Source organism: Apium graveolens, chromosome 5 (genome assembly GCF_009905375.1).
Source record: "Apium graveolens cultivar Ventura chromosome 5, ASM990537v1, whole genome shotgun sequence".
Lineage (NCBI taxonomy): Eukaryota > Viridiplantae > Streptophyta > Magnoliopsida > Apiales > Apiaceae > Apium > Apium graveolens.
Genome location: NC_133651.1, coordinates 245,167,935 through 245,240,023, shown reverse-complemented (window position 1 = coordinate 245,240,023; position 72,089 = coordinate 245,167,935).

Here is a 72,089-nt window from a genome sequence, read left to right as displayed (position 1 = left end):
CAATACCAATTCTAAAACTAGGTTTACATCTACATACTAAATGGATCTTGAAAACGAATCTTAAATAAAGTTGGGCCAAAGATTTATACCTTTCTTGAAAGATTGAGATGTGTTTTTGAGGATGGTGGAGTCTTGGAAGTGCTTGGTATGATTTTTGGAACCTAAAACCACCATTGAAATCAAGAAACCCAAGAAGAGTTACTATTCATACTATTCACTAGTAACTTTCTCGATTTTATTTCACCCATCAAACCTTGATAAAAAGAGATGAAAGGATTTTCTTACCTTAGTTTGGTTGTTAGGAAGCTTAAGAATTAATTGGATGATTTTACCATGGCTAGATTTTGAGATTTTGATTTTGAATTCCTCCCTTTTCCTGAAATAGCCGAATGGAACAAGTTGGGAGAGAAGGAGGGTTTTTATGCTTGCTTCCTTGGTTGTTTCTAGGAAATGAGATTGGTGATATCTTATATTGATTTGATATTCTCCTAGTTTGTATCCTAGGATTTTATTCTTGTTGCAAATCTTAGGGACAAATCCAAGTAGCTTGCTAGTTTACAAGCTAAACTACATGTGCTACCTTCCATAGCACACTATTTGGCTAGCTTGCTTGATCATCCTAAGTTTAGCTCACTATTTGATAAAGTAACCATGGTTACTTTATTACCATGATTAGTTAGTGCGTTACGTTTATTTAATCGTTTACGCGTTCGCTTAGTCGCTTAAGCGTTTTCATAATACTTACTCGTAACTGGTTCGCGACGTAATTCCTTTCGTATTTATTCCTTATATTTTGAATTATCATACTTGAATATAAATCTGTAGGGTTTTAATCTTGTAATTATATTGGGATTCCCGTAATCCTCGATGAGTCGTAAATATGGTCGTTTTTTAAAGTTCGTTTTCTTTGAAAACTAATAGCATTTACATACACTCATTTGGTACGTATAACCGTAATATCAACTCCGAAACTCATTTTATTATGTATTACATAGTGTGGGCTCAAAAAATTTTCCCGCCCGTCAGGGTTACTATTCATTAAACGTTTTACAAGGTCTCAAAAATTCGAGTTATTACAGTCTTCCCCTCTAACAAGGATTCCGTCCGGAATCAATTAGAAAATAAGTGGGGGTATCTATTCCTCATTGCGTCTTCAAGTTCCCAAGTTGACTCTTCGACATTTTAATTCCTCCAAAAGATTCTAACCAGCTTCACAGTCTTGTTCCTCAGCACTTGTTCTTTTTGGTCCATTATCCTTACTGGCTGCTCGATGTAGGTCAGGTCTGGTTGTAAATCTACCTGCTCGTATTCTATTATACATCATGCATCTGCATGGTACTTCTTTAACATGGACACATGGAACACGTTGTGCACTTGCTGCAAATTAGGAGGCAAGGCGAGCTCGTAAGCTAGAGGTCCTATTCTCCTCAAAATTTCAAATGGTCCTATGAATCTGGGACTCAGCTTCCCATTCTTCCCAAACCTCATCACTCCTTTCCACGGAGATACCTTCAATAGCACAGAATATCCTACTTCATATTCCCTATCCTTCCTGGTCTAGTCGGCGTACTTCTTTTGTCTGTCATGGGCTGCTACCAGTCTTTTCCTGATGAGTCCCACCATTTCCCTGGTTTGTTGGACTAACTCTGGTCTTAATATCTTGTGTTCTCCAACTTCATCCCAACATAGGGGAGAGCGACATCTCCGTCCATAAAGAGCTTCATACGGAGGCATTCCTATGCTGGCGTGATAGCTATTGTTGTAAGCAAATTCGATCAGGGGTAAGTGGTCATCCCAATTTCCTTTGAAATCAATGGCACACACTCGTAGCATATCTTCTAGGGTCTGAATAGTCCTTTCGCTTTGTCCATCATTCTGGGGGTAGTAAGTGGTACTCATGTTTAGTCTGGTGCCTACACATTCCTGGAAGCTTCTCCAAAATTGAGAATTCAATCTTGGGTCTCTATCTGACACTATGGTTACAGGAACGCCGTGTCTCACTACAATTTCCTTCAAGTAAATATCTACTAACTTGTCTACGGTATACCTTTCATTGATTGGTAGGAAGTGTGCGGACTTGGTCAATCTATCTATGATAACCCATATGGCATCGTGATTGATCTTTGTCCTTGGTAAGCCTGTCACAAAATCCATGGCTATATGCTCCCATTTCCATTCCAGAATTTCCAGGGGCCGCAATAGTCCACTAGGTCGCTGATGTTCAGCCTTCACTCTCTGACATGTCAAGCACTTGCTGACCCACTTTGCTACTTCTCTCTTCATGTTAGGCCACCAATAATATTCCTTAAGGTCACGGTACATCTTCGTACTTCCTGGGTGGATTGAATATTTGGAGTTGTGCCCTTCGTGCAGCAGCTCCTCCTTTAACTCTTGCACATTTGGAATCCAAATTCGGGATGCATATCTCATGATCCCTTTCTCGTCCTTCTCGCATCTCACTTCTTCAGCGGTCAATGTTTCTCTTTCTTCACTCGCCTTCTTTTCCTGACATACTCGTATCTTTTCAGTCAGTTCCGGCACTAGCTTAATCTCAAATAATCCTTCCGTTCCTTTATCGGTCATTCTTACATCAATTTCCATCTTCTCGAATTCTTTAATTAGCTCCTCCGATGTCATTATTCTCTTGAGCCTTTCCTTCCTACTAAGGGCGTCAGCCACCACATTGGCATTACCCGGGTGATACAAAATTTCGCAGTCGTAGTCCTTAATCAACTCTAATCATCTCCTCTATCTCATGTTCAGTTCCTTCTGAGTGAAAATATATTTGAGGCTTTTATGGTCAGTGTAGATCTCGTATTTCTCACCGTATAAGTAGTGTCTCCAAATTTTCAGGGCAAACACCATGGCTGCTATTTCTAGATCGTGCGTCGGGTATCTGCTCTAATACTCCTTCAATTATCGAGAGGCATATGCTATAACTTTGTCGTGCTGCATCAGCACACATCCTAATCCTTTAAGCGATGCGTCACTGTATATCACAAACTCTCCCTTTCCATCGGGAAGAGCGAGCACTGGTGCTGACACCAGCCTCCTTTTCAGCTCTTGAAAACTCTCCTCACATTTCTCTGTCCATACAAACTTTTCTGTCTTCCGGGTAAGTCTAGTCAGTGGACCGGCTATCTTAGCAAAATCTTGCACGAATCTTCGGTAATATCCTGCTAAACCCACAAAACTCCTAACCTCTGTTGGGGTAGTTGGTCTTTCCCAATTGTATACCGCCTCTATTTTGGCAGGGTCAACTAAAACTCCTTTGCTACTCACCACATGTCCTAAAAATTGAACTTCTCTTAACCTAAACTCGCACTTCGAGAACTTGGCATACAATTTCTCATTCCTCAAGATTTCTAAGACTATCCTCAAATGTTCTGCATGTTCTTGCTCTGTCTTTGAGTAGATCAGAATATCATCTATAAAAACTACCACACATATATCCATGTAATTTTTGAACACTCTGTTCATCAAATCCATAAAGGTTGCGGGTGCATTGGTTAATCCAAACGACATGACTAAGAACTCATAGTGCCCATACCTAGTGCGAAAAGCAGTCTTCGGTATATCTTCCGCTTTGATTTTCAACTGGTGATATCCTGTTCTCAAATCTATTTTGGAAAAATGTACAGCTCCCTTGAGTTGGTCGAATAGGTCATCAATCCTGGGGAGAGGGTACCTATTCTTAATAGTCAGCTTATTCAGCTCTCGATAGTCTATGCATAATCTCATACTGCCATCCTTTTTCTTTACGAACAATACCGGCGCTCCCCATGGCGACACACTGGGTCTTATCATTCCATTATCTAATAACTCTTGCAGTAGAGAAGCTAGTTCCTTCATCTCAACTGGGGCTAGCCTATATGGGGCCTTGGATACTGGTATCGTTCTTGGTGCTAATTCTATAGCGAATTCTATTTCCCTGTCAGGTGGCAATCCTGGTAAGTTTTCTGGAAACACATCCTCGAATTCATTTACTACGGGTATGTCCTGTATATTAGGGACTTTCTTCTTGGTATCTATCACATAAGCCAAATATGCCTCGTTTCCCTTCCTTAACAATCTTTTTGCTTGTAGCATGGTCAGAAATTTATGTTTCTGTTGTTGACCTTTAAACACTACTTCTTTTTCATTCTGCTATCTTATCTTTACTCTCTTCCGTTCACAATCTATTTGCGCTCCATTACTGGATAACCAATCCGTTCCTAAGATTACATCAAATTCTCCTAACGCAAATGGGATTAGGTCAATCTCGAAGACCTTTCCTTCTAATTTCAACTTGTACTTAGGGTGTACTTGATTTATATGAATTATTTCTTTGTTTGCTATTTCCACTTGTAATATCTCGCGTAAGGGTATGGTGTTAAGTTTTAACTTTTTAGCAAAATCTTGAGATATAAATGACTTGGTTGCTCCAGAATCAAATAGGACATTTGCATGCTCGGAATTTAACAAAAGGGTAACTGCTATCATGTTAGTGTTTCGAACAGCATCTTGAACAGTCATATTGAAGTACCTAGCAGCTGGGGGTCGGTTGGATGCAGCTCTACTCATACCTGAGACTGGGGGCTTCATTATAGGGCAATCCTTCCTTATATGTCCTATTTTCCCATATTGGAAACATGTCTTGCTATATTAGGGACAGTTGTGGGCAAGGTGTCCGGGTTGGTCGCACCTGTAACATTTTAGAGGGGCTCTTGCCTGGGTGCACATCCCAAGGTGTCTTTTTCCGCATATTTGACATTCTTGTATTGGGGCACGTGGTTGGCTATAAAATATTGCCCTAGATTGTCCGCCGCCTTGGCCAACACTCTCGCTTGGGGCTTTTCAGAATCCGGGTCCTCGTGCAGGTTGGGACACCACTCCCATGACGAACCTTCTTGGAAGGCTCCTGTTCTCGGTTCCTATTCCTTGGCTTCCTATCTTCCTCTTCCTATTTTCCTTTTCCTTCACACTCCGCTCACTGCCAGCTTCAACAATAGAGGCTTTCTGCACTAAGGTGGCATAGTATGTCAGCTCTAACACCGCCACTCAGTTTTGGATCCATTGTTTCAGACCAAGCTGAAACCTTCGCGCTTTCTTTTCCTCGGTATTCACAAACTCAGGCACAAATCTCGACAACTCAGTAAACTTGGCCTCATATTCTGCCACAGTCATCTTATCCTGTTTCAACTCCAGAAACTTAATCTCTATCTGGGTTTCCATAAACCTAGTTGTCTAAGAATAGTCGGGTAAATATATCCCATAGAATCACAACATCAGTCTCTAGGTTTCGTTTGGACTCTCACCAGTAGTTAGCTTCTCCTTTCAGCATGTAAAAAGTGAAAATGGTCTTGTGTCGTTCCTCAACACCTAGTATCTCGAAGGACTTTTCTATCTCTTTGAGCCAGGCCCGTGCTTCAACGGGGTCGGCAGATCCTAGAAACTCTGGGGGTTTGAGAGATTTGAAGGCCCTAAAGGCAGTGGCTGGAGTCTGTTGGGTAGCATGTGGCTGTGGTGGAATAGGCTGTTGGTTCAGATTTGCCCTTAGCAGTTCCATAAATTCATTCATGGGGTTCCCTCCTTGATGGGTATCCTCAGTCTCTTCTTCTACATATTCTTCCTCATCATATTCATTATAGTCTAGGTCCTCTTCACTTTCTTCATTTACTACAGGGTCTGGTTCATTCCGTTATTGGTTAACTGATTCTGCGGGCTGTTCCCTGGTTCCTCTTCTATGGGTGGAATTGTTCTGATAATGAAGATTTGTCAACATAGTTGTAATTATAACAGTAGGATTAATTTATTCATGTGTAAGCATGTCATTTATTATCTAGCATGTTTTTATAAAGTGCAATAATATGGACATCAATTTCTAATAACTGCTTAGATATATATTTCATAAGGTCACCCACTTATATCTTGGGGAACAAAACAACTAGCTGAGTTCATACATGCCTGATTATAATACATCACTACTTGTCCTGAATACTGAAATACAAATACATAAGCCGTGTACCCTGAAGGGCTAGGAACGCTATCTACTACTAGCTATCCAATCAAAATTGATGACAAGTCACCCAGCCTTCTTCAAGATCCATATCTAGTCATTAGTCCCTCAGTCACTGTCACTGCGCATGAGATCACGTACCCTCCTAATCGCTCCTACCAACATCAGCTCTGTATCAACTACCGGGATGTATCCTCCAATCACTGTCATCCTCATCTGAATCTGGGTACGGAGCTCGATCCCATCAATCTCTCTACGGGCTATGGTGGAGGAAGCAGCTCGGAAATCCCCTGGGTATCCTAGTCTGATGGCTCTCTCAGCTGTCAATGCCTAGCGTAACTCCGCAATGGGAGCAGATGCCGCAGTAATCTCAGCGTTAAGCCGAGCCACCATCCAGTCATGTACAACTACATGTATGGTGGCCGGGGGTGGTAGAGGTGAGTCTGGGTCGCTAGAGGATATGTCGTAAGCCTAGTAGACATGTGTATATATCCCATCTTGGTCATCATCATCAGTATAGGGCATAGGGCTCTGAATCCCTGGGGGTGGGTAGGAGAGCGAATAGTCGGGTGAGGGTACATCTCTACATCCCTCCAGCCTACGCCATCTCCCTGGGTCATCTCAACGCCATTAGCTATGGGGGCAGGAAGGTCAGTCTCCTCCTCTGGGATATCCTCAGTAGGGTCATCATCTGAATCATCAATGGGTGGGTTCTCTGGCTCGGGAGTAGGGTCACACTCAGGAACCATAACATCCTCAACATGGTCAACCTCCCTCATAGGATCCACTTGTACCTGACACAATAGGCAATGTGTTACTAACTTAGAGTCGAAATTCCCTTGAGGGTATAACTGTCAAGACTACCCGTGTAGCCCGACGACGAACTCGACCTGAGCTCTAATTGATTATTTTATTTTTCGTACATCTACGTATTTTATATTCTATCGTTTCCAAGATTTGATAACCTAAGGCTCTGATACCATTTATGTGGCAGCCCAAAAACCGGGGTCATGAATCTCGGAGGCCACGCCATCTAAAATACTACAACCACATAACTCACACTACAATATATAAATACTCACGTTTCACGACCCCACACTTATCACACACACACACTTACAGGTTATTGTCTTGGAAATGAACCATTCATAACTAGAGTAATTCAACCATCAAGTGATAATTATTACAACCCAAAAGTGATTATGTCTTACCGGGGAGTAACCTTTAAGTAAGGCTAGTCCGTCGGACAAATATACGTTTCTTGGTTATTACCTTACATAAGTCATACTTATAAATAAGCCGAACTAAAAACAACTGAAAACTAATCCAGCTTATTCGGACTACCTGTGGTACAACACCAAACAATCTACGGAACAGCTGGCCATTTCCTACTCGTTTCCTAGCTGTGGTTCTCATGGAAGGCATCTTGATTCATTGTTGTGTTGTGTCAATTTAAGAAAACAAGTGTGAGCTATAATGCCCATCATAATAATGTACAGTAAGCAAATGACTATATGATAACTTACGTAAACATCATATATGATAATTATGTTTTAATCGAAATTAGTTTTCCTTGGTGATACACACCTTCTTATGAAAACAATTCTTTAATGGATTTTATTAACCTGCGAATATCTTAAAATTAAACCCATCACCTAGGCTTGGGTTACGGTATTGCATCATAATTCCAATTGGAAGTATTAGGACATTCGTTGGAGCCACCGTATACGATGATCAGTCGTACTGCGATAAAAGTAACCTTTTCTACTAGTAGAAGGACGACACCTTCGTATCCAGGTTATCACCCTTGCCGCATACGGGCTATGTGTCCTCATTTCGGGTATACACACACTTCGCAGGTCCGTCGGTACATATTGTACCGTCTCCTACGATACCAGTAGTCTACCCAATACACGAAGTACTTGGATCCTACCCCTCCCTTGTCCTTTAGGAGATCCTATCATATCTCGAGAACTCGAACCACATCGAAATTCCCCCAAGCGTTTTGCTTGTTGATAGGCATAGCTTTACTTTATATATATATATGTACTTCCGAAAGTTTTCGGAGGAAGTACTAAGGATGTGAGTTAACCGTTGTCAACAGATAATTAAATAAGGGGGAAAAGTTTCCCCTTGAAACTATATTCAAAATATTAAATAAGTCGGGATAATATTCTCCGACGATATGAAATTATTCGAATGATTTTTGAAATCAGAAAGTAATTTAAATCTGGTTCTATGATTTTTAAATCATAAATAAACCCTTTAATAAATAATAATTAATTAAATGATAATCGATAAATAATTAAACCTCGAATGAGTTTACTCTTGTAAAAGAATATTTAAAATAATATTCCTCAACTAGTTTATGTCTATGAAATTAATAATCTTTAATGTTTAATCAGGTTTGAAATAAATAATCGATGAAGTATACTTCTCCCATAATAAAGGAATAGGTGTATAATATTTATTATTCGAACAATAAAATATAGTTGAGGGAATATGATCATTGGGAAATCGTTTTAATAAAAGTTCGAGGTATTTTAATGTTTCATAAGTGGACGTTGAGTCCCTTTAAAACGTACTATTATGGACTTGTAATCGTCCTATAATATCACCAGAATGATTCCCGGGTTTTCATCTTAAAATTCCGACCGACTCTCGGTCTTGTAATCATATTTCACGCTTAAAGCGGAGTTAAATATTTTACGATATATGCTTATCGTACAACATCGCTACATTATGCGAAAAATTCAATTACTACGTATCATGGTAAGCATGGTATTTATACAATGATAATAATAAAATCCTTTCATAACACAACAGTAAATGGAGTTGGGTTTGTAAACTTGTCTGGGTATCTCGAGGTGGAGGATGCTCTAGGTTCCACTCAGAAATCTATTAATCATAAACACAATTCGTTAGGTCCTGTTCTAATTTACGGCAACTCGCATTCATACGCTACTTATTATGTACCCTCTCAACTTGTACTACCCTTATTATTCTTTTAAGTCCATATTCACATCATGGTCGCTTCATTTCTCTAAGTATCTTAGGTTTATTTTCATTATCGCCGTCGGCTACGCTTATGGATTCTACGGTTTCTACTATCGCGGTCTCGACTCCGATATTTTTATAAAATTGAAAAATCATTATTTTTACTTGAAATTTTTATGGAAGTTAGGAAACTCAATATGTTACTCTTTGTAAAAATTTAATGATTTATGAACACAATGAAGTCGATATTTTATTTTTTTCAAAGTTCGTAATTCGTAACAGTTTTTGTCACGTAAATCACTTTTAGTAAAACGGCCATAACTTTTGATCCGTAAATCGGAATCAAGCAATTCAAGCGCCTAAACGATCCTTATAACATTTTATATCATAAAAAAGGGTTATTTTTCAAGAAACTACAGTTTAAATCTTTGGCAATTTCTGTAGAAACTTAAAGTTACGATTTGTTTGTTTTAACGGAATTACGTTTACGATCGGGGTTTCATTTACGCCCTAACTCTTAACACAACCACCAAAAATCATCATCTCATCATCAACACACAAATGCCTCTCAAGAACATCATGTTCTTAAGGCAACAACAATCAACTTCAAATCTACTTAATTAAACATCAAGATTTCAACAATACCATTTCTAAAACTAGGTTTACATCTACATACTAAATGGATCTTAAAATGAATCTTAAAAGTTGGGCCAAAGATTTTTACCTTTCTTGAAAGCTTCAGATGTGTTCTTGAGGATGGTGGAGTCTTGGAAGTGCTTGGTATGATTTTTGGAATCTAAAACCACCATTGAAATCAAGAAACCAAAGATGAGTTACTATTCATACTATTCACTAGTAACTTTCTTGATTTTATTATACCCATCAAACCTTGATAAAAAGAGATGAAATAATTTTCTTACCTTATTTTTGTTGTTAGGAAGCTTTAGAATTAATGGGATGATTTTACCATGGCTATATTTTGAGATTTTGATTTTGAATTCGTCCCTTTTCTTGAAATAGCCGAATGGAACAAGTGGGGAGAGAATGAGGGTTTTTATGCTTGCTTCCTTGGTTGTTTCTAGGAAATGGGATTGGTGATATCTTATATTGATTTGATATTCTCCTAGTTTGTATCCTAGGATTTTATTCTTGTTACAAATCTTGGGGACAAATCCAAGTAGCTTGCTAGTTTACAAGCTAAACTACATGTGCTAGCTTCCTTAGCACACTATTTGGCTAGCTTGCTTGATCATCCTAAGTTTAGCTCACTATTTGATAAAGTAACCATGGTTACTTTCTTACCATGGTTAGTTCGTGCGTTATGTTTATTTAATCATCGCTTAAGCATTTTCGTAATACTTACTCGTAAATGGTTCGCGACGTAAATCCTTTCGTATTTATTCGTTATATTTTGAATTATCATACTTGAATATAAATCCGTAGGGTTTTAATCTTGTAAATATATTGGGATTCCCGGAATCCTCGATGAGTCGTAAATATGGTCGTTTTTCAAAGTTCGTTTTTTTTGAAAACTAATAGCGTTTACACTCATTTGGTACGTATAACCGTAATATCAACTCCGAAACTCATTTTCTCATGTACTACATAGTGTGGGCTCAACAGTTTTTCCCGCCCATCAGGGTTACTATTCATTAAACGTTTTACAAGGTCTAAAAAATTCGAGTTATTACAGGCATTTTTTCCTCAAAACTGATTCATGTGCACATTTTGTCTTTGGTACTACTATCTTCCCCTTTTTGGCATCTAGACATTGTAGAATAGAGAGAATAACATCCAATTTGAGATTTGTTTCTTGCTGTTGTTCTTCAATGGCATCCAATCTCTCAGTCAGCTCTTGCTTAGACTCCATGCTCAACATCCTTTTGACTAAATTATTGCTCTTATTTGTGCCTTTGATAGAGACTGAAACATCTGCAACTTCCTCTTTCAGATCAATATTTGCTTCATCTAATGAATGGATAGAAGAATTCATGCCCTTGATACAGTAGTGGCCTTAATAGAATTCTTGATGTCAGGATTTGAGACCAAATTAACAGCATGTTCATCAATTGAATTATAGCCTCAAAAGAAATGCTTTCATGTGGCAACCTCTATGTATAATTGTTAGGTCCCAAAGTATCGTAGAAGGGGGGGTTGAATACGATACTCACTAAATTAAAAAATTCTTTTGAATCTTTTACGGATATACAATTTAATGTTCATTTAGTGATTCTGTGTTCTTAAGGTGAGTAGTGTTTGGAACAATAAAACGAGGAACACAAGATATTCGGGGAAATATATATTCATATATAAATCTGCAAGGGGTGTTGCTACACACCGGTAAATAAATTAACCGGCTACAATCTAAAAACAATAAAGTTCCTAGCTACTACACAGATCAACAAATTAAATCTTACACAATGATCTAGCTTTTGTTTTTTAAGGATTCGGGTAATGTTTATAATGCCCATATGAAAATATAAGAGTTAAATCGGGCATTATAACGTTACTCCGGTGAGAAGATTAACGGATATGAATTTGAGTGTGTATCTCCTCTTTTTTTCTTTGCTTCTATTTTCACCAGCTCTTTGGGAGAGAAGATGAACATAACAATTCTTATTGCTTGATCTGCTGCTGTGTAGACTTTATATCAATTCGAATGTGTGGTTAAAAATGAACCACAAAAAAAATTGATTGTACAATAAAGTAGTGGCTGAGGAGTTACTTGCGATGAGGGATTCTTCCTTTTACTTGCGACCAGAGGGTAATGACACTTAGTTTTTATTCCCACAATACTTACTTGCGACCAGGATACAAAGGTGGAGGGTTTGCCTTATCCTGTAGCTGTGACTTATTTTGATTTATCCTGTAGCTGTGACTTATCCAGTCATATCCTATAGTTGTGACTTATTTTAATTTATCCTGTTACAACTACGATCCTATAAATCAATATATTTTGATTTATCCTGTAGCTGTGACTTATCCAGTCATATCCTGACAGTCATCATATCCTGATGCATATCCTGACTGCATCAGATCCTGACTGTCAAATAAATCATGACCGGCTTCACATCCTGACGACTCTGTTAGATCCTGACTCCATAGCAGATCCTGAATTCTAACATAGATAATTTCTAACAATCTCCCCCAATTTATGCTTTGAAGAATAAGCATAAATTCTAATAAAATAGTCTAGTGCCAAAAACCAGAAAGACAAAATATAGAGTACATGAATTATAGAGCATACTTAGCTACATAAATATATCCTCAAATTTCTTGATAAACTCTGCAATACCTTTGAACAAAGGCTTTTACTCTCTCATCAATCTTCCTCAAAAGCAACTCTTCCAGCTTTTTCTTTAAACTCTGCTCATATTTAAATTTATCTGAAAACTAATAGATAACAGCCCTTAAGTGTCTGATTTGAGTTTTTTCCATCATCAGTTATCCAATGCTACATGACATGGTATTATACCATCATGATTCATAGTGACATGTCTTTCCATGAGAATTTTTTCAATTACAGCTCCTCTTTTCTTCATATTGACTTTTTACATTCTGAAATTCATATAAGTAGGAACATAAGATCCAAAATAATGAGAACCATTATCAAGTATCCTTTTTTTGATAGTAGAAAGAATCATGTTAGACCATTCTCTAGAAGCTTCATCTTCAACTCTTAGCAAGTAATGAACATATTTTAGTTCCTTGGTTGTCATGATCAACAGTTCATCAAGTGAAAGAACTTGAACTTGATCACCTTGCAGTAAGAGTAAAATCTTTTATTTGGGTTCTGAGCTATCATGTCTGTCAAGTATAATTTTCACTGCTTCAAGTATGTCCAAGTGATCAACTGTGACTTCCTGACCCTGCCTGTCAATAAGAGTGAAATTTATCAGCTTTAAGTTCACCAATTGAGTCTCATAATGTCTGATTCCTGATTTTGTATAAGTTTTAGATAGTTTAAGAGCATTGGCTTGCACCAGCGAAGATTTTTTATCTCCCATACTATTAGAATCAGGTAAACCATCTTCCCTTATACCTCCAGGAATAAAATTTATCTCATCATTACATTTAAGATCAACAACTTTCTCCCATTTGTAATTGTTCTTGATCTTAGGAAACATTTGAGCTCTCATTTCTTATCTTTCTCTCAACACCCTCCTATCAGTATTCCTCCATCTATTTCTGCCAGATCTCAGTTGCATGTTTTGAAATTCATGATTTGTTTTATTTATAGCAATCTTGATTTTTCCTTCCTGTCTCCTTTCTTCTTCATTAAAAATAATACTTCTTTCGTCTTTACCAACTCCAGCATTGAATGCTTCAACATAAGTAAATAGAATTTCAAGATTCAACCGAAATAGAGCTTCTTCATCTTCATTTTCAAACAACTCAGAAATAGACATCCTGTCAGGATCAAGAACTGAATTTTTAGGAATTGCAGTGTCAGTATTTCCCCTGTCAGGAATTGTATCAGGAATTGACACTCTGTTGTCAGGATTTGAATTTGGGTTGACTGGAGCAACTTCAGTCTGTAGTTGCCTTGATCCCCTTAACATAGGCATTTCAGCATCTTTACTTTCTGCATCAACATCATCATTTAACAAGTTGATAGCATTCCCTCTAAGTTCAGGATTGAGAAATTGAGGATCAATTTAAAAGTTTAGAAACCTGAGTCTCAGGAATCTCCTCAATCTTGATTCCACTAGACCTTGTCCTTCTTTGAGAGGGAACAATGGCTTGGCTAATAGTTGCAACTTTTCTTTTTCCACCTCTTCTACTACCTTTAGTCTTCATCTTTCCTCTAGAAGATCTTGATTGGATGCTTGTAGCTGATTCATAATTTTTTCTTGTTGTCTAAGCATCTTTTCTTGTGACATATCTAGAAATTCATCAGCTAGATGACTTAAGGCTCTTCTTTTAAATATTTCTTTAAATCTTTTATCCTTTTGATAAAGAGTAATGCTTATACCTGCTTTAATTTTGAAAGTCTTGTAAAATTTTTGTGCATCTTCAGGGTTAACAATTATCACCTCATCTCTGTCAGGAATTGCATATCCTGACTGGTGCTTTTCTATCAGGATTTGAGAATGAGTAATTATTTTGTTTTTCAGAGTCTTAGCACCATACTTGGAGACATGAGTTGACTGTGTAGTTTGAGTTTATGTTTGAATAACAGCTCTAGACTGAACTACCACAGTATCAGAGGCCTTCTTTTCTTGTTTTTCATCATCATTATCACGATTGGCATTTTTTCCTCAAAACTGATTCCGGTGCACATTTTGTCTTTAGTACTACTATCTTCCCCTTTTTAGCATGTAGACTTTGTAGAAAAGAGAGAATAACATCCAATTTGAGATTTGTTGCTTGATGTTGTTCTTCAATGGCATCCAATCTCTCAGTCATAAGCTCTTGCTTAGACTCCATGCTCAACATCCTTTTGACTAAATTATTGCTCTTATTTGTGCCTTTGATAGAGACTGAAATATCTGCAACTTCCTCTTTCAGATCAGTATTTGCTTCATCTAATGAATGGATAGAAGAATTCATTCCCTTGATCAATACAGTAGTGGCCTTAATAGAATTCTTGATGTTAGGATTTGAGACCAAATTAACAGCATGTTCAACAATTGAATTGTAGCCTCAAAAGAAATGCTTTCATGTGGCAACCTCTATGTATAATTGTTAGGTCCCAAAGTATCGTAGAAGGGGGGGGGGTTCAATACGATACTCACTAAATTAAAAAAAAATGAATCTTTTACGGATATAAAATTTATTATTCGGTTAGTGATTCCGTGTTCTTGAGGTGAGCAGTGTTTGAAACAATAAAACGAGGAACACAAGATATTCGGGGAAATATATATTCATATATAAATCCGCAAGGGGTGTTGCTATACTCCGGTAAATAAATTAACCGGCTACAATCTAAGAGCTACAACATTCCTAGCTACTATAAAGATCAACAAATTAAATCTTACACAATGATCTAGCCTTTATTTGTCTAATGATTTAATTGACGGGTAACGTTTATAATGCCCCTGTGAAAATACAAGAGTTAAATCGGGCATTATAACGTTACTCCGGTGAGAAGATTAACGGATATGAATCTGAGTGTGTATCTCCTCTTTTTTTTTGCTTCTATTTTCACTAGCTCTTTGGGGAAGAAGATGAACATAACAATTCTTATTGCTTGATCTACTGTTGTGTAGACTTTATATCAATTCAAATGTGTGGCTAAAAATGAAACACGCAAATAAATTGATTGTACAATAAAGTAGTGGCTGAGGAGTTACTTGCGACCAGGGGTGCTTCCTTTTACTTGCGACCAGAGGGTAATGACACTTAGTTTTTATTCCCACAATTCTTACTTGCGACCAGGATACAAAGGGGAGAGGGTTTGCCTTGAAAGTATTTGCTTACCTCCAAGTTTCTTGCGACCAGTAGGTGAGGTATGTGCTTGCCTTAGTTTTTTTTTATTTGAACTTTCTCGCGACCTACTTACACAAGTACAAGATTTGTACTTGGCAAACAAAATAAACTACCACCTCCTGATTTTGTTTCATTTTTTCTACTCCCTTTTTTTCTTTTTTTTGTTTTGTTTTTGTTTTTGTTTTATTTTTCTTTTTCTTTTTGTTATCTTTTTCCTTTTTTGTTTGCTCTTTTCTTTTGTTTCTTTTTTTATTTTTCCTTTTTTTTTCTTTCTCTTTTTCTTTTCATTTAAGTTTAAATTATACCTAAATTAATTTATAAAATAAACTTAAATATAACATATATAAATAAACTAATTTAGATTTATAAAATAAACTTTATTTAAAGTTTAGAAAATAAATCATTTTAAGTTTATTAAATAAATTATATTAAAGTCCATCAAATAAATTTATTTAAGTTAACAGTAACTTTAAACTAGGCCAATCCCTCGAGCTGTTTAGGTGTATACCTCGCACACCTCTTCTAGTACTTTAACAGATAAACATTCAATTCAAGTACATTTCTCAACTTAACAATGCTTCTAAAAATAATACTCAGATTCCTTTCACGAGCTGTTGACGCCTAGTGCAACTGGTCTAGTTTACAGACGACTAACTTCGATTCAGGTCTTCGTATTATAGCCTTGATTATATTGTTAAGCTTGCAACAACTTTATCGCTTCAAACACTAAGTGTCAATAAAGAATTGTACTTTCACTGGAATCCTTTCTGGTACTTTAGACAACATCTTCATTTTTACTACAATCTTCAATACTTCATTCACTGTTCTTCACTGACGCTTAAACATATAAATGAACTCCTTTCAGTGAGTATAACTTCAAGACTGCAGTTGTCTTCTTTAACCTTTGTTTATACTCTGTCTTCAATTATTTAAATTTTATGCTTCGAACACTGTCTATCTTCAATCAATGCCAATACACTGAAATCTTCTGGTAGCACTTTATACACTGAATCTTCATCATTTCTGAAACCCTGAAAGTCTTTAACCTTTATTCTTCACTGAGGCACGAACATATTAATGAACTTCTTTCAGTGACCTATAGACAGATTTAAAGCCTTCTTTTAATCTTTTAATTTTTTGTATTTGCCTTGTCCTCATTTCTTCTTGATTTCTTGTGTAGCCGTAGTATTATCAACCTGTCATGTTCTAGTATTTTTCTCGTGTTAAGTTATGACGTAACTGTTCATACAGCTATGCAGTCTCACCAACAATCCCCCCCTATTTGATTGTTAAACCTAACAAACAAATTAAATAGAGAGGATAACTTAACTAACACCTAGAAAAATTAAAGTACCAGGACTTGCAAATAATGCTACTGGTTTCTGTATCAAATTCTGCATTTCCAGATTTCTTGTGTAACTGAAATAAAAGATGTTTGTTCCTCTAGCACTGAACTGATCTTCAAGTAGTTTCATCTTCATTTCCTTGGTTCTTCGAATCTCTGCCATATAACTCTTCTCAGTCTTAAAGTAATAATCATCATCTACTTTTATACAACCACATTTCCTGTTGAGAAGCATATATCTCTCTTGCTTCTCCCCCTATGAGAATCAACTACTTAAAGGAGATCACCTTCGTTTACCACATCTCCCGTATAATAGGATCCGCAAATAAAAACCAACAGTACTACCCTTTTGAAAAACAGCTTCTCCCCTTATAAAGAATATTGATGAACCAATCCACTTCTTCTGATAGGTGGTGTACATGTGCTTTACGTTTTTCCTCATGCCTGCTATTTCTCCCCCTTAGTTGAGGAATCCTCCAAACTATTACTTAAGCTTGTATCTCCCCCTTAGAGAAGGAATGTATGCCATTGTCTGAAGGAGTTCTCATATTTTACTTGGTTGGAAAAGAAGTAACAAGTCATAGTCTGATCAACCATGTCCCTTTAAATGCCGCTGAAATGGCTTCACAGTTGATCATCCTGTTAACCAATATTCCCAACTCCTTATACCTCCCAACTGTGAGATTACCAATTGTTACCAATTGTTAGCTCCCAACTGGTTAGGTCCTGAAGTATTCTAATCTAATCTGTAAATTTTAGGACCCTAAGAGTTAGGTTCCAATCATAAACAGATTCGAGACCCGAAATATCAAAAACCATGTTTAGGGATAGGGAATGGGATATGGTGTTTCTCTTTCTTCCTCACTATGAGTGTGTGATTTTGTTTCATGTACCTCACAAGTGTTTCACTCTTCTCTCCACTCATGTTTACACTCATTCTCACAAGTGTATCACTCCTCTCATAGCTCCAAAATTCAGTTGTACCTGCAAGGAAAATCACCTTACCCATCCTTAAGGAGGTCACAGGTGGTGCAATGAGAGTTCGCAAATCCTCATCCTTGTTAGACTCTTCAGATGAATCTCAGTAATAATCTACAAGTTTCTAGTTTCCCATTTAAGGTTCCAGATTTGAACTCTGGGAAGGTAAACAATGATCCAAAAAATTTAGCATAAAGATCAAAATTTCCTTCTAATGTCTGTGAAAACATTTTCTTGTAACTCATCAAGTAATATCTGAATCATTGTCAACAAGTTGCTGATCTGCACCTATGTCAGATCCACTATCCGCAGATGCATCCAGGGGATTTAAGCCCGGGGAAGTAGACACTAACCACTGACATATGGCTATTGGATCAGTATCCTCTCCTAACACCTGTAAAGGCAATTGGTCCATTAAAAAACCTTGAAAAATCGAATCTGACCATAAAATGGTTGAAACTCTTATTTCCATCAACTCATACTTTGTTTGTGTAAACTTTCCTTATGCATCATGAATTGTTTATGTTTGAGGTGGTGACACTACATCGGATACCCTTGCCGATTGGCGAATTTTAATAGACACACCCTGTTGAGAGGATGAACCTAGTAACTTTTTTGTGCCTTTTCAGCCATTACATCTTTTTGAGAAGATGTAGGGGAGCTAGCAGTTCTCTCAGTTTTGATATATCTCAACTTTGTAGGAGACAGAGCTGCTGAGTTGACTTCATAACCTTCCTTATGTGGTGCACTATGGCACTTTCTCCCTCATGCTCATTCATACTTCATTTTAGTGGTAAGAGAGTGTTGGTTGGTTCTATTTCTGTGTTTTTCTTTACAGTCTAGGATAGAAGTTGTGGTTTTTCAACCTCATGACTATCAAATGAAAGAATGTCATTGGATGCTGAACCTGCATCACAGAGCATATGGCAATATAGTGATAAAATGCACTTAAGATCTATAATGAAGGAAAATCATGCATTTAATCTTTTGAGAGAAATGATGTACAATAGTGATTTCAAAATATTTTAATGAAATAGGCAATCTCCACTGTAGAAAGAAGTTTGATTTTTTCTCTTAAAACTCTTCGAGTGCACGAGTCTGTTTTTATGCATAAAGAGATAAATAATCATGTCTTTTAATATGAAAAAGACATAGAATCATGACCTGCCAGTATTAAGAAGAGAAAGAAAGATTTTGTCTTTCAATATGAATGAGATTTTGTAAAAGCATTGATCACTTAGGGTAAAGTATAAGCAATTCTCATTCATGTCAAAAGCTCCATAATCTATCTTTATAATATTATAATCAACAAAATTGTTCATTGATAAATAAACCCCTGGGGGAACATGACCCCGGAACAGATCCAAGCTCCATGAACTTGTGGAAAGAGAAAAACCAACTAGAAACCCGCCCTAGAGATCAAGAGGAGCACTCTGGGGAAACCCGTGGCTCGGTCCTGGACCGAATTGCCAAGAACATGAAAAGGCCAACTGATGATGCCTGAGAAGAGATTGGAAAGGAAACACTTTGAGACCGAATTCGAAGAGAAGAAGAGGCTAAAACTAAAGCATCAATTGAGAAAAAAATCAGGAAGAAGAGGAAAAACTAAGTAGAAAAGCCCACAGAATCCATATCCCTTCAGACTCCGAGCCTGATAAGGAATCAAAGCATGAACAGATGGCCCAGGCCCTATGTGATCTAAAGAGAAAAGTTGAAGGCGATATGGAAGTAGGCGCAGTGGCCACCCATTTCACTAAAAATCTGAAATTCACTCCCCGGGAATCCGAACTTAAACACTTTAACTTTGACTCCTTTGACGGGCTGGCTGACCCCGAAGAACATCTTAACTATTTCGAGTAGATCTCAAACATCTACAACTACAATGACCTTACAAGGTGCCACTTCTTCGCGTTAACACTAAAAGACGGAGCTCAAAAATGGTTTAAAAGAATTCCATCCTGAAGTGTAGATTCATGGAAAGATTTTCGAGAGATCTTATTAAAACGATTCTAGGCTAATCGCATCAATGAACTACAGATGTGCCATTTGTAAACAATTCAACAGAGAAGCAAAGAATCGCTCCCCGAATTCATCAAGAGATTTAGTCAATCAACTCTCTAACCTTGATAAACAGGGGTCGTCAATATATTTCGGAGAAACCTGCATCCGATATCATGTGAAGGTTATGTCAAAGACTTAATCCACAGGAAACCCCAGAGTCTTGCATCTGCATATGCCATGATCTCAAAGTTTATAAAGGAAAATGATTTCCTCAAATCCATGAAAATGAATAGAAGGATCCATGACGATGATGAGTCCATGAAAAGGCGTTCATCCTATAGAAGAAACAAAAGGTTCAAAGTTGATGGATAATCCAACTACATCCAACACTCCCAGGGAATCCTGTTGCCCAGTAAAGTTAATTATTTAAGGGGGTCTGGATACAATTAACTAACAAATCGATTTATCACAGAAGTAAAGTAATGATAGTAATGAATAGATAAATCAAATAACAGTTTATATTGATCTTTAATAAACTGTTATAAAACTCTCTCAAAAACAATATTCTTAAGATCTGTTAGGTTATGAATAATACTCGAGTTAAGCTCACAAAGTGATAACCTATTCTGTATTTATATATCAAACAACTACACAATCAATCCTTATCAATTACTAGATATGTTACAGTATAAATTATATAGTGTCAATATATATCTAAATCAATAACTACGATCCTATAAATCAACATATTTTGATTTATCCTGTAGCTGTGACTTATCCAGTCATATCCTGACAATCATCATATCCTGATGCATATCCTGGCCGCATCAGATCCTGACTGTCAAATAAATCCTGACTGGCTTCACATCCTGACGACTCTGTTAGATCCTGACTCCATAGCAGATCATGATTTCTAATATAGATAATTTCTAACAATCTCCCCCAATTTATACTTTGAAGAATAAGCATAAATTCTAATAATATAGTCTAGTGCCAAAAACCAGAAATACAAAATATAGGGTACATGAATTGTAGAGCATACTTAGCTACATAAATATATCCTCAAATTTCTTGATAAACTCTGCAATACCTTTGAACAAAGGCTTTTACTCTCTCATCAATCTTCCTCAAAAGCAACTCTTCCAGCTTTTTCTTTAAATTCTTCTCATATTCAAATTTATCTAAAAACTAATAGATAACAGCCCTTAAGTGTCTGATTTGAGTTTTTTCCATCATCAGTTATCCAATGCTACATGACATGGTATTATACCATCATGATTCATAGTGACATGTCTTTCCATGAGAATGTTTTCAATTACAGCTCCTCTTTTCTTCATATTGACTTTTTACATTCTGAAATTCATATAAGTAGGAACATAAGATCCAAAATAATGAGAACCATTATCAAGTATCCTTTTTTTGATAGTAGAAAGAATCACGTTAGACCATTCTCTAGAAGCTTCATCTTCAACTCTTAGTAAGTAATGAACATATTTTAATTCCTTGGTTGTCATGATCAACAGTTCATCAAGTGAAAGAACTTGAACTTGATCACCTTGTAGTAAGAGTAGAATCTTTTATTTGGGTTCTGATCTATCATGTCTGTCAAGTATAATTTTCACTGCTTCAAGTATGTCCAAGTGATCAACTGTGACTTCCTGACCCAGCCTATCAACAAGAGTGAAATTTATCAGCTTTAAGTTCACCAATTGAGTCTCATAATGTCCGATTCCTGATTTTGTATAAGTTTTAGATAGTTTAAGAGCATTGACTTGCACCAGCGAAGATTTTTTATCTCCCATACTATTAGAATCAGGTAAACCATCCTCCCTTATACCTCCAGGAATAAAATTATCTCATCATTACATTTAAGATCAACAACTTTCTCCCATTTGTAATTGTTCTTGATCTTAGGAAATATTTGAGCTCTCATTTCTTATCTTTCTCTCAACACCCTCCTATCAGTATTCCTCCATCTATTTCTGCCAGATCTCAGTAGCATGCTTTGAAATTTATGATTTGTTTTATTTACAGCTATCTTGATTTTTCCTTCCTGTCTCCTTTCCCCTTCATTAAAAATAATACTTCTTTCGTCTTTACCAACTCCAGCATTGAATGCTTCAACATAAGTAAATAGAATTTCAAGATTCAACCGAAATAGAGCTTCTTCATCTTCATTTTCAAACAACTCAGAAATAGACATCCTGTCAGGATCAAGAACTGAATTGTTAGGAATTGCAGTGTCAGTATTTCTCCTGTCAAATTTGTGTAAGGAATTGATACTCTGTTGTCAGGATTTGAATTTGGGTTGACGGGAACAACTTCAATCTGTAGTTGCCTTGATCCCCTTAACATAGGCATTTCAGCATCTTCACTTTCTGCATCAGCATCATCATTTAACAACTTGATAGCATTCCCTCTAAGTTCAGGATTGAGAAATTGAGGATCAATTAGAAGTTTAGAATCCTGAGTCTCAGGAATCTCCTCAATCTTGATTCCACTAGACCTTGTCCTTCTTTGAGAGGGAACAATGGCTTGGCTAATAGTTGCAACTTTTCTTTTTCCACCTCTTCTACTACCTTTAGTCTTCCTCTTTCCTCTAGAAGATCTTAATTAGATGCTCTTAGCTGATTCATAATTTTTTCTTGTTGTCTAAGCATCTCTTCTTGTGACATATCTAGAAATTCATCAGCTAGATGAGTTAAGGCTCTTCTTTCTAACATTTCTTTAACTCTTTTATCCTTTTGATAAAGAGTAATGCTTGCACCAGCTTTAATTTTGAAAGTCTTGTAAAATTTATGTGCATCTTCAGGGTTAACAATTATCACCTCATCTCTGTTAGGAATTGCATATCCTGACTGGTACTTTTCCATCAGGATTTGAGAATGAGTAGTTATTTTGGTTTTCACAGTCTTAGCACCATACTTGGAGACATGAGTTGACTGGGTAGTTTGAGTTTATGTCTGAATACCAGCTCTAGACTGAACTACCACAATATCAGAGGCCTTCTTTGCTTGTTTTTCATCATCATTATCACGATTGGCATTTTTTCCTTAAAACTGATTCCGGTGCACATTTTGTCTTTAGTACTACTATCTTCCCCTTTTTGGCATGTAGACTTTGTAGAAGAGAGAGAATAACATCCAATTTGAGATTTGTTGCTTGATGTTGTTCTTCAATGGCATCAAATCTCTCAGTCATAAGCTCTTGCTTAGACTCCATGCTCAACATCCTTTTGACTAAATTATTGCTCTTATTTGTGCCTTTGATAGAGACTGAAACATCTGCAAATTCCTCTTTCAGATCAGTATTTGCTTCATCTAATGAATGAATAGAAGAATTCATGCCCTTGATCAATACAGTAGTGGCCTTAATAGAATTCTTGATGTCAGGATTTGAGACCAAATTAACAGCATCTTCAGCAATTGAATTATAGCCTAAAAAGAAATGCTATCATGTGGTAACGTCTATGTATAATTGTTAGGTCCCAAAGTATCGTAGAAGGGGGGGAAGAAGATGAACATAACAATTCTTATTGCTTGATCTGTTGTTGTGTCGACTTTATATCAATTCAAATGTGTGGCTAAAAATGAACCACGCAAATAAATTGATTGTACAATAAAGTAGTGCCTGAGGAGTTACTTGCGACCAGGGGTGCTTCCTTTTACTTTCGACCAGAGGGTAATGACACTTAGTTTTTATTCCCACAATACTTACTTGCGGCCAGGATACAAAGGGGCGAGGGTTTGCCTTAGATATATTTGCTTACCTCCAAGTTTCTTGCGACCAGTAGGTGAGGTATGTGTTTGACTTAGTTTTTTTGATTTAAACTTACCTGCGACCTACTTACACAAGTAGAAGACTTGTACTTGGCAAACAAAATAAACTCCCACCTCCTGATTTCCTTTCATTTGTTTACTCCCTTTTTTTTCTTTTTTCTTTTTTCTTTTCTTTTTTCTTTTATTTTTCTTTTTGTTTTATTTTTCTTTTTGTTTTCTTTTTGTTTTCTTTTTTTTCTTTTTCCTTTTTTGTTTGCATTTTTCTTTTCTTTTCTTTTGTTTTGTTTTCTTTTTTTCTTTTTCTTTTTCTTTTTATTTAAGTTTAAATTATAACTAAATTAATTTATAAGATAAACTTAAATATGACATATATAAATAAACTAATTAAATTTATAAAATAAACTTTATTTAAAGTTTATAAAATAAATTATTTTAAATTTATTAAATAAATTATATTAAAGTCCAATAAATAAATTTATTTAAGTTAACAGTAACTTTAAACTAGGCCAATCCCTCGAGCTGTTTAGCTGTATATCCCGCGCACCTCTTCTCATACTTTAACAGATAAACGTTCAATTCAAGTACGTTCCTCAACTTAACAATTCTTCTAAAAATAATACCCAGATTCCTTTCAGGAGCTGTTGATGCCTAGTGCAACTGGTCTGGTTCACAAATGACTAACTTCGATTCAGATCTTCGTATTATAGCCTTTATTACATTATTAAGCTTGCAACAACTTTATCGCTTTGAACACTTATTGTCAATAAACAACTGTACTTTCACTGGAATCCTTTCACTGTACTTCACTGACGCTTGAACATATAAATGAACTCCTTTCAGTGAATATAACTTCAAGACTGCAACTGTCTTCTTTAACCTTTGTCTATACCCTATCTTCAATTCATCAGATTCCTATGCTTCGAACACTGTCTATCTTCAATACACTGAAATCTTCTGGTGGCACTTTATACACTGAATCTTCATCATTTCTAAAACCCTAAAAGTCTTTAACCTTTATTCTTCACTGAGGCATGAACATATTAATGAACTTCTTTCAGTGACCTGTAGACAGACTTCAAGCCTTCTTCTAATCTTTTGAGTTTTGGTATTTGCCTTGTCTTCATTTCTTCTTGATTTCTTTGTAGCCATAGTATTATCAAGCCATCCTATTCTCGTGTTGTTCTCGTGCTGAGTTATCACGTAACTGTTCATACAGCTACGCAATCTCACCAAAAATAATTCCATTCATGGGATCTAAGACCATCCAAAGGAGCATGACCTGATGAAAATCCAAAGTTAGACATTTTAGATGCTTTCAATGCATCTTTGAGTGCAGCATCATCAGGATCATTATCACTGTCATCAGAATTACTGTTGAATGCTTCAGGAACATCAGGAATAGAGTCAGGAATTGGATCAACTTTTCCTTTGAGCTTTAAATCAGGATTTAACTTAGAAGGCTCGGTATCCTGTGATGAACCTGGACTAAAAGAACCAAGAATACCTAAATCTCTCTCTTCTTTTAAAGTGATCTACTCACTTCTCACACATATATTACCGTCAATAGTAATATTTGGCTCACTTTTATCACTCTTATCTACCTCTTCTTTTGCCAGTACAGGAGACTGCCTCTCAATATTTATGTTTTTCTCTTGATCTTTTCTTAAAAACTCACTAGAAAGGCTCAACTCAATAGCAATAGAAGAAATAAGAAGGGGCAAAGAAGAGTGGTCTGTAGTCATATAAATAGAGGTATCCCTATAAACAAGTCTATTTATAATCATGCTATCTAGAAAAGTAGATTGAGAAATTAATGTATCTTTAGAGTGTGATTCTATGGGTATAACAGACAAATGAGTGACTAAAATTGCTCCTTTGTTGTCCTTAGCAATAACCAGTTCATCAGGAATTACTCTGTCGGGAATAGCTACATCAGGAATTAACCTTTTGTCAGGAATGGCTTGCTTGTCAGAAAATAACCCCTTGTCAGGATTTGATGTTAAGTCTGTTAGTGTGTGTGCCCTAGAGACAACACTATTATGTTTATATTATGAAACATTTGGATTATTAATTATGATTCTATGGATTATTCTTTAGTAATTTATTATATCTTTATTTTCTGCGATAAAATGTTAGATTAATAAATTTCCTTGAAATATGATATGTAAATCTATATATCTAAGTACGTGATTTAGAAATGAGATTATGATAATAGTATTGATATCCCTAAAGGTCCCTAGTCAAGTATTATTGTTAAGGGACGATAATAAATACATTGAGACTAGTGTGTTTGTTGGCTGATGATCACACTCATTGATCATAGGTATGGTGAAACTAAAGTCAGAACACAGGCACACGTATTAGATACATGGTGCTGGATTGACCTGTTGTGAGTTACTACATGTTTAAAGTGTCATAAGTTAATCTCACAGTGATAATGATGTATTGGTCCTTAGACCTGAAATTATTGTATTTCTATATGAGAATTAATATACTTTGATACTATTAAAAGTTATCCTTGATCGGGTAATAATAAAAGTAGACATTGGGTATATTATGAACCGTATGAGAAATATGAATGATCTATATGGGATTTAGCCCTCCTATATTAAATGAGTGATATTATTGGCCTCTTGATTGAGTAAGACTATAAAATGCATGGCCGTGCTAAAATACTGATTTGGTTAATAGTTTACTCATTGATCAAGGAAAGAAGGATTAAATATTAACAGAGGATGACACAATGCATGCCTCGAGTTTGATCTATAATATAAGGCTAAAGGGATTATATTACATTGTACATTATACACGAAAGGTTGAATTGAATCATTAATTATTATTATTACTTGGGGAGCAATGATGTATTATTAGATGCCACGCATTGTTTATAATTTTATTATTAAAAAATAAAATTATTGCCAATATAATAATAACAACCTAAAGGGTCACACACAAAGAACGTTTAAAACGGAGTGTTATTTAAATTATGAATTTGAATATTTTATTATTATTAATTCGAATTTATTATTAAATTAATTAAGTGAGACTTGATTAATTGTATATATAATAGAATTTAAATTTAATAATAATATAACCCAAAATCAGAATGGGTCCTTTTAGAATCATATTAAGATTATGGTTAGGCCATAATCCCCTCTCCCCTATATATACATTAAGATGTATATTTTTAGGGTTAGAAGTTTAATCACGTTTTTTAGAGGAAAAACCCTAGCAGCTCTACATCTTAGAGAGGCTAGAGAGAGAGAGAGAGAGAGAGAGAGAGAGAGAGAGAGGCAACCAAATCGGCTGGTACCGGCTCCGGTGATAGTTGAACAATCAGACGTTCGTGTGGATACCTTGGAGAGTAGATCTTCGAAAATAAGGTTGTTGTGTTGGTTCATCAAGATCAAACGTCCATTACAATCAGAAGGAAATATCTATTAAGGTAAACATCTATTCTCTATAATTATCCGGTCATTATACATAGATCATGCGGTAGGGATTCAAAATTTTTTGTTTTTTCCGTTGCATTTTATTGCTTGAATCCCTAACAGATTTTGCAATAGTACTTTAAACTGTTGGTTATTGTATGACTAGAGGTTTAGAAGCTTCTTCAATCCTTTGAATTGAAGGTTTTTGTGGGCTTCCCTCAAATATTGGGTCATTGATCGCAATATCCAATTTTGCAATGTGCTCCTGATGAGCTTCCCTTTCTTGAACTGTAGCTTGTATTTCAGTATCCATAGTAACATGACTCCCTTGAGCACTATTAGGAATAGTCTGTTGATTTACATTGCCTTCACCCTCACTTTGAGTGGGTGGTTCTTGTGTGGCTGGGACTTTATCAGCTGCATCTTCACTTTGAGAAGATGGTTTTTGTGGGCTGAATCCCTTCTTTGGAAACTGAAGCTTGAAATGTTTCATTACATAAACTGCTGTGTCCTCAACTTTTCTTTTGACAGTTTTATCAAGACCAATTTCTCTTTCCCTCACCCTTTCTTAAGAAACTTTAATGAATTTTGTTGGTGGAGAATTAAGAATTGTCTGATCAGGAATTATGAGCACATCATCATGAATTATCTGATCTAGAATTATGAGCACATCATCATGAATTATCTGATCAAGAATTGATGAGCTTTGTCATGAACTGATGAGGTGATGTCACGATTTGCAGTTTCCAGATCAAGAGCAATATGAGCTGGAACTTCAAGACTGTCTTTCTTTTGTTGAGCTTGAATCCTATCAACTATTTTCATCAATCTTCTTTTCTTTGACAAAGAACTAGCAACTTCAGTGTCAACTCTTTCTTCCTCTGCAATATCACCAGTAACCTCCACTGGTCTAGCAGGCATTAAACACAAAAGGCCCATCACTTTCACTACAAAAATCATCCTCATCAATCAATTATCTTCTTTTCCTATAATTCATTCTCTTTCTAGGTCCTAAAACCTTCTTATCTCCACCTTGTTTCTCCATAGATTTGGGTGATGGTGAACCAACTCTTGGACCTGATTGTCTTTCAGACACATCAGTCTCAGCTAGTAGTTTAGATTTTACAACTGATTCCTTTTGAGAAGAATCAGAGGTGATGTGGTGTTTAGATTTGGTTGGTGAAATTGAAACGCTTGGGTCAAGAACAAGGTTGGATGTGCCCTGTTCCACAGTGTCAGAATTTATATATGAGAATTTATGTGGCATTTTGTTAGACAAAAACACTTATATTTCCCTTGGTAATGTTGTACTCCTTCTAAACCCGTCTTTCCTTTTAGCAAAATCAATCAAAGACTTTGAATTGATTTGAAAGATCATTAACAGTTCATCTTGCACAAAATTCACATCAGGTAGGAGAAATGTAAAAACCAATTGTAAAAATATAATATAGCCAACTATATTTTCCTTATCACTCAACCTAGCTATCAGGAATTGAAGAATTATATTGCCATAGTCAAATGCTACTCTTTCAACAAAGAATACCATAACTGTAGTGAAGATAAAGGTAGAGCATTAAAGTTAGATACCATATTGAGAAATACTCTGCTTATACAATCAAAGTAAAAATTCCATTCCTTTCTGAACTTTGTCCTAAATAGCTCCCTGGCCTTGGTAAATTCAGTCATATGGCCTATTTCTCTTACCCATTCAAACAAAGTGGCAGTTAAAGTCACAACTAGTGTCCTTCCCTCAAATGCAGGCAACTTCAATGCCTTCTCAATCACAGTGGCATTGATTTCATACTCTTTGTTATCATAAGTGAACAAAATCACTCCCCTTTCAGCATCAATAGTAGAATTATCCCAAATTTGCATAATCTGCTTAAACCAAACTCTAGACGAAGCAGTTAAAGCATAACCAATTTCACTTTAAGCTAGATAATCTTGAATCATCTTAAAATTATGGGGAATATCAGTATCATACAATGGAGCTTTAAAATTGGTTACAACAAAGGTCTTGTGATTAAACACATACTTGGTGGCAGTAAAAGAGGATACATAATCAGTGGTGGCCATTTGAAAATTTAGGGTTTTGTGATGAAAAACTTAAATTTGAAAATTTTCAGAGAGAAAGGAGAATATGGGCGATTATGTGTATTGTGTGTAATATGAATGTGAACAGTTTATCAGTTACTGATGATATCAGTAAAAGACAGTCAGACAATAATGAACATGGCATGTTTTAATTGGATGACATTATTAGTGGAACAGATAATGTGCAATTCTAGTTAATGATGCATGACTTTTAAGGAGCATATATGTGTTAGTGCACTTAATAACTCGTAATTAACATTTTATATTGATCCAAATTATAAACATCTCTATAATTATGCACAAAACTCACTCTCAAATATACTTAATTAAATCAAGTATTAATCAATAAAAATAATTGAACAAAATCATAAAATACTCACAGTCAGTATTTGACATTATCAGGATTTCATTACCTCATCAAGATTTGACACGTCGGGTTTTGACATACATTGTCAGAAATTGACTCAGTGTGTCAGGATTTGATGTGTCAGAATTTGACTGATACAGTCAGGATTTGACAAATCATTTCTTCTCATAGCTGATCATTCCAAGCTCATGTATTAACTTTCTAAAGATTGCTTCTGGTAATGGCTTGGTGAAGATATCAACTACTTGCTGATCAGCTGGAATAAAGTAAAGCTCAATTGTTCCTTCCATGACATGATCCCTTATAAAATGATATCTGATACTAATATGTTTTGTGAGTGAGTGTTGCACTGGATTACCTGTCATAGCAATTGCACTTTGATTATCACAGTAGATAGAAATTTTTGAATAAGATAATCCATAGTCCAATAGTGGATTTCTCATCCAAAGAATCTGAGCACAGCAACTGCCAGCTGCAATATATTTAGCTTTAGTTGTAGATGTAGATATTGATTTCTGTTTCTTACTTTTCCATGTAACCAATCTACCACCCAAATACTAACAACCACCTGAGGTACTCTTCATGTCAATTTTGCATACTGCAAAATTTGCATCAGAATAGCCAACTAGACTGAAATATGATTCTCTTGTATATCACAAACCAAGAGATTGAGTCCCCTTTAAATATCTCAAAATTCTTTTCACAGCAACCTCTAGGCTTGGCCTGAAATATTGCACACAAACAGGTTTCATACATAATATCTGGTCTACTAGCAGTTAGATAGAGTAATGAACCAAGCATACCTCTTTATGTAGACATCAATTTCATTACCTTGGTCAGGATCTAACTTTGTAGCAGTGGCCATTGGAGTTGTATGTGGTGCCCCAAAACCCGGGGTGAGGAGTCTTGGAAGCCACGCTATCTAAACTTACACAACTCACACTACGATATGTAAATACTCACGCTTCACGACCCCACACTTAACACACACACACATACTACAGTTTATTGTCTTGGAAACGAACCATCATTACTAGAGAAATTTTATTACAACCCAAATATAATTAGTCTTACCGGGGGTGACCTTTAAGTAAGGTTAATCCACCGGCCGAATATACGTTTCTTATTTCTTATCTTACATAAACCATACTTATAAATAAGCCGAACTATAAACAACTGAAAACTAATCCAGCTTATTCCGACTACCTGAGGTACTGTACCAAACAATCTACGGAACAGCTGGCCATTTCCTACCCGTTTCCTGGCTGTGGTTCTCATGGCAGACATCTTGATTCACTGTTGTGTTGTGTCAATTTAAGAAAACAAGTGTGAGCTAAGATGCTCAGCATAATAATGTACAGTATGAAAATGACTGTATAATAACATTATATATTATATATTTATTTTATTTAAAAGTAGATTTCTTGGTGTCCCACACCTTCTTATGAAAACAATTCTTTTAAGGGGGTTTTATAACTTGCGAATACCTTAATAGTAATCCCAGCACCTAGGCTTGGGTTACGGTATTGCATATCAATTCCAATTGGAAGAGTTTGGACATCTCACAGGAGCCACATCTCACAGGACATCTCCCAGCACCTCACAGGAGCCATCTCACAGTAGGCTTGTGAAGTAACCTTCTTTACTAGTAAAAGGACGAATACCGTCATCTCTCGGGTATCACCCTAGCCGCATTCGGGCTACGTGTCCCATTTTCGGGTATGCACATACTTCACAAGTTCCTGAGTACACAAAGTACCTTCGCCTGCGGTACCTTTGGTAGCCCATCCAGCACACGTAGTACCAGAGTCTACCCCTCCATTGTCCTTCAACAGAATTCTATCAATCTCGAGAACTTGAACCACATCGAAGTTCCCCAAGCATTTTGCTTGTTGATAGAGATAGTTTATCTTTTTAAATATAAGTGTACATATATGTATATACGTACTTCCGAGAATTTTGGAGGAAGTACTAGGGATGTGAGTTGACCGTTGTCAACAGATAATTAATAAGGGGAAAAGTTTCTTCTTGAAACTATATTTAATATAACAATAAGTCGGAATAATATTCACCGACAATTTAAAATTATTCGAATAATACTTCTAAATCAGAAGGTATATCAGGATCTATGATCTTTCAACCAATAACAATCCTTAATAAATAATCATTACTTAAATAGTAGTCTATAAATAATTTAAATGATAATTGATATTAATCATACCTCGAATGAGTTATTCTCTAAAAGATTTATTTAAAGAGTATTCCTCAACTAGTTTGTGTTTACATAATTAATTATCTATCATGATTAATCGGGTTTGAAATAAATAAACGTTGAAGTATACTACTCCTATAATAAAGGAATACGTATATAATATTTAATATCCGAATCAATAAAATATAGTTGAGGAAATATGCTCGTTGGGAAAACGTTTTAAAAGTTCGAGGTGTTTTAATGTTTCGTAAGTGGACGATGAGTCCCTTTAAAATATACTATTATGGACTTATATCCGCCCTATAATATCTCCGGAATGATTCCCGAGTTTTATCTTAAATCCCGACTGACCCTCGGTCTTATATAATACATTACGCTTAAAGCGAAATAACATTTCACGATATATACTTAGCGTACAACATCGCTATATTATGCGAAAATTCAAAAACTACGTATCATGGCAAATATGGTATTTAAGCGATGATAGTAAAACAATCATTTCACAACACAACAGTAAAAATAGAGTTGGGTTTGTAAACTTGCATGGGTATCTCGAGGTGGAGGATGCTCTAGGTTCCGCTCGAAAATCTATAACCATAAACATATTTCATTTCGTTAGGTTCCGTCCTAACTTATGGTAACTCGCACTCATGTGCTACTCATTATACACCCTCTCAATTCATACTACCCTTAACATTTCTTTTAATTCATAAACACTTTATGGTCACTTCATTTTCCTAAGTATCTTAGTTCATTCTCAATATCGACGTCGGCTTCGCTTAAGGATTCTTACGGTTTCTACTCGCGCGGTCTCGGCTCCGATATTTTTATAAAATTGAGAAATCATTATTTTCACTTGAAATTTTTATGAAAGTTAGGAAACTCCATATGTTACTCTCTGTATAAGTTTCATGATTTATGAATACTTTTAAGTCTATCCTTTATATTTTCAAAGTTCGTGATTCGTAGCAGTTTTTGTCGCGTAAAACACTTTTACTAAAACGATCATAACTTTTGATCCATAAATCGGAATTAAGCGATTCAAGCGCCTAAACGATCCTTATAACATTGACTATATTAAACAAAGGTTATTTCTCAAGAATCTACAGTTTACGACCTCGAGACTTTCTGCAGAAACTTAAAGTTACGGTTTGTTGGTTTTAACGAAGTTATGTTTACGATCGGGGTTTCGTTTACGCCTTAACTATCAACACAACCACCAACAATCATCATATCATCATCAAAACACAAACTCCTCTCAAGAACATCATGTTCTTGAGGCAACAACAACCAACCTTAAATCTACTTAACTTAATCATCAAGATTTCATCAACAACACTTAGTAAGCTAGGTTTACTAACACCCACTAAATGGATCTTAAACATGAGCCTTAAATAAAGTTAGGACAAAGATTTTTACCTTTATTGAAAGCTTGAGATGTGTTCTTGAAGATGATGGAGGCTTGGATGTGCTTGGTATGATTTTTGGAACCTAAAACCACCATTAAAATCAAGAAACCAAAGAGAGGTTACTATTCACACTATTCACTAGTGAGTTTCTTGAATTTATTCCACCCATCAAACCTTGATAAAAAGTGATAAAAGATTTTTCTTACCTTAGTTTAGTTGCTAGGAGGCTTGGGAAATAATTGTGGGATTTTACAAGAACTAGAGCTTGGAGTTTTGAATTGCAATTTCCTCTTTTTTTTTCAAAATAGCCGAATTGGAGCAAATGGGGGTGGGGGGGTATTTATAGCACTTGGTTGCTTCTCTTGGATGATTTCTAGGTTGCTTCTTGGAAGGTGACTTGATATCTTTGCAAGTTGATCTTTATTCTTCCTAGGATAGCTTAAATTTATTCCTTGTCTCCAAATCCATGGATATATCTTTGTAGCTTGCTAGCCTACAAGCTAAACTACAAGGTTAGCTCCTTAGCACACTATTTGCTAGCTAGCTTGGTCATCCTAGGTTTAGCTCACTATTTGATGAAGTAACCATGGTTACTTCCTTACCATGGTTTAGTTAGTGCGTTACGTTTAATTAATCATTTACGCGTTCGCTCGGTTACTTAAACGTTCTCCGCAATACTTATTCGTAAATGGTTCGCAATATAATTCTTTTCGTATTTATTCCTTATATTTTTATTTATCCTAATTGAATATAAATCTGTAGGATTTTAATCTCGTAATTATATTGTGATTCCCGTAGTCCTTGATAAGTCGTAATTACGGTCGTTTTTCAAAGTTCATTTTCTTCGAAAACTAATAGCGTTTACATACACTCATTTGGTACGTATAGTTGTAATATCGATTCCGAAACTCATTTTCTTATGCACTATATAGTGTGGGCTCAAAAGTTTTTCCCGTCTGTCAGGGTTACTATTCATTAAACGTTTTACAGGGTCTCAAAAATTCGAGTTATTACAGTCTTCCCCTCTAACAAGGATTCCGTCCCGGAATCAACTAGAAAATAAGTGGGGATATCTATTCCTCATGGTGTCTTCAAGTTCCCAAGTTGATTTCTCAACATTTTGATTTCTCCACAAGATCCTAACTAGCTTCACCGTTTTGTTCCTCAGCACTTGTTCTTTCTGGTCCATTATCCTTATTGGCTGCTCGATGTAGGTCAGGTCTTGTTGTAAATCTACCTGCTCGTACTCTATTACATGTCGGGCATCGGCATGGTACTTTCTCAACATGGATACGTGAAACACGTTGTGTACTTGTTGCAAATTAGGAGGCAAGGCGAGCTCGTAAGCTAGAGGTCCTATCCTCCTCAAAATTTCAAAGGGTCCTATGAATCTGGGACTCAGCTTCCCTTTCTTTCCAAATCTCATCACTCCCTTCCACGGAGATACCTTCAATAACACAGAATCTCCTACTTCATATTCCCTATCCTTCCTGGTCTGATCGGCGTACTTCTTTTGTCTGTCCTGGACTGCTACCAGTCTCTTCCTGATGAGTTTTACCATTTCTCTGGTCTGCTCGACTAACTCTGGTCCTAATAGCTTGTGTTCTCCAACTTCATCCCAACACAGGGGAGAGCAACATCTTCTCCCGTAAAGAGCTTCATACGGGGGCATTCCTATGCTAGCGTGATAGCTATTGTTGTAAGAAAATTCTATCAGGGGTAAGTGATCATCCCAATTTCCTTTAAAGTCGATGGCACATACTCGCAACATATCTTCTAGGGTCTGTATAGTCCTTTCGCTTTGTCCATCAGTCTGGGGTTGGTAAGCGGTACTCATGTTTAGTTTGGTGCCTAAACATTCCTAGAAGCTTCTCCAAAATCGGGAATTAAACCTCGGGTATCTATCTGACACTATGGCTACAGGAATGCCGTGTTTTACTACAATTTCCTTCAAGTAAATATCTACCAACTTGTCTACGATGTACCTTTCGTTGATTGGTAGGAAGTGTGCGGACTTGGTCAGGCTATCAATGATAACCCATATAGCATCGTGATTAGTCTTTGTCCTAGGTAAGCCTGTCACAAAATCCATGGCTATGTGTTCCCATTTCCATTCCGGAATTTCTAGGGGTCGTAACAGTTCACTAGGTCGCTGGTGTTCCGCCTTCACTCTTTGGCATGTCAAGCACTTGCTAACCCACTCCGCTACTTCTCTCTTCATGTTAGGCCACCAATAATATTCCTTAAGGTCACGGTACATTTTCGTACTTCCTGGGTGGATTGAATATCTAGAGCTGTGCCCTTCATGCAACAGCTTGTCCATTAATTCTTGCACATTCGGAATCCAAATCCGGGATGCATACCTCATGATCCCTTCCTCATCCTTCTCGCATCTCACTTCATCACCGGTCAATGTCCCTTTTTCCTCACTCATCTTCTTTTCCTGACATACTCGTATCTTTGCAGTCAGTTCTGGTACTAGCTTAATCTCAAATAATCCTTCCGTTCCCTTACCGGTCATTCTTACGTCAATTTCCATCTTCTCAAATTCCTTAACTAATTCCTCCGATGTCATTATCATCTTGAGTCTTTCCTTCCTACTAAGGGCGTCAGCCACCACACATTGGCTTTACCCGGGTGATACAAAATTTCACAGTCGTATTCTTTTATCAACTCTAACCATCTCCTCTGTCTCATGTTTAGTTCCTTCTGAGTAAAAATATATTTGAGGCTTTTATGGTCAGTGTAGATCTCGCATTTCTCACCGTATAGGTAGTGTCTCCAAATTTTAGGGCAAATACTATGGCTGCTAATTCTAGGTCATGCGTAGGGTATCGGCTCTCATATTCCTTCAATTGTCGAGAGGCATACGCTATAACCTTGCCGTGCTGCATTAGTACACATCCTAATCCTTTAAGTGATGCGTCACTGTATATCACAAACTCTCCCTTTCCATCGGGAAGAGCGAGCACTGGTGCTGACACCAGCCTCTTTTTCAGTTCTTGAAAACTCTCCTCACACTTTTCCGTCCATACGAACTTTTCTGCCTTCCGGGTAAGTCTAGTCAGTGGACCGGCTATCTTAGCGAAGTCTTGCACGAATCTTCGGTAATATCCTGCTAAACCCACGAAACTCCTAACCTCTGTTGGGGTTGCTGTTAGTCCCTTGACAATATAGCAAGAATTACAGAAGGGGGGTTGAATGGAATTATTGAACCTTTTTCTTGAAATACAAAATGTTCAACTCGATTATTGATATATTTGTATTGATTAGCACAATGCGGAATATAAACTCAAATGAATCAAAACACAAGTAATTAAAAACAAGAGTCTTTACAAACTTTCGGGTGGATTTAAACAATTCCACCAGAGATATATATAATATATCGAGAGGACTCTGTGTGCAGAAATGCTCATAGCTGCTTACAAAAAATAGAACTTCTGAGAATACAGGAAATGCTAAAGATTAAGCTTACAAAGATTTCTTTGTTTTTATGTTTCTCAACTATCTCAGTTATTTTTCTATTTGCTACTCTCTTGGTTTATATAATACCAAGATTACAAAGTCAAAAAGATTGAACAAATATAAAATCTAACAGTCTTAATCTTTGCTGCTTTTCGTCCTCTATTACCCAGTTCATGGGCTTCCACAATGTGTTTGTATCCAACTCGACGACTGTGTGTCAGCTTTCACTGTTCAACTGATGTTTGAATTCTTGATATGATCATCCGTCGACTTTCAGATCATCCGTCGATGACTTAATTGATCATCCGTCGACTGCTATGTTAAACATCCGTTGATAGTCATTTGATCATCCGTCGAAGGCTTTGTTAATCATCCGTCAATAGCTATTTTGGCACTTGACTTCATTTCACTTATACAGAATTACAAGACATTGCTTATGTACAATTAATCAACCTATTCTGCATATCTAGTTAAAGTCAACATGACTTATATGCTACTACAGATTCTATACAAAGGTGCATACATCACTGTGCTATAAACTTATTCTTACATAAGCTACTCACTCGATGGATAATAAGTTAATCATCCGTCGGGACTATAATGAGTTATCCGTCGGGACTATAATTCTTATCAGTCGAGTGCTACATTATTTCACTAAGTAAAATCTACTTAGATGTTTTGTTTTAGTGATCATCAAGTACACAACATATTCACAACAGTTGCTGGTCTTTCCCAATTGGATACCGCCTCTATCTTGGCAGGGTCAACTAAAACTCCTTTGGTACTCATCACATGTCCTAAAAACTGAACTTCTCTCAACCAAAATTCGCACTTCGAAAATTTGGCATACAATTTCTCATTCATCAAGATTTCTAAGACTATCTTCAAATGTTCTATATGTTCTTGCTCTGTCTTTGAGTAGATCAGAATATCATCTATAAAAACTATCACACATATGTCCAGGTACTTTTTGAACACTCTGTTCATCAAATCCATAAAGGCTGTGGGTGCATTGGTTAATCCAAACGACATGACTAAGAACTCATAGTGTCCATACCTAGTGCGAAAAGCAGTCTTTGGTATATCTTTCGGTTTGATTTTCAACTGGTGGTATCCTGTCCTTAAATCTATTTTGGAAAAATGTACAGCTCCTTTGAGTTGGTCGAATAGTTCATCAATGATTAGAGTCTTTGGGAGTGCATCTTTAGCTCTAACACTCCTCAGCTCTTCAATCTTCTTCAATACTAGTCTTCTTGCAGTTACATTGAACCCAAAGTTTTTCTTGAAGGATGAATAGACTTTAATCAACACAGCTTGGCTTTCTTGAAGTATCCTGTGAAGAGGCCACTGAATCTCCCTTCCTCCTTTGTACTTGAACACCAACCTTTTAGATAGGTTTCTGTATGAATCAATTGCCCTTACTTCATCCAGTTCCTCCAGATAAAGGTTTAGATCTGAGAATTCTTTGATGTCACACAAGTACAAGTAGTCTCCCCTGTTGACCTTGGGTTGAGCTTTAACTACTAACTTGGATTTGAGAGGTGACAGCTTCACTTTCTTGACTGCCCTTGATTTTGTCCTTTTTCGCTTGGTAAGGATTGGCAAGTTGAAGTCAGGAATTGGTAATTTATCCCACTCTATTGGCTCATCCTTTGGCACAATAGGCTCTCCATGTATGTTCCTGTAGGGGTCCACCACCCTTATGTCTTCAAATACCACAGAGGGCTTTGATGCTTGAGTTTTAGCTGGTGTGGATTCCTTAGGAAATTGATCTTCCAATTCCTTGTCAACAACATCCAGTTTCCTTTTAGTTCTTCTAGCCAATTCTTTCTTTCTTGGGGATTTCTTCTGTTCTTCAATCTTCTTCTTTGATTCAGCAGCTTCAGATGGTTGAGAAGGAATTTGTTGAGAAGAATTCACAGCCTGTAGCTTGGCCAAGATAGCAATTTGTTCTTTCTTTTGTTTAGACTTCTTTGCATCTAGAGTAGCTTGCTTCTTTTCCTGCTTTAATCTGGATTTTTCTTCTTTCTTTGCTTGAGCAAACTGTGGATGTCCAGCTACCACACAAATTTCCTTTCCATTTCTGAATATCTTAGCAATTCTCCTTTTTGAGGCTGAATCAGCTGGATCTTTATAGAAGACAATGGATCTTGACAGAAGTTTCTTTTCATCAGGCTTGGGTGTCTCATACACAGTGTCCAAGGGATTCTTCAAAGATGATTTTGGATAATTTGCCCTTGGTTTGAGAATTATTTCAGCCTTTTGTGATTTGATGCAGGAAGATTGTCCTTTCTCCAGATAGTTCATCCTCATCTCATTCACACTGATTGGCTTGACATGAGAGTGATGGATGACTGACTTAACTGGCTCCTTGACTAGTTCAAACTTTTTCTGTATCTCCTCATCAATCTTATCCCAGTTGATCAAACTCAACTTTCCTTTTTCAGCAACTTTCAAATTTGATGCTGCTGCTTTAATTAGATCTATACCATCTGCAACTGGTGGCTTGGAGATAGTAATTGAAGGTACAATTACTTTGCTGATTTGTACTTGAAGTTTCTCCCCCTCTGTTGGTCCTTTCTCCCCCTTACTTCATTCTCTCTCCCCCTTTTTGTTATCATCAAGTTGAGGAGTTAGGCCTTGTACTTTAGCCAGTTGCATGAGAAGATTTGTCTGAGTCTGTTGATTTTGAAGAAGAATAGCCATTGAATCTTCAATAACTTGAACTCTGTTTTCCAGCTTGGATAGCTTCTTTTCAGAGTCTGATTCTCTCCTCAATCTTAGTAGTAGATCTTGCATGGTACCATATGGCATTACTGAATCAAGCTTCTCAGAGTTATAGGTCTTTAAGTCAGCTATATCTCTTTTCAATTCATCCACACTGAGATTCTGTCTTAAGTGCTGGATCTTCATTAGATGTAGAGAGTCCAGGTGAGCTTGAAGAACAGCCTTGGTACCAGCATCTGAAGTTTCCTGAAGGGCCTGTTGAATAGCTATTACTTGTTTGACCAAAGACACCTCAAATTGTCCTGGTGTAGATTCCTTTGCCCATGCCCATTCAGGTAAACTTAAAGCAGAACTTGGGCCTTCAGCTCCCCCTAAGTTCAAGCTTCCATCCAAAGAACTAGAGTCATCATCATTAGAATTTACTCCAAATTCTTCAGATGGCTCTCCAGCTTGAGAAGGCATCCTGTTAACAGCAGCTTTATCTCTTTGAAGAGATTTTGTGGTGTGCACCAAATTCAAAGTCTGCTCTGCCTCCACATTGCCCTGAGCAGCCAACAATTGATAGGCTGACACATGATGAGTAAAAGTGTCAGCATCCAAGGAAATGTTATCAATTTCAGCTTTGTAATGTTGCTGAAATTATCTTCCCTTTTCAGCATCATCCACAATCATTGACTCACTAACAATGGCTGGATCCATCCTTATTTCTCCTGTACCTGCCTTTCTCTCATAATCTCTCTTTTGTTGCATCAGGGTCTCACCCTGGCTCCCCACCCTCACACCCTCACCTTCACCTATTAAGGTGGGACTCCTCTCACTCACTTTTGCAAATCCTGAAGAAATGGATTGCTGAGATTCACTCTTTTCCTCTCCTTTTGCCTGGGAGCAACCCAGCCTCTCACTCAAAGCACTCTCCTCTCTCAGTTCTAAGAGTGATTGTATTACGACTAAATCTTTTGCACTAGAAATAATTGAAGTTTGAAGTTGTGCAGAGACACTCGACGGATAAGTAATATCCATCGAGTGAGTGGTAAAGCTATCCGACGGATAACTGCTGTTAAGCTTATCCGTCGGGATACAATCACTACTTGACGGATGAGCAATATCCATCGAGAGAGTAGAAATGAATGAGGTGGGAAGAGAAACTATTGTTGACTCTGTGTTGATTGAAGTTATTTGAGGCACAGATGTCACAATAGTGTCTGAAAGAATTGGCAAGTGAGCCAACAAATCATCTAAAAGATGATGCTCACTTGCACTAGATTTTGGCTTCCCCAACAGAGTTAAAGAAGGGGAATCAGGAATTGAAGTGTTTATCATATCCACTTTCAGTGAGTTAGTTGGTGAGTATGGTGTTTCAGTGGCTTCTATTATAAGAGATTTTGGCTGTGACTCCACATTTATTGGAGCCACATCAATCTGAATTTGAGAAGGTGCAAGGACTGTGTCTTTAGCACCAGTTTGCACTGTGTGTGCCCTGTACATCCCCAGTTGTTTTGGATTTCTTCTTTCTAGTGTAAGTTTGGGGTGAGCTTGTGTCCCTAACCCTTTTGGCCTGTGCTCTTGGATGAGAGCTTTGTTCAATAGCCACATCCTTTTGGGAGGATGCAGCTAGAAGTGAGCTTTTGTCATTTTTTAAGCACCGCAGTTTGTTGGGAAACTGCAGTGTGGCTAGGCTGGGATTCACTCAACTCTCCAACCTTATCCTTGGGGTTTCTTTGATGTTCACCCCTTCCCTCACCTATCTGACCCTCCTTCACACTCCCCTCTTTGGCTTTGGTAGATTTTTCAACTGGTACCTTTTGAGAGATACCAGAGGGGGTTTTCTTTGATTTGGATTTGGAAATTATAGTTGATTTGGCAGCTTTGGTAGGCAACTGTTTGGTCATTTTCACAGTTGCCATAGCTATGCCTGAATTCAAAGAAATAGAGGAGATTGGAATAGTTGAGGGTATGGATGAACTTACCTCACTTACCTGAGGTGTCAGCATTACAGGGAAATAGAACATTGGCACATCCCTATGGTGGTTGGCTCTGTTCAAATCTGCAATGATTCTTCTCTCTTGAACCCAACAAGCTAATTTTTTATTTGGGTTCTCAAGTGTAATTTCTTGACAAAGATGGTTAGCCAATATCATAAAAAATCTAGCATAATATATGTTATTTCCCCTTTTGGCTAACTCACCTAGTTTAAAACCTAACTCATATATGACAAGGTCACTGAAATTGTAAAATTTGTCTGTAACTAGCATGTATAGCATGTTAAGCATGGAAATGTTCACAGAATCAAAATTACTGATTTTTCCAGAGAAAACTTTAGTTACAACATCACACATAAAACTCCATTCCTTCCTAAGACCTAATCTCCTAATATCACTTAGCTTATTAGTAGGAAGTGCATAATGCATGGAGTTAAGCATATTGATCAAATCAGTGTCAGTGTGTGGTGAAGTTACATTATCATCAGGAATCTTGAAACATGCTTTTATCACATCACTATTGATACAGAATTCATTACCTTTGATGGTCAGAGTGATGGTTTTGTCAGTAGAGTTATAAATTGCAGAGGTCCACATCTCTTCTACAACTTCACAAAAGATTGTGGGTGATTCAAGCATGGCAAAACTTAACTTGCAGTTCTTCACGAAGTCCATCATCTTGTGATAGTCTTCTGATTGCTGAATGCCCTTGTTGACCAAAGCAGTGAAGTTGTTCTTCTCATAAATAAACCCAGTTTGAGACATAATCTTTACTACAGGTGCCATTGTTAGAGAAGGAAAGCTTGAAGAGAAAGAGGATTTTTGCTTGAGAGAGAATGAAATAAACACAGTTGAATTTGAGAATGATAAAAGAAAATGATTAGAATGAAATAAGCTTTTATACTTTGCTAAAAACAACGGATAAAAATAATAAAGAGAAGTAAATTACCCAATAGAAATTGCCTAAATTAGCCGTTTTAAAAATAAACTGTAAAAATTCCACTCATTATCCGTCATGTAATGCTTACAAACTGTAAGTATACTCGATGGATAATGTTCAGGGAATTAACGGTTAAGATTTAGACACTTCGACGGATGAGGATAAACTGTTATCCGTCGAGTTTTAAAAGATTCCAGAAAAATAATTGATTTTTATTTGCACATTATATATCGATGGATGACTTAACTCGATGGATAATGGTCATCCGTCGAGATGTAAATTTTGACTTAGTCAAAATTTCATTCATGGCTAAAAATCAGTTAAATTTCTGGCTACTTTTCAACTTGCAAAATAACTCAGATAGATTCAAGAGTAATTAAGCATACCTAACTCACTTACCAACCTAGAAAAGGTGGATTCATCCAGTGGCTTGGTAAATATGTCTGCAAGTTGCTTCTCACTTGGAACAAAATGTAACTCTACAGTACCATTCATTACATGTTTTCTTATGAAATGGTACTTGATGTCTATGTGCTTTGTCCTTGAATGTTGCACTGGATTTTCAGTGATGGCAATTGCACTTGTGTTATCACAGAAAATTGGAATCCTCTCAACTTGCAGACCATAGTCTAGCAATTGATTTTTCATCCATAAAATCTGTGCACAGCAACTGCCAGCAGTAATATATTCAACTTCAGCTGTAGAAGTAGAAACTGAATTTTGCTTTTTAATGAACCAGGACACAAGCTTGTTTCCTAGAAATTGACAAGTTCCTGTTGTGCTTTTTCTGTCAATTCTGCAACCTGCATAGTCTGCATCTGAATAACCAGTTAGATCAAAACCAAAATCTCTAGGATACCAAATGCCAAGTTTTGGTGTTCCCTTGAGATATCTGAAAAATTCTCTTAATAGTTATTAAGTGAGACTCTCTAGGATCAACCTGAAATCTAGCACATAAACATGTAGCAAACATTATATCTGGCCTACTAGCTGTTAAGTACAGAAGTGAGCCAACCATGCCTCTATAGCTTGAAATATCCACAGACCTTTCAGTAGTGTTTAGTTCAAGCTTAGTTGCAGTGGCCATGGGAGTTTTTGTAGATGTGCAATCCATTAGATCAAACTTCTTTAAAAGATCAAAAATATATTTAGTTTGACTAATGAATATTCCATCACTAACTTGCTTAACTTGTAAACCAAGAAAGTAAGTTAGTTCTCCCATCATACTCATTTCATACTTACTTTGCATCAGTTTGGCAAACTTTTTACAAAGTTTCTCATCTGTAGAGCCAAAGATAATATCATCTACATAAATTTGAACAAGTATACTAGAGCCATTAACATTTCTAAAAAATAAAGTTTTATCTACAGTACCTCTTGTGAAGTGATTTTCCAAAAGGAACTTTGATAAAGTGTCATATCAGGCTCTAGGTGCTTGCTTCAGTCCATAAAGTGCTTTCAGTAGATAATAGACATACTCTGGAAAATTTGGATCTTCAAAGCCAGGAGGTTGACTGACATACACTTCTTCCTCTAAATCTCCATTCAGAAAGGCACTTTTGACATCCATTTGATAGACCTTGAAATTGGCATGGGCTGTATAGGCTAAGAAGATTCTGATGGCTTCAAGTCTTGCAACAGGAGAAAATATTTCATCAAAATCTATTCCTTCTTGCTGGCAATAGCCTTTAGCAACCAATCTGGCTTTGTTCCTTACTACTATGCCATTTTCATCCATCTTGTTTCTGAATACCCATTTGGTGTCAATTGGATTCTTTCCTTTAGGCTTGGGTACCAGCTTCCAAACTTTATTCCTTTCAAATTGGTTTAGCTCCTCCTGCATAGCTAAAATCCAATCAGGATCTAACAAGGCTTCTTCTACCTTCTTTGGTTCTTCCTTTGACAGAAAGCTACTGTATAGATATTCTTCTTGAGTTGCTCTCCTGGTTTGAACTCTAGAAGTAACATCACCAATAATCAGTTCAAAGGGGTGATCTTTTGTCCATTTCCTTGGTTGAGGTAGATTAGCTCTAGATGAAGAGACCTCAATGTTGTCTTGATGTGTGATTGAGTTTTGATTGCTAGAAACTCCCCCTGAGTTTGTGGATCTTTGATTTGCGAAAGGGGTACTTTCTATAGGTGACCTTCCTTGATTTCCTGCTACTTTAGATAACCCGACGGATGGTGAATTTTGAGTACCGACGGATGAGGCAGGTTGTCTTCCGACGGATAACACAGATTGCCTTCCGACGGATGAAGCATTATGTAACTCGACGGAAGTTGAGTTATGTTGTAACGATCCACACTTCCGGACTATTAATTCTAAATCAAAACTAAAATAAAATACAATTTACTAATACGAAAATCTATTACAAAGGTGTCTATTTCAAAAGCGCAGCTAACGGAAGCCCAAAATTTAATATACTCCAATCCTAAGTCCTCAAACTCCAATGATTTCCAATTCGAATCTTATACGAAACCTGAAATAGAAAAGGGGTGAGCTACAAAGCCCAGCAAGTACAAATTGACTAACTATTTAACCGGAAAACAATGGGTATTTTTAATAAAACAAATTTTCTCAAAACGATAGTAATTTTGTAAAAAAAAATTCTAAAATAAATCCAACCCGAAGTTTTATATTTTAAAATTCAGAATTTAAAACAGAAGATATCAGATTTTTATAACAGATCAGAATGGAGTAAAACATAACGAAATGATAATTCTTATAAATACCACAGTCTTGATCTACGGCCACACTTTGCCAGTAGCCGGCATCTAATTCTTATACTTATTCTTATTCTTATATACCATACTTTGCTAGTGGCCGGCATCTAAAGTTCAATAATTACGCGCCCTTAATAGGTATCTAAAGTTGCTCACTCGTGCGCCTACTAAGGGTATCTAAGGCTAGTTCCGGAACTATAACGTAAATTACGAACGAGTTCGAAAACGTAGAGACTGGGTTCTAATATTCACAAATACTTATATCTTATAAATTTCGAAATCACAGTTCTTATATCTTATACGAAATCAAAAACATAATTAAAATATCTTTTCCGAAAATTAAAAGCAAGTCAAAAGTACTTACCCCAGAGCCTGACCAGATCTGAATATAGCTTTTTTGACCCTCTAAACGACGTTATCTTGAAAAACACGAAACATGAAAGTTGAAGATAACGAAAAGACCTCTCCGAAAAGTCCAGAATCACTGAATTCTGACTTACTATAAATTTTCTACGAATTTTACAAGACTGCTGATTTTTGCTGAGAAGAGCCCTACGAATTTTATTAATTAAGGCGGGGAAGACGAATATAGTGTATTTATAACGATACAAAACCCTATTTCTTAACCTACAAGTTATTTATATTAGAATCTGATCCAAATTTTAGGCCCATTATTCTAATTCAATTTTAAATCCTAATCTTAATCAAATTTTAATACTTTTTTCTATTATTCTATTATTAATCGAATTCTAAAAATTACGGGATATTACATACTACCCTCCTTAAAAAGAATTTGGTCCACAAATTCACAACAATCCTATACGTCTAGTGTTACTAATTTCCTACAGGTCAAACTTAAACTATGGTCCACAAGATCGAATCCTAGGGAATGTACTAGTCTCATAAGTAACACACTTCGAAGAACAGCCTGCTCTGATACCAACTGTAACGATCCACACTTCCGGACTATTAATTCTAAATCAAAACTAAAATAAAATACAATTTACTAATACGAAAATCTATTACAAAGGTGTCTATTTCAAAAGCGCAGCTAACGGAAGCCCAAAATTTAATATACTCCAATCCTAAGTCCTCAAACTCCAATGATTTCCAATTCGAATCTTATACGAAACCTGAAATAGAAAAGGGGTGAGCTACAAAGCCCAGCAAGTACAAATTGACTAACTATTTAACCGGAAAACAATGGGTATTTTTAATAAAACAAATTTTCTCAAAACGATAGTAATTTTGTAAAAAAAAATTCTAAAATAAATCCAACACGAAGTTTTATATTTTAAAATTCAGAATTTAAAACAGAAGATATCAGATTTTTATAACAGATCAGAACGGAGTAAAACATAACGAAATGATAATTCTTATAAATACCACAGTCTTGATCTACGGCCACACTTTGCCAGTAGCCGGCATCTAATTCTTATACTTATTCTTATTCTTATATACCATACTTTGCTAGTGGCCGGCATCTAAAGTTCAATAATTACGCGCCCTTAATAGGTATCTAAAGTTGCTCACTCGTGCGCCTACTAAGGGTATCTAAGGCTAGTTCCGGAACTATAACGTAAATTACGAACGAGTTCGAAAACGTAGAGACTGGGTTCTAATATTCACAAATACTTATATCTTATAAATTTCGAAATCACAGTTCTTATATCTTATACGAAATCAAAAACATAATTAAAATATCTTTTCCGAAAATTAAAAGCAAGTCAAAAGTACTTACCCCAGAGCCTGACCAGATCTGAATATAGCTTTTTTGACCCTCTAAACGACGTTATCTTGAAAAACACGAAACACGAAAGTTGAAGATAACGAAAAGACCTCTCCGAAAAGTCCAGAATCACTGAATTCTGACTTACTATAAATTTTCTACGAATTTTACAAGACTGCTGATTTTTGCTGAGAAGAGCCCTACGAATTTTATTAATTAAGGCGGGGAAGACGAATATAGTGTATTTATAACGATACAAAACCCTATTTCTTAACCTACAAGTTATTTATATTAGAATCTGATCCAAATTTTAGGCCCATTATTCTAATTCAATTTTAAATCCTAATCTTAATCAAATTTTAATACTTTTTTCTATTATTCTATTATTAATCGAATTCTAAAAATTACGGGATATTACATACTACCCTCCTTAAAAAGAATTTGGTCCACAAATTCACAACAATCCTATACGTCTAGTGTTACTAATTTCCTACAGGTCAAACTTAAACTATGGTCCACAAGATCGAATCCTAGGGAATGTACTAGTCTCATAAGTAACACACTTCGAAGAACAGCCTGCTCTGATACCAACTGTAACGATCCACACTTCCGGACTATTAATTCTAAATCAAAACTAAAATAAAATACAATTTACTAATACGAAAATCTATTACAAAGGTGTCTATTTCAAAAGCGCAGCTAACGGAAGCCCAAAATTTAATATACTCCAATCCTAAGTCCTCGAACTCCAATAATTTCCAACTCGAATCTTATACGAAACCTGAAATAGAAAAGGGGTGAGCTATAAAGCCCAGCAAGTACAAATTGACTAACTATTTAACCGGAAAACAATGGGTGTTTTTAATAAAACAAATTTTCTCAAAACAATAGTAATTTTGTAAAAAAAAATTCTAAAATAAATCCAACCCGAAGTTTTATATTTTAAAATTCAGAATTTAAAACAGAAGATATCAGATTTTTATAACAGATCAGAACGGAGTAAAACATAACGAAATGATAATTCTTATAAATACCACAGTCTTGATCTACGGCCACACTTTGCCAGTAGCCGGCATCTAATTCTTATACTTATTCTTATTCTTATATACCATACTTTGCTAGTGGCCGGCATCTAAAGTTCAATAATTACGCGCCCTTAATAGGTATCTAAAGTTGCTCACTCGTGCGCCTACTAAGGGTATCTAAGGCTAGTTCCGGAACTATAACGTAAATTACGAACGAGTTCGAAAACGTAGAGACTGGGTTCTAATATTCACAAATACTTATATCTTATAAATTTCGAAATCACAGTTCTTATATCTTATACGAAATCAAAAACATAATTAAAATATCTTTTCCGAAAATTAAAAGCAAGTCAAAAGTACTTACCCCAGAGCCTGACCAGATCTGAATATAGCTTTTTTGACCCTCTAAACGACGTTATCTTGAAAAACACGAAACACGAAAGTTGAAGATAACGAAAAGACCTCTCCGAAAAGTCCAGAATCACTGAATTCTGACTTACTATAAATTTTCTACGAATTTTACAAGACTGCTGATTTTTGCTGAGAAGAGCCCTACGAATTTTATTAATTAAGGCGGGGAAGACGAATATAGTGTATTTATAACGATACAAAACCCTATTTCTTAACCTACAAGTTATTTATATTAGAATCTGATCCAAATTTTAGGCCCATTATTCTAATTCAATTTTAAATCCTAATCTTAATCAAATTTTAATACTTTTTTCTATTATTCTATTATTAATCGAATTCTAAAAATTACGGGATATTACATATGTGCTTCATTGGTGGTAGATTTGTCTGCATTATCCTTAGACAGTGTTTCTTGATCACTCTCATCATCACTTTCATCACTGACCATCTCAACATTGTCGAATTTGAGGCTCTCATGGTAATCTCCATCTTTTAGTCCTTTAATCTTTTTATCATCAAACACAACATGTATAGATTCAACAACAATGTTGGTTCTTAGATTGTAGACTCTATATGCTTTACCAACAGCATATCCAACAAAAATTTCTTCATCTGCTTTAGCATCAAACTTCCCATTTTGATCAGTTTAATTTCTCAGAATATAGCATTTACAGCCAAAGACATGAAGAAAGTTTAGAGTTGACTTCTTGTTCTTGAACAATTGATAAGGTGTCATGCATCTTGCTTGATTAATCAGAGAGATTTTCTGAGTGTAGCATGCAGTGTTTACAGCTTCAGCCCATAAATACGTTGGTAATTTTGATTCTTCAAGCATTGTCCTTGCAGCTTCAATAAGAGATCTATTCTTTCTTTCCACTACTATATTCTGTTGTGGAGTCCTTGCTGCTGAAAACTCATGCAAGATCCCATTTTCCTCACAAAATGCTCTCATGACATTGTTCTTGAACTCAGTTCCATTGTCATTCCTGATTCTTCTAACTTTGAAATCAGGATGATTGTTAACTTGCCTTATGTGATTGATGATGATTTCACTAGCCTCATCTTTAGACTTTAGGAAATATGTCCAAGAGAACTTTGAGAAATCATCTACAATTACTAGGCAAAATCTTTTCTTTGAAATTGACAATACATTGACTGGTCCAAACAAATCCATGTGAAGGAGTTGCAGAGGCTCTTCAATTGCTGAATCAAGTTTCTTCCTGAATGATGTTTTGATCTACTTCCTTTTTTGGCAGGCATCACACAGTCCATCCTTTGTAAACTCCATTAGAGGAATTCCTCTAACTAGCTCTTTCTTTACCAGCTCATTCACGGTCTTGAAGTTTAAATTGGATAGCTTCTTGTGCCATAGCCAACTTTCATCTTGACTTGCTTTACTGAGAAGACAAGTTACAGATTCTGCTTTAGTTGAGTTGAAGTCAGCTAGATACATATTTCCTTTTCTCACATCAGTGAGAACCACTTTGTTGTTTTGATTGTTAGTCAAAACACAGGCTTCTTTGTTGAAGGTTACTGAGTTGCCTTTGTCACAAAGCTGGATGATACTCAACAGATTGTGTTTGAGACCATCCACTAAGGCAACCTCTTCAATGATGACATTGCCCTTTGAAATCAAGCCATATCCCACAGTATAACCTTTGCTGTCATCTCCAAAAGTGATACTTGGGCCAACTCTCTCCTTTAACTCTGTGAGCAGGGTAGAATCACCAGTCATGTGTCTTGAACATCCACTATCCAAGTACCAAATATTCTTTCTATTTCCCTGCACACATCAAAATCAAATCAAGTTGATTTTGGTACCCAAGTTTCCTTGGGTCCTGCCTTGTTAGCTTTCTTCTTTTGTTTCTTAGGCCTTATCTCATTTGACTTAGGAATTTCAGATTCTTCCTTAGTCAATTGGGTTGTACCTTTGAAACCACTAAATGCAACAGAATTATCATGCATGTTATGGCTAACAGGAAATGGCATGCTTGGTGCAAATATGTTATTCCAGTAAGGCATGCTAAATGGCATTTGAGGCATATTGTATGCAGCATAATATGGATTAGGTGCAAATGACATATTAGCAAACTGTGCATTCATGTTCTGTGTAGGCATAACATTAACAGGCATGGGAGGCATAGCATTCATGTTAGGAAATTGAGGTTGACCAGACATGGGAGTAGGCATGGCAGATTTGCAATTAACAGATAAATGATTTACACTACCACACTTGACACAGATCTTTCTAGGAGCATATTTATCAGGTGTGTAGTTATTGTGTTTGTTAATCCCTACTTTACCATTCCTATTGTTTTTCTTTTTAGTCTCTATGTTTACCTCTATTTTCTCAAGTCTGTCACTTAACTGTTTGACAGTCATGTGACCAACATTAGCCTTTTTCCCTTTCTTAGCTTGACTTGACTCTCCTGAAACAAAGTTCTTGAAAACAGATCCATACTTATCATTTAGCTTGATTAATTTGGCTTTGCTAATGGGTTTGCTTACAGCCGACGGATGAGGATTTTTATCATTCGACGGATAACACTTTTTGTTATCCGACTGATAGTCCTCATCATTCGTCGAGTCTACAGCTGTCAGCAACCCATCTACCAAAATAGGTTAAAGTTTCTCCTTATTCTTTTTCCAGGCTTCATCACAAAAAGACTCAATTCCTTGAACCTTGGTGATTTGAGCATGAACATCTCTGGATGTTTTCCATGCTTTAATCACCTCTTGTTCACGATCGAGCTGCTTCTTCAAAATTTCTTCCTTTTTCAAGGACTCAGTTAATTCCTCCTTGGCAATCCTACACTCAATTTTTAGTTTCTCAAACTCAACAAATTGAGACTCAAGCACATTATTCCTCTCACTTAAAAACAAGTTGTTTTCTTTGATTTTAGCATTTTCCTTAGTGAGAGACTTAAGTGTAACACACAAATGATACAATTATGTAGACATGTCATTTATTGCATCATTACACTCAGCTTTAGATAAATGTGCAAGGTTTGTAGTGATTACCTGATTGCTTGAGGAACTTGTCTCTGTTTCATCAGACTTGGCCATAAGGGCTAGATTGACATAGCTGACATCTTCATCTTCATCCAAACCATCAGTTGCCCAGTCATTCTCTTGTGTAATAAAAGCCCTTTCCTTTTATTTGAGTAGATCAAAGTATTTTTGCTTGTAATCTACAGACTCAAATCTTTTCTTACTGGAATCTGACTTTCTACACTCATTTGCAAAATGCCCTGCCAAGCTACATTTGAAACATTTGAATTTTGACTTATCCACCATGTTTCTATTTGGCTTGGCTGCTCCAAAGTTCTTTTTGAACTTGAGCTTGGCAAATCTTCTTAAAAGGAATGCTAGGTGCTCATCAATGTCCTCCATTTCATCTTGGCTCAATGAATCTTCATTTTCTGCAGCTAGCCCCTTACCCTTGCTTTCACAGACCTTTAAAGTTGATTCCACAGCTTCCATCTTCACTTCTTTCTCCTTTTCCAGATCAGCAACTAGTGCAATGGATCCTCCTTTCTTCTTTCCTCTCTCCATTCTTTCATCCAGCTATATCTCAAGCTCATAGGTTTTCAGAATGCCATACAGTCTCTCTAAAGTAAACTCCTTATAATCTTGTGAGTTTCTCAATGAGACTGTCATTGGTTTCCATTCATTTGGAAGAGATCTGAGAAATTTCAGATTGGAGTCTTTAGTCTGATAGACTCTTCCATGCAACTTAAGAGCATTTAGTAGTTTTTGGAATCTACTAAAAATGTCAGTGAGTGACTCACTTTCTTCATTGTGAAAATGCTCATATTGCTGAATCAGGAGCTACATTTTATTTTCTCTTACTTGCTCAGTACCATCACAGATTATTTGTATTGTGTCCCAAACTTCCTTGGCAGTCTTGCAGTTGATGATGTTATCAAACATGTATGCATCAACACCATTGAACAGAATGTTCATGGCCTTTTTATCTTTCCTGACTTATTCAATGTCAGGATCAGACCATTCATGCCTTGGCTTTGGAACAGATGGCTCATTTCCTGTTGTAGCTCTCATTGGAACATGAGGGCCTCTTTCTATGCAGTCCACATAGGCCTCATCTTGAGAAAGCATATGAAGATGCATCTTTACCTTCCAATGATGGTAATTATCTTTATCAAGAAAAGGAATCTTGACTCCAACATCTTTCTTGTTCATCTTGCTGAATTATTTTGATCTTTAAACTCTTTGTAGATTAAGAGCTTGCTCTGATACCAATTGTTAGTCCCTTGACAATGTAGCAAGAATTACTGAAGGGGGCTTGAATGGAATTCTTGAACCTTTTTCTTGAAATAAAAATGTTCAACTCGATTATTGATATATTTGTTTTGATTAGCACAATGCGGAATATAAACTCAAATGAATCAAAACACAAGTAATTAAAAACAAGAGTCTTTAAAAACTTTCTGGTGGATTTAAACAATTCCACCAGAGATATATATAATATATTGAGAGGACTCTGTTGCAGAAATGCTCACAACTGCTTATAAAAAAATAGAACTTTTGAGAATACAGGAAATGCTAAAGATTAAGCTTACAAAGATTTCTCTGTTTTTATGTTTCTCAACTATCTCAATTATTTTTCTATTTTCTACTCTCTTGGTTTATATAATACCAAGATTATAAAGTCAAAAAGACTGAACAAATATAAAATCTAACAGTCTTAATCTTTGCTGCTTTTCGTCCTCTATTACCCAGTTAATGGGCTTCCACAATGTGTTTGTATCCAACTCGACGGCTGTGTGTCAGCTTTCACTATTCAACTGATGTTTGAATTCTTGATATGATCATCCGTCGACTTTCAGATCATCCGTCGATGACTTAATTGATCATCCGTCGACTGCTATGTTAAACATCCGTTGATAGTCATTTGATCATCCGTCGAAGGCTTTGTTAATCATCCGTCGGTAGCTATTTTGGCACTTGACTTCATTTCACTTATACAGAATTACAAGACATTGCTTATGTACAATTAATCAACCTATTCTGCATATCTAGTTAAAGTCAACATGACTTATATGCTACTACAGATTCTATACAAAGGTGCATACATCACTGTGCTACAAACTTATTCTTACATAAGCTACTCACTCGATGGATAATAAGTTAATCATCCGTCGGGACTATAATGAGTTATCCGTCGGGACTATAATTCTTATCCGTCGAGTGTTACATTATTTCACTAAGTAAAATCTACTTAGATGTTTTGTTTAAGTGATCATCAAGTACACAACATATTCACAACAGTTGCTGGTCTTTCCCAATTGGATACCGCCTCTATCTTGGCAGGGTCAACTAAAACTCCTTTGCTACTCACCACATGTCCTAAAAACTGAACTTCTCTCAACCAAAATTCGCACTTCGAAAATTTGGCGTACAATTTTTCATTCCTCAAGATTTCTAAGACTATCCTTAAATGTTCTGCATGTTCTTGCTCTGTCTTTGAGTAGATCAGAATATAATCTATAAAAACTATCACACATATGTCCAAGTACTTTTTGAACACTCTGTTCATCAAATCCATAAAGGTTGCGGGTGCATTGGTTAATCCAAACGACATGACTAAGAACTCATAGTGTCCATACCTAGTGCGAAAAGCAGTCTTTGGTATATCTTCCGGTTTGATTTTCAACTGGTGGTATCCTGTCCTTAAATCTATTTTGGAAAAATGTACAGCTCCTTTGAGTTGGTCGAATAGGTCGTCAATTCTGGGAAGAGGGTACCTATTCTTTATAGTCAGCTTATTCAGCTCTCGATAGTCTATACATAATCTCATGCTGCCGTCTTTTTTCTTTACGAATAGTACTGGTGCTCCCCATGGTGACACACTGGGCCTTATCATTCCGTTATCTAATAATTCTTGCAGTTGAGAAGCTAGTTCTTTCATCTCAACTGGGGCTAACTTATATGGGGCCTTGGATACTGGTGCCGTCCCTGGTGCTAACTCTATAGCGAACTCTATTTCTCTGTCAGGTGGTAATCCTGGTAAGTTTTCTGGAAATACATCCTCGAATTCGTTTACTATGGGTATGTTCTGTATATTGGGGACCTCCTTCTGGGTATCTATTACATAAGCCAAATAGGCCTCGTTACCTTTCCTTAACAATCTTTTTGCTTGAAGCATGGTCAAAAATTTTTGGTTCTGTCGTTGACCTTTAAACACTACTTCTTTATCATTTTGCACTCTTATCTTAACTTTCTTCTGTTCACAATCTATTTGCGCCCCGTTACTGGATAACCAATCCATTCCTAAGATCACATCAAATTCTCCTAACGCGAATGGTATTAAGTCGACCTCGAAGATCTTCTCTTCTAATTTCAGCTTGCACTTAGGGTATATTTGATTTACAGGGATTATTTCCTTGTTTGCTATTTCCACTCGTAATACCTCACGTAAGGGTATGGCATTAAGTTTTAACTTGCTAGCAAAATCTTGAGATATAAAAGACCTGGTTGCTCCATAATCAAATAGGACATTTGCATGTTCGGAATTTAACAAAAGGGTACCTGCTATCACGTTAGTGTTTAGGACAGCATCCTGAACAGTTATGATGAAGGTCCTAGCGGCTGGAGGTCGGTTGGATGCAGCTCTACTCATTCCTGAGGCTGGGGGTTTCAACGTTGGGCAATCCCTCTTCATGTGTCCTACCTTCCCACATTGGAAACACGTTAATTTGGACCGGGTGCAACTGTTGGCAAGGTGCCCGATTTGGTCACACAGGTAATATCTCAGAGGGGCTCTTGTCTGGTTACACACTCCAAGGTGCCTCTTTTTACAGGTTTGACATTCTGGTATTGGGGCACGTGGTTGGCTATGAAATGTTGCCCTAGATTGTCCGCTGCCCTGGCCAACGCTCTCATTTGGGGCCTTTCTGAATCCAGGGCCTCTTGCAGGTTGGGACACCGCTCCCCTGAAGAACCTACTTGGAAGGCTCCTATTTCCAATTCCTATTCCTTGGCTTCCTATCTTCCTCTTCCTATTCTCCTTTTCTTTCACAGTCTGCTCACTACCAGCTTCAACAATCGAGGCTTTCTATACTAAGGTGGCATAGTCTGTCAGCTCTAACACTGCTACTCGGTTCTGTATCCATTATTTCAGACCAAGCTGGAACCTTCGCGCTTTCTTTTCTTCGGTATTCACAAACTCAGGCACAAATCTAGACAACTTAGTAAATTTGGCCTCATATTCTGCCACGGTCATCTTATCCTGTTTCAACTCCAGAAACCTAATCTCCATCTGGGTTTCCATAAACCTAGGGAAGTACTTGTCTAAGAACAATCGGGTAAATCTATCCCATGGGATCACAGCATCAGTTTCTAGGTTTCGTTTGGACTCCCACCAATAGTTACCTTCTCCTTTCAACATGTAAGAAGCGAAAATAGTCTTATATCGTTCCTCAACTCCTAGTATCTCGAAGGACTTTTCTATCTCTTTGGGCCAGGCCCGTGCTTCAACGGGGTCAGCAGATCCTAGAAACTCTGGGGGTTTGAGGGATTTGAAGGCTCTAAAGGCAGTAGCTGCAGTCTGTTGGGCAGCATGGGGCTGTGGTGGAATGGGCTGTTGGTTCAGATTTGCTCTCAGCAGTTCCATAAATTCATTTATGGGGTTCCCTCCCTGTTGGGTATCCTCAGCCTCTTCTTCTACATATTCTTCCTCATCATATTCATTATAGTCTATGTCTTCTTCACTTTCCTCATTTACTACTGGGTCACCTCGTTGTTGGTTAACAGACTCTGCGGGTTGTGTCCTGGTTCCTCTTCTACGGGGTGGCATTATTCTGATAAGGAAAATTGGTCACATGATTATAATAGTTAGGTTATTTTATTCATATATAAGCATGTCATTTATTACTTAACAGGTTTTATAAAGTGCATTAATATAGACATCAATTCTTTAATAACTACTTCGATATATATTCATAAGATCTCCCAATTATATCTTGGGAATGAAACAACTAGTCGAGTTCATACATGCCTGATTACAATCTATCACTGCTAGTTCTAAATACTGAAATGAAAATACATAAGCCGTGTACCCTGAAAGGCTAGGAACGCTATCTACTACTAGCAATCCTATCAAAATTAGTGACAAGTCACTCAGCCTTCTTCAAGGTCTACATCTAGTCACTAATCTCTCAGTCACCATCACTACGAGTGAGGACACGCACCCTCCTCATCGCTCCTGCAATCATCATCTCTGCATCGACTACCGGGATGTATCCTCCCACTGATGTCATTCTCATCTGAACCCTGGTACGGAGCTCGATCCCATCGATCTCTCTACGGGCTATGGCTGGGGAAGCAGCTCTGAAATCTCCGGGGTATCCTAGTCGGGTGACTCTCTCAGCTGTCAGTGCCTGGCATAACTCAGCAATGCGGGCAGACACTGCTGTGATCTCAGCGTTAAGCTGACTCACTACCCAGTCGTGTACGGCTACATGCATGGTCGCCGGTGGTGGTAGAGGTGAATCTGGGTCGCTAGAGGATATGTCATGGACCTCATGGAACTGTGCGCGTATCGCCTCCTCATCATCGTCATCAGTATAGGACATAGGGCCCTGGATCCCTGGGGGTGGTGTAGGAGAGCGAATAGCCTGGTATGGGTATATCTCTACATCTCTACATCTCTCCATACTACGCCATTAGCTACGGGGACAGGAAGCTCAGTCTCCTCCTCTAGGACATCCTCAGTAGGGTCATCGTCTGAATTATCAATGGGTAGGCTCTCTGGCTCGGGAATAGGGTTATGCTCAGGAATCATGACATCATCAACAGGGTCAACCTCCCTCCTAGGCTCCACTGGTACCTGACACAATAGGCAAGGTGTTACTAACTTAGAGTTGGAATTCCCTTGAGGGTAAAACAGTCAAGACTACTCGTGTAGCCCGACGACGAACTCGACTTGAGCTCTAATTGATTGTTTTATTATTCTTAGGTCTACATATTTTATATCCTATCGTTTCCAAGATTTGATAACCTAAGGCTCAGGAGCCTCAGAAGCCACGCTATCTAAACTTACACAACTCACACTACGATATGTAAATACTCACGCTTCACGACCCCACACTTAACACACACACACTACATATTATTGTCTTAGAAACGAACCATCATTACTAGAGAAATTTTATTACAACCCAAATATAATTAGTCTTACCGGGGGTGACCTTTAAGTAAGGTTAATCCGCCGGCCGAATATACGTTTCTTATTTCTTATCTTACATAAACCATACTTATAAATAAGCCGAACTATAAACAACTGAAAACTAATCCAACTTATTCCGACTACCTGAGGTACTGCACCAAACAATCTACGAAACAACTGGCCATTTCCTACCCGTTTCCTGGCTGTGGTTCTCATGGCAAGCATCTTGATTCACTATTGTGTTGTGTCAATTTAAGAAAACAAGTGTGAGCTAAGATGCTCAGCATAATAATGTAGAGTATGAAAATGACTGTATAATAACATCATATATTATATATATGTTTTATTTAAAAGTAGATTTCTTGGTGTCCCACACCTTCTTATGAAAACAATTCTTTTAAGGGGGTTTTATAACCTGCGAATACCTTAATAGTAATCCCATCACCTAGGCTTGGGTTACGGTATTGCATATCAATTCCAATTGGAAGAGTTTGGACATCTCACAGGAGCCACCGCATACGATGATCAGTCGTCCTACGGAAGTAACCTTCTTTACTAGTAAAAGGACGAATACCGTCATCTCTTGGGTATCACCCTGGCCGCATTCGGGTTACGTGTCCCATTTTCGGGTATGCACATACTTCACAAGTTCCTGAGTACACAAAGTACCTTCGCGTGCGGTACCTTTGGTAGCCCATCCAGCACACGTAGTACCAGAGTCTACCCCTCCATTGTCCTTCAACAGAATTCTATCAATCTCGGGAACTTGAACTACATCAAAGTTCCCCAAGCGTTTTGCTTGTTGATAAAGATAGTTTATCTTTTTAAATATAAGTGTACATATATGTATATACGTACTTCCGAGAATTTCGGAGGAAGTACTAGGGATGTGAGTTGATCATTGTCAACAAATAATTAATAAGGGGAAAAGTTTCTTCTTGAAACTATATTTAATATAACAATAAGTCGGAATAATATTCACCGACGATCTGAAATTATTCGAATAATACTTCTAAATCAGAAGGTATATCAGGATCTATGATCTTTCAACCAATAACAATCCTTAATAAATAATCATTACTTAAATAGTAGTCTATAAATAATTTAAATGATAATTGATATTAATCATACCTCGAATGAGTTATTCTCTAAAAGATTTATTTAAATAGTATTCATCAACTAGTTTGTGTTTACATAATTAATAATCTATCATGATTAATCGGGTTTGAAATAAATAAACGTTGAAGTATACTACTCCTATAATAAAGGAATACGTATATAATATTTAATATCCGAATCAATAAAATATAGTTGAGGGAATATGCTCGTTGGGAAATCATTTTAAAAGTTCGAGGTATTTTAATGTTTCGTAAGTGAACAATGAGTCCCTTTAAAATGTACTATTATGGACTTATATCCGCCCTATAATATCTCCGGAATGGTTCCCGGGTTTTATCTTAAATCCCGACCGACCCTCGGTCTTATATAATACATTACGCTTAAAGCGAAATAACATTTCACGATATATACTTAGCGTACAACATCGCTATATTATGCGAAAATTCAAAAACTACGTATCATGGCAAACATGGTATTTAAGCGATGATAGTAAAACAATCCTTTCACAACACAATAGTAAAAATGGAGTTGGGTTTGTAAACTTTTCTGGGTATCTCGAGGTGGAGGATGCTCTAGGTTCCGCTCGGAAATCTATAACCATAAACATATTTCATTTCGTTAGGTTTCGTCCTAACTTATGGTAACTCGCACTCATGTGCTACTCATTATACACCCTGTCAATTCATACTACCCTTAACATTTCTTTTAAGTCATAAACACTTTATGGTCACTTCATTTTTCTAAGTATCTTAGTTCATTCTCAATATCGATGGCGGCTCCGCTTAAGGATTCTTACGGTTTCTACTCGCGCGGTCTCGGTTCTGACATTTCTATAAAATTGAGAAATCATTATTTTCACTTGAAATTTTTATGACAGTTAGGAAACTCCATATTTTACTCTCTTTAAAAATTTCATGATTTATGAATACATTTAAGTCTATCCTTTATATTTTCAAAGTTCGTGATTCGTAGCAGTTTTTGTCGCGTAAAACACTTTTACTAAAACGATCATAACTTTTGATCCGTAAATCGGAATTAAGCGATTCAAGCGCCTAAACGATCCTTATAAAATTTTCTATCTTAAACAAAGATTATTTCTCAAGAATCTGCAGTTTACGACTTAGAGACTTTCTGCAGAAACTTAAAGTTACGGTTTGTTGGTTTTAACGAAGTTACGTTTACGATCGGGGTTTCGTTTATGCCTTAACTATTAACAAAACCACCAACAATCATCATATCATCATCAACACACAAACTCCTCTCAAGAACATCATGTTCTTGAGGCAACAACAACCAACCTTAAATTTACTTAACTTAATCATCAAGATTTTATCAACAACACTTAGTAAGCTAGGTTTACTAACACCCACTGAATGGATCTTAAACATGAACCTTAAATAAAGTTAGGCCAAAGATTTTTACCTTTATTGAAAGCTTGAGATGTGTTCTTGAAGATGGTGGAGGCTTGGAAGTGCTTGGTATAATTTTTGGAACCTAAAACCACCATTAAAATCAAGAAACCAAAGAGAGGTTACTATTCACACTATTCACTAGTGAGTTTCTTGAATTTATTCCACCCATCAAACCTTGATAAAAAGAGATGAAAGATTTTTCTTACCTTATTTTAGTTACTAGGAGGCTTGGGAAATAATTGTGGGATTTTACAAGAACTAGAGCTTGGAGTTTTGAATTGCAATTTCCTCTTTTTTTTTTCAAAATAGCCGAATGGGAGCAAATGGGGGTCGGGGGGTACTTATAGCACTTGATTGCTTGTCTTGGATGATTTCTAGGTTGCTTCTTGGAAGGTGACTTGATATCTTTTCAAGTTGATCTTTATTCTTCCTAGGATAGCTTAGGTTTATTCCTTGTCTCCAAATCCATGGACATATCTTTGTAGCTTGCTAGCTTATAAGCTAAACTACAAGGTTAGCTCCTTAGCACACTATTTGCTAGCTAGCTTGGTCATCCTAGGGTTAGCTCACTATTTGATGAAGTAACCATGGTTACTTCCTTACCATGGTTTAGTTAGTGCGTTACGTTTAATTAATCGTTTACGCGTTCGCTCGGTTACTTAAACGTTCTCCGCAATACTTATTCGTAAATGGTTCGCAATGTAATTCTTTTCGTATTTATTCCTTATATTTTTATTTATCCTAATTGAATATAAATCCATAGGATTTTAATCTCGTAATTATATTGTGATTCCCGTAGTCCTTGATAAGTCGTAATTACGGTCGTTTTTCAAAGTTCGTTTTCTTCGAAAACTAATAGCGTTTACATACACTCATTTGGTACGTATAGTTGTAATATCGATTCCGAAACTCATTTTCTTATGCACTATATAGTGTGGGCTCAAAAGTTTTTCCCGTCCATCAGGGTTACTATTCATTAAACATTTTACAGGGTCTCAAAAATTCGAGTTATTACATTGTAGCAGTTGTACTTTCCTGCATATTGAATCTAGTCAATAGATTTTTTGTGTACTTAGACTGATTAAAGAAAATTCCTTCATCAGTTTGTGTAACTTGCAGTCCAAGAAAGTAACTCAATTCTCCCATCATACTCATTTGGTACCTTGACTTCATGAGATCAGAAAATTTCTTGTACAGGTAGATCCAAAAATAATGTCATCAACATAAATTTACACCAAAAGCAAGTCTTTACCCTTATTAAGGTAAAATAAGGTTTTATCAATTGTACCTCTTTTGAAACCACTTTCAATCAGGAATTTTGTAAGTATTTCATACCAGGCCGTGGTGCTTGTTTGAGTCCATATAATGCTTTGTCAAGTTTGTACAAATGGTTTGAAAATTTTGGATCAATGAAGCCAGGTGGTTGTTCAACATACACTTCTTCTTCTAATTCTCCATTTAGAAATACACTTTTGATATCCATCTGAAAGACCCTGAATTCCTTGTGTGCAACATATGCCAAGAAAATCTTGATAGCTTCCAGTCTTGCTATAGGAGCAAATGTTTTATCATAGTCAATGCCCTCTTATTGTGAATACCCTTTTGCAACAAGTCTAGCTTTATTCCTGATTATAGTGTCGTCTGAATCTGTCTTATTTCTAAAAACCCATTTTGTACCAACAACTGATTTATTCCTTGGTCTTGGAACAAGTTTCCATACTTCATTTCTCTCAAATTCATTCCATTCTTCCTGCATTTCTTGAATCCAATCAGCATATTTAGGTGCATCTTCTACTTTCTTTGGTTCCTCCTTAGAAAGAAAATTATGATATAGACATTCATGCTCAATTGCACTTCTAGTTTGAATTCCAGCATCAGGATCTCCAATTGTATGATCTGGTGTGTAATCTTTTATCTATTTGGCAGCCTTTGGAAGATCAGTTCTATTTCCTGATGCTCCCCTGAATCGGATGCATCATTTTTTTGCGAAGCTCCTCTTGTATCAGTGTTGTCATTTCCTGATTGAGCAGAGCTTCCAGTTGTAGATTGTTCACAAAATTGACCTTGATGTTCAGTTGAATGTTCATCTGTTGAATTTTCAGTTGATCCAATATTTCCTGATTCCTCAGTGTCATTAGGAATTAATCCACTAGAGTTATCACTTTCTGTGTGTTGATGTTGCTCTCCCTCAACATGTGCATCTTCAATAATCAGCTCTAGATTAGGATCAAGATTATCATCATGATTTGAGTCATTGTCAGGATTTGACTCATCATCAGGATTTGCATCAACTCCTGACTTGAGTATTTTGTTGGTAAAAACAAGTTTTTCATGAGTATCTTCTTCAAATCTTGGAATCTTCTTGTCATCAAATGAAATATAAATTGATTTAACAATTATTCTAGTTCTCATATTGAAAACTTTATATGCTTTTGATGCAGGATATCCAACAAAAATACCATCACGGATTTTCTATCAAATTTTCCAAGCATTTCAGGATGTGTTCTAGAACAAAACACTTGCATCCAAAGATATGGAGATGCTTTAAGCTTGGCATATTTTCCTTAATCATTTGATAAGGAGTTAATCCATGTCTGTTAATTAAAGTCAAATTTTGTGTGTAGCAGGCAGTTTTGACAGCTTCAGCCCAAAAGTATGTTGGTAGATTAACTTCCACAAGCATAGTCCTTCCATCTTCAATCAGTGTTCTAATCTTCCTTTCCACAACTCTATTTTGTTGAGGTGTGCCAAGAGCTGAAAATTGTTGAGAAATTCTCTTGTATATGCATAACTCATCCATTTTCCTACTTTTGAACTCAATCCCATTGTCACTTCTCAGAATTTGCACTTTGTACTTTGAACCATTTTCAATCAGTCTCAAATGATCCAAAAGAATATTTGCAGTTTCATCCTTACTGTGCAAGAAAAATACCCAAGTAAATCTAGTATATTCATCAAAACCATCTAGAGTGTACCTTTTCTTGTTGATTAACAAGATATTCACAGGGCCAAAGAGATCTAAATATAACAACTGATATGGCTTTTTGATGGATGATTCTGACTTACTTTTGAATAAGGTCCTTCTTTGTTTGGCTTATTGACATACATCACACAAACCATCATGGGAGTAAAACATGTTTGGTAGACCTCTCACCAAATCTCCCTTCACCAATTCATTAATATTATTGAAGTTAAGGTGAGAAAGCTTCTTGTGCCAGTTCCAACTTTCATATACTAATACTTTTCTTATCAAACAGGTTTTAGGTCCATCGGTATTTGTATAAAGTTCGGCTTTATAGATGTTTCCATGTCTGTATCCTTTGAAAACGATTTTCTTTATGACTTTATGAACTACTTCAAAGTGAGTATCATAAAACACAACATAGTATCCTCTGTCAGTAATTTGACTGATGCTCAACAGATTTTGTTTCAGTCCTTATACCAGAGCTACATTTGAGATGATGACATTTCCAATGATTATATTGTCATAACCTAGTATTTTTCCTACATTACCGTCACCATACGAAACCATTGGGCCAGCCTTCTCCTCATATTCTGACAACAGGGATTTATTTCCAGTCATATGTGCAGAACAACCACTATCCAGTACAAGCACATTCTTCTTGTTTCCCTGTAATTAGAAATATGAAAATCAGTTAGCATTTTTAAGAACCCACACTTGTTGGGTCCTTTTTGACATCTTATATGTGACGCCCTCCAAACTCGGGTTAGAAGTTTAGGATGCACAACATACACACATACTCAATATATAAATACCTGCTTATGAAAGTAATATATGCAAAGACCCTTCTTACCATAACCATGGATCGCAACAGGTTAAACTATGAACACAAGCCACAACATTAACTTTTATTACATCATACCAAATTCCAACTAGTTCCACTTACAACTGATAATGATATCATTCTTACAATCTTAAATAACTCATCTACATTATAAAGCTCCTGCTAACTCGTTCCATCTTATCCTGGAATCCTAGCTCGCACACTGGACTGGAAATCCTCGTTATCAACAATTTCCTTTTTAACTGTAAAATAACATGACAGATTTGCAAGAGTGAGCTAACTAGCTCAGCAAGTCATAATAGCAATAACTGAGGTTCAACAATGATCAGTTGAAATGATTCATAAGAATCAAGTTTCTGGATAAGCAATGAATAGAATTGGATATCCTTTTTATTTTTTAAAAAAAATCAAGGTTAAGCTGCTGATTAGTCACGCACTAACCCCGAGCAAGGCTCCCGGCTTTGCTCTATATACTGGATCCAAGGCACGCATTGGCCTAATATGACCACAAATCTGGTCTGACCACGAATCTGGTCCACATTTATAAAACCATCCAATTCTAAAACAATTCCTTATAAATAACATTGCAATTCAATAAAACAAAATCATAATCTACATTGGTAAAGCATTTATCTCAGAACATAAAATATTTCACAGGTATCACCAAGATATGTCAAGGTGTAAATATGAAGAACGACTTTAAGCCTGTTGAAAAATCAATTATCGGAAGAATAATGGTTCAAAGATAATACAGGGTATTGACCTTTGATGTGTTAGGGTATTCCAAGGTATATAAGTTTTTGCGTACTCAAGAAATTCAGTTGAAATACTTGGTGTATGGTGTGTATGTATTTGTGGAGTAGCATCGTATATGTCTGGCTCGTATCTGAGAATTCAACAATTAATGGTTTATGAAGAATAAGGCTTATGGCTCAAGATCAATAAGAATCAGGGTTTAAGGTTGAATAGTTTAAAACGCTTGCAATATAAAACAAGATTTATTTTGAGTAATAACAACATGTTATAAGAAAGTTCAGAAATATTCCCAATATATCTCTATATCTCGAAGAAAGGTTCAGAAAGACTTGCCTTATCATAGATGATTTCCAACTTTACTTGTACTCCTCTAACAGTTTTACTCATCAATCACTTTTCTTCTTTTTTTATGCCTTGCTTCTATTCGTCAATCACTTGCCTTCTCTTTCAATGCTTCAATTCTATCTACGGATCATTGACATTCTCTTTTTAGACCTCGCTTACTCTGCTAGGCATCACAATCATCTATCAATACTCCATCTCATACTATTCTAATCATCACACAGCCGTCATAAGCTTTTATCTACCCTTCGTTTTACCCAAATCCGATTTACGGATTGAGAGTTATGACTAAAACGGTCAAACAATAACCACATAGGCATTTAACACATTAATCAGATAACACGTAGCACATAACACGCAAGATATTATATCAAAATAATTTTTCAAAGAAGATTCGGGGTCGAAATGATTTTCTAGATATTTATTACGAATTTTTGAACATTTTTCGGAATTAAAATTGGACTCCGAATCATTTTATAATTAAATAATAGGGTTCGAACACCCGAATGTAGCTTTAAAATAATTTTATAATTATTATCGAGCCTTAAAAATAATTTAAAATAATATTTTAAAGCTCGAAACTATTTTTCAGAATTTTTAAACCAATTTTAAATAATTAAATCTAATTATTAAATAAATTAATAATTAACTAATAATTAATTAAATTAATTAATCAATTAATAATAAATTAGTTGATTAATTAAAATAATTAAAAACTAATTAAAATTAATTAAAAAAATAATTTTGATTTGTTTTTGAATAAATAATTTATTAAAATAATTTTTCAGAATTTAAAATAAATAGATAACCAACTTTCTAATTTTTAAAATAACAGAATATTATTTTTGAAATGTTTTTAAACAAGAGGGACTGAATTGTAATTTATGTGAAAGGTGGGTGATGAAACTGAAGTTTCACCACCACCTTCCATCTGCGCCACCGGCAGCCATGGCCGCCGCCATCAAGCTCGCCGGCGGCAACCCCCAACTGCCCAGATCTGCACCCAAAGGTGCAGATCGCCTCGTCTGTTTGTCCTGAGTCCAAAACCATTGTTAAAACGTTCGATAAGAAGCTAAACTCGCCGGAAAATCCGGCCGAACTTCACGCCACCGTCACCGACCAAACTCCGGTCAAGGCGTTACGGGGCTCCTCTGTTAAAATAACCACCACCAATAGAATCCTCATAACACGATCTATCAGTTAAAATAGATTACATACTTCCAAATTTATCGAATCAAAAATCCGGCCAAAAATATTAATTTTCCGGTGAGTTTATTCAAGAACACGAAGAACATTCAAACTCAAGAGTCTTCGTTTGTGTGATTGATTTTCAAGAATACAGTGTTTTAATAAAGTTTTCTCTAGTTTTCAGGGTTTGTACTGTCTGATTATGATTTTGCGCGTGAAAATGAAATAAGAAAGGGCTATTTATATTTACAAAATATTAGTACATTCTGGATCGTGTTGGATCGATACATACGTTTGTTTTGGATAAACATTATCCTTTTTGGATAAACATTATCCTGTTTTGGATAAGCACTATCATGTATCGAAAGGATAAACACTATCGAAAAAGTCAAAACATGGAAAATGTCTGGAATTACCAGATTAGGTTCGGAAGGAGTTTTCGGAAGAGTTTCGGGTTACAAAAATGTAAAAATGGTTGAGGTTGGACGATTCCCGGCTTTATAAAATAATTTTGTAATTATTCAGAAAATAATTAATAAATTCATAAATTAATATAAAATCATATAATACTCCAAAAAATTTACCGGAAAAATACCTTATTATCTATATTTTATTCTGGACATAATAAAATTAACATACTTAGGCTTTACCACATATGAACATTCACATAACAACACCAAGCGTCAGATAATTCACCAAAAATCATATAATAATTACATAATAATCATTTATCAATAAAAATAATTACATGCTATGTCCCGGATATTACATCCTTCCCCCCTTAAAAGGATTCTGTCCTTAGAATCGCACTAAGGATCAGATAATGATATATTCCAGTATCTCACTTCCATTTTTCTCAGGTTGATCTCTCAACCTTACCACTTTTTATCAACTTTTACTCGCAGTATTACTCATTACTCAACAGCCTCTCGCTGACATCATATTCTATTAGTTGCTCCTATAACTCAACTCAAGTCTCCATTTTATATATAACGGGGCTTAATTACTTTTCGTGAATATACACATATAAACACCTTATGAACCATGTATACGTGTGGCGGTGAAGCCACTCACTTATACTTATTTTCTCTATTTTACTGTTTCCAATTGGACCAGCATAACTTCTAGTAATTTTCTTTTCTTTCTTATTCTAGAAATTCGTGCTCATGAACGTTTCCAATAGTTACTGGTTGCTGAACCTCATTCCCACATGTTTCTCTGTTCCATTCACCTAGTCTGTAATCATTTCCAATCGCATTCGAGGCTCTTTAATCGTTCTCTTAATCTTCTCGTCCATCTGCAAATGATATACTGAAACCATGGCGTATTTGATTTCTGACATTCTCGAAATTACATTAGAGTTAAAAATTATTGAGAAGATCTTGACTGGATACGATTGGCGCACAGCCGTAACATCATACCTTAATTTTCTTGAATCACAATCGAGTAGATTTGCCAAGCGAAATTCTCTTACTAGTTAGAAGAAAGTATACTAACCTGGAGGCATCACCCACTTATTCTAATCCATATTATCATTTTTGGTTTTAGGGAGTTCTCATACGAACTGACTGCAATGCTCTTCCTTGACGTCAAGTCACATATAACGCTTATTCTTTCTTTGTGCCACACTATCAGAAAATCTTCCTTGACATCCATGTCTCGTATCATAATCTTGGAGTAGCTTGAATCCCTTGCATTATCGTAGCCAAATTCATATCTTTTAGTTCTTCCTTACTTACTACCCGTTCATCTAAGAGCAGTATATACTATTCTGGTTTGACCTAATTCCTCGCATTCTGAATATTCCTGTTAGTTCTCAAATCAAATAATATAGATCATTTACAATCAATTTTTGGATCTGATGACGTATCACCCTTTCTTCAAGCAGCAAATATCCCACTTATTAGACAACTTTGGTTCTCAGGTGACTTCACTATGATGTTTCCTGACGAAATGTATCCATCTAGTCTTTGATGTCCCGCCTTAGCTCTTGGGTAGGTCTAACATTTATCTACATGTTTCCTCCCCATTTTATCTTTATGTCTGGTTACTAGATATTTTCCTTTAGGCCTCAGTACCTGATCATTCTCCTGGGATGCATTCCCTATCTCCATTTGCCAATGTTTCCTAAGTTTTTCACCTTAATTCTGTCCCTCATGTTACCTATATCTTACCTATAATTTTTTTTATCATCCTTTTGATTCCATTTTCTTTTCTATTTCCGTTTTTCATTCCAATAGCTCATTCACAACCGAACTCCTGATATTAATACTTATTTTGATGTCATATCAAATTAGATATCAATACGAACTTTGATGCTCACAACATCCCATACTGAAGTAAACATCAATCATCTATATTAATACCACTTTTGATATTTAACAACAACCTAAGTATCAATATCAATCAGAAACTAAACTAAAACTATATCTCACACTTTATCTAAAACAGAAATACTTGATAAATCATTTATTGTATGATTACCAAAACAATTTGGAACTAAGACATAATTTAGTAAAACTTTTTTTCCCGATGATAGAATCTCTTTGATTGGCTAATAAAACCCATATTGTTGTAGGTACAAATCTCTTCTTAATTCCATCTCCCTTCTTCCTTTCCATCCTTCCTTCTTCTTGCTCTATCTTAAATCTTTCGTTCTTAAAAACATCTTTCTCTCATGTCCATACAAATAACTTTCTATCTCTCTTATCCATTACTAAGGGCATATTCATCCAAGTAAAACCTTACACACTTGCAACAACTTCTGAACTCTACTGGTGTCCTTACCTTCCCCAAATTCCTCATTGCTTTGATTTCGGATTTGAAAGTCACATCAAAATTTGACTTAATCTAATTGGAATCGATTTCCATCTAACTGACCATTAATTGGTAAAATTAACCAATTAACTTACTTAATTGATCAATTACACCTAGTGATGACTAGCTAAATGAAATCAAAGACCAATTATATATAGTCGGATTGGCTGTAACAACCTCTTTCAAGAACCAAGATCACAATCATTTGGAGTATTAACATGAATATCAATAATACACGGAAGTATACTTTCTATCTTTAAGAGTAGGGTATTTTCTGAAAATTTGGGCAGCATCTTCTTTATATTATTGACTACCAGTCGGACTCAAGCCGACACCAACAATCAATCAAACAACCAACAATAAACTCACAAGTAGACCAATCAACACACCATTTCACCATCACATATAATATTAACCAGTACAACCCATATTTTAGTTCAACTTTAGATTATAGCGAACAATTCTTATTATATCATATATTTTCTCATATCCTTTGATTATAACTGAATGTCACTACTGAGTACTATTACGAATTATTCCAAAATTCTTCTAGTTCATATCTCAATTCAAGCTTTCTCATTAACAATTCGTCTATCCTTGACAATATACACGTGTTCTTATTTGTTAACACGTTCAACTTCTAATAACCAACACATGGTCTCAACCAACACTCTCATAATCTTGTGAATGAATTCCTTTGGCTTAAAAGCATCACTTCTTAAAAAAATCCTTTCAGTTGAATCACCATATCTTCATCTCCCCTTACGTCTTTTCTTACTGAACTTCTTTCACTGGCTCATTTATGAGTATCAGATTTACCATAACTCATTTAGTTAAGTAAAAAACCCAACTGTTACTTGGAGAACACCTTTGAAGTTTATTCGTAACTAAAATTTCCTCGATCTTAAATCTTCATGACAATCATCTCCCGCATGCTTGAGGTATGCTTCATCTTCACAATATATTAATCGATTATCTGGTTATTATTAAGAATTTCTTCAATCGCTTCTGCTGTCTAATCAATCATTTGCCTTATCCAATATACACAACTTCACTTTCTTATTCCTCTAAATAATTTTCTCATACGGTTCGCTAACTACTTCAAGTCACGCCAACATCTCATATTTGTAATGTATCATGTATACAGATTTCCGTCTATGATTTGATGTCCTCGTAACAACCACGTCGTTGGTATAAGGGTTCTTCTCTACACGCAAATGTCCACCATTTATCGGCTTGCAATTGTCCACACTTATCATATAACTCCATCGGCTACACGGGTTCATTTCACTTCCCTTTTAAAACATTCAAGGAATAGACCTTACACAAGAAGGGAATTTGTGTATATGATTCCGGTTGGAAACTTTTGTAAGGGATAAGAGTGCAAGGAAACAATCGGAAGGATTCATAAATTAATAAATCAAAATCGAAGAAGAAAGAATGAATGATGACTTAGATATGAGTGAGACAACCATATTTATACTCAAGATGGCCAGTCTTTCATACTATATGGCATACAACACATGATTAGGTGGCGTCCCACCAGACTCTTTATCATTTTGACAAAGTGTCATATCATAACACTGCTTGTCTCAATTAGAAAACAAGATTTGAGGGGAAAAATGATTTTGACAGGATTACAACAATTTTCTTATTACCTCATAAAGCTAATCATGAAAGAAATTCATACTTTATTCAAGATTCATAAGAATATCTATGGTTTTATAGAAAAGAATGATATCATTGGTCGTCATCCATATTACATCTGTCTACAGCTTCAACGCTTATCTAACCAATAGGTCTCATTCCGAGTCATATATCAACTTAAAAAAATTCTCAGAAAGGCTTCCTTCAATCGATTATTAAGATAATTTTCCCTTTATTAGGTCTTGTATCTTTAGCGTCATGCTTCTACATTCAATAGTCCTATAATTCGACCCTATTTGCATTCTTTACGAGATTTACAATCACAACTTCAAATTCCGCTTACACTACGGATCATATCCACTCCCTTGCTAATAACATTCTTCCTTTACAAAGTCTAGAGATTTCCTTAATCTTCTTTGCTCGTACTCGGCTTCTCGTGAATCGACATATTCTTCGAACTCTAATCGTCTCAGAACTTGAATAAACAGCTTCTCCGTACATTGGTCCTGTTGTTAAACTTATCGAACAATATTTGCACTCTTTTGCTAGGAACAATCAAATCTTCGCCAATATAGTGGGTCCACTTGGCCTTCTAAATGAACCATACTAACATTTAGGACAAGTATTCTCCTGGATAATCTGAATCTTATGACAAACAACAAACTCAAGTAGTAGTTTGACAACCAAGTTTTAAAACTTGTTTTGTTCCAAGGACTTTTAGAAAAAAATATTGTTATGAAAATCTCTTTTGAAAACTGTTTAAAATTTTAAAAATCATACACCTGATCGTCATTACTATATGAGTTGGTTGTCATCCTTCAGTACCAAGTATCAAATTAAGGAAACCCTCAGGTAACAACCCATTCATTTCCATATACTCTCTACCCCTTATTAGGTCTATTTTACCTTCATTTGTCGACAAAAACTCCAATTACCGTTGCATAATATCTTATTCATAACTTCACTTCTGGTCTTCCATACTGGTAACATTCTCATCATCATCTCTTACAATTATTAAGTATAAGAAATATATCCAGCAATCATCAGATTTATTTTATAACACAAGATCGATCACATTACTTCTACACGTATCATGCTTGGTCATAACATCGTCTAATTCCAAGAAAACTCTCAATCTCCAATCCTCTCAAATTTCTTTATAAATCCATCTAGCTTACTTCACAAGATAATCATGGGTGGCATATTCATTAGCAGCTCCATATAAACTGGTAGCAGCTATCCTTCGGAATAACTAAATTCTCTCTCTAGGTTTCTTCTTACCCCTCTTAATATCTCGTGTATTCACTATATGTTGTAGCTCTCGAATCCATCTTCATAGGTTCTATTACTTCATAAGACGGGTTTTAAAACTAATGGTATAAAATAAGGTGTAAGGGAGACAGAAAAGATGCACCCACAGTTGAATATCCGGTAGAACCAGAATTAGCATGTGGGGAATTCTCGAATAGGTAGTCTCGCATCAAGGGATGAGATAAGAACTTGAAAAGGTGCAATCGCCGCAACAGGATGTGATATGGCTAACACCAGTGGATGAGCAGGGCGTGGATCAGCTGATAATCCTCCAACTGACGGCTCCGAGTGATCAGATGATATCGAAATAAAGGAATCTGCCATCGCCGCTATCTGAAAATTACGCTTCTAGATAAGAATCTCGAATCTCACCACGAATTATACTAAAACCTCCTATTTAATCACACTCAACCTTTCGAAGTTCTATTTCTTTATTTTTCTAACACTAATCTAAACCC